Source organism: Hibiscus syriacus, unplaced genomic scaffold (genome assembly GCF_006381635.1).
Source record: "Hibiscus syriacus cultivar Baekdansim isolate YM2019G1 unplaced genomic scaffold, ASM638163v2 tig00110987_pilon, whole genome shotgun sequence".
Lineage (NCBI taxonomy): Eukaryota > Viridiplantae > Streptophyta > Magnoliopsida > Malvales > Malvaceae > Hibiscus > Hibiscus syriacus.
In genome coordinates, this window is record NW_024062941.1 from 646,111 (window position 1) to 718,199 (window position 72,089).

Below are 72,089 nucleotides of genomic sequence, written 5' to 3' on the forward strand. Positions count from 1 at the left end.
TGAACGAAAAATCACATAATGCAATGAGGGTACTGATACCCTAAGAAGGGTATCGATTCCCCCTAAAGGAAAAATGTGAATATTGGTTTATTAAGTTTGTTTAAGTTGCTAATATTGAATTACAAGGTGTAGGCATCTAATAATTGGCTTAAAATGTATATTTATGTATATTTTGAGCCGAAAGCAATTCCGGAACATTTGGCAAGTAAGATCGATCAAGGGAAAGATAAGAGATCGAATTGACTAGTGAGGCCAGGTGAGTGCATATTAGATATTATATGATGTTTAATGGAAATAAGACTTGTGACAAGTCTATTTCTGATAGTATTATGCATGAATTCATGAACCGGAGTATGTGTTTGTTATGAGTGTATGAGTAATGTGTTATTGTATGTGTGACATGTTGTATGAATATATGTTAGTGTGATAAGATATAAAAGCCGATATAAGTATAATATATATATATATATATATATATATTTACATAAATTATATGATGATATATGAAATTATATGAAATTATATGAGTATAAAAGATAAGTCATGTGATAAGATTTATGTAATTTATGGAAATGAAAATATATGAATATGAAGAGTTATAAGAGAACAAATATAAGTTATATGATAATGAAATATAAGACTATGAGAATATATAGTTATAAGATAAAATATGTAATAATAGGAGAATATAATAAAAGTGAATTCCTGAGAACAATAGGAACTAGGTAAACATGTGCAAGGTTTATATAAATAATAGAAAGTGAGTTAGACAAGTACATAGTGGTATGATCAATTATGATAATTAGTGTATTAGAGGTATATGATTTATGGAGAATTGAAGAAAATTAGATGAGATTGAATTATAGAATGAACTGGGAAAAATATATCACCTAGGAAATTTGAATATAAAGTGATGATAAGCACATATAATATAAGATAAATGTTTATAAATATGACATAGGTTAAGTAATATAAGTGTATACTAAAAAAATAGAGAATAAGATAGATGATACAATATAAACTATATTTTGAATTAGTGATGTAGGAATGTGATATAAATATGCACTAAAAGTTACGTGTTATATGATAAATATGAACATATGAGAATAAGATATAAGATAAGTGACTTTGTGATAAAAGCTATATGACCATGAATTATATAAACAAGAATAAGTTAAGTTCTATGTAACTATGAGTATTTGAATATGTATCTATGTGATGTGATATATGAGGTCATATGAAATATTACATGACTACGTGATTATATAAAAAAAGAATATATGTATATGTGAATTATATAGAAATGAACTACGTGACTGGATGTGATCTTATGAAAATTGATAATGAGCTATGTGAAAGAGATATGAGATTATGTGTATATGTGATATTAATATGTGAATGTATAATAATATGAATATTACTGCCCATGTTATGTGTCATGAGAGCTAGAGGTATAGTTGGCATGCCAAGAGTCGAGGGTCTACGCGGTCCTTCGGGACATATATGTATTCTTTGGAACATGTGTGAGGTCTTTTGAGACACATACTTGATCCTTGGCATATGTATATGATTCTTAAGGAATTTCTACGCGGTCCTTAGGATCATCTTATATGGCACTTTGGTGCATTTTTATGCGGCACTACGGTACAATTCTATATGGCACTTCGGTGTAATTACACGAGTTGTGGTGACAACATTAGTGCACAACCTCTATAGACTCTCATATATATAGTTCTCACATGTGTACATGGGCTAATAAAGAAGATGATATAAAAGAACCTTGTATGATATTATGTGTTTTGTTTGTAATATTTATGGTGTGAAATGATATATGTGATATGATGATATGTATATAGCTTGGTTAAGAAGAATAGGTACAAGAACATATGACTAAAAGATAAAGAATGAAAATAAGACTATTAAAGAGATAATGATAAATTTATTACATATGATTTATATGCTTTTTGTTATGAAATATGTTACTAGAATTTATATAATGATATGTGTGTTTCTTTGTGAAACAATATGTATGTGTATGATATACAAAATGTAACAAGTATAAAATATATTAAATAGGAGTAATAATAATAGGTAAAATGAAATGGTATGTATATATATGTGTTTATGTTTGGATGCATTCTATAGTTTATCATGATTACATGAAATGTGCATAATAGGAATTAGTTATGATATGTTATAGTCAGTGTATTTATGCCTCACTAAGTCATCGACTTAGCGTGTGAGTGTTTCACACGTAGGTTCCGAAAAAGCGAGGAGATATGCTAAGAGGAGTAAAACATGTCAGCATCTCCTTTACAAAGTTCAGATCAGAAAAGTAGTTGTAAATATATGTATATTGTTATATTAATGGTAGTTGGCATGTACTAAGAGAATGATATTGAATATGATCTGATAGGTTTTGTAATTCCAAACGTTTTTAGTTAATGAAGATCATTTACTTTCTCGAATTTTTGAATTTGAATTTTAACAAATTTGTAAAGAAAAAAATGTTTTTAAAAGTCAATGTGAGACCTCGGACTCAGATCTGGGTCAGATACAGGTTGGGGGTGTTACATTTAATGGTATCAGAGCTAAGGTTTAGTTGACTCTAGGCTTAAACTGAAGGTAAAAGAGTTTTAAAAATGTGTATATGCCAACATAGAGAGAAAATTTCTGATCTGATAGTGTAAGGAGTAAGTTGTCTTGCTAATAGAATTAGATTGTTAAGTTAAAATATAAGTATGATTATGATGATTTCGAAGTGGAGTGAGAGGCAATATTTCTGATTGTGATAGTAATTCACCTGCCCTGGCCAGGCAGGATAAAGAGCGGACATCTCAGGAAGTGCCTCATAAGATCAAAGGTTGATTTTAGAAAGTTGAAATCATATTAGAATCGTGATAGAAGGTTTTCACAGTTGTGAATCACAAAAGTGATGTGAAGTATTCTTGTTATTTCGTGGATAAGATATAATATGGTGAACAAGTGTCACTATAAGAAAGTTAAAAGATCTAATGATGTGGTTAGAATTTATAGAGAGTTCGAGAATAAATGCATCAGAGACAAGCATATAAGATATATAAAGCCAGAGTTTATGAGTTTGAAATAAAGGAATAGTGCTATGTATAAGTAAAAGTGTGGATATGATAAGAGTTTACATTTTAGATGGAAATAGTTGGCATTGGCTAACAAGATTATGTGATGAAAAGTGTACTAGAGTTGAAAGATTTTAAGATATTGACAGGTTAAGATAACCAAATATGAAGTGGATCTGGATACAGTTGTATATTTGGATCATAATAATGTGATATAGTGAAGGAATGGAAGATTTGTACATTTTAGTAAAGCTAAGGATTGATAAGAAGAGTTTAAGAATGGATACATCAGTGATCGGTTTATAAGACATGATGTATGGGAATAAAAGTGGATTTGGTAAGTTAAGTAAACTACTGTTGGGAAAATTCTGATTGGAAATGATGTATTTGATTGGTTGATCAGTGCTTGTGCTCTAAATTGAACAGTTGTTATTGACTAACTGTAAGAGTAAATGTGATAGAGTTATAAGATTGGAATAAAAGATAAAGTTGAGTTAATCAAGTATGATATAGATCCAGATGTGATTATATATATATATTGATCATATAGATATGATGTAAGCAAGGAGATGAGTATTTATATGTTTTAAAGGGAGTTTTGAGGAAGGAAAATACAAGTACAAGATATGGTAAAGAATGAGATTTTGTATAGGTGAAGTTGATTATCAGAGTTATGAAGATATGATAAAGATTGATAATCAGGGATAAGTATAAGCGATATGAAAAAAGTATGAGAGCCTAAAGAAAAGATGTGATCTATGTTATAAGGAGATTTTGATTTGAGAAGGAATTAAAGGATTAAGTTTGACAAAGGTTATATGGAAGTGTAGATGATAAGTTCAATATAGAAGTAAGAAAAGTGTGTAAGGTAATGTGAAAAGATTGTTTGATTCCGTAAAGTATATGTTTAATTACATTTGAAGAAGGTTTCAAGTTGTGTTATTGGTTAATTGAAGATGGAATAAAAAGTTTGGTATTGTTATAAGGTAATTAGATATTAAGGAGAAAATAAATTGATTTATGATATGGAGTGATGAGAATGGATGTTATTGTCTACATGATGAGTGACATTATATGGATTTTAGAAAGGTCAAAGGAAAATGCAAAATTTAAAGAGAGAAAAAACATGAATGGATTGAGGTTACTGGTTAATGTGTATATGATAAGTGACAGTAGATGAATGTATAAATGAAAAAGGTAGTTGAAGAACTAAAGGAAGTAAAGATTAAGTAAAGGAGGCAACATGAGAACATTAGAAGGTATGTTCTTATTGGTATGTGTAATGAAAATTCGAGGACGAATTTTCTTTAAAGCAATATAGATTTGTAATATCCCAAAATCGGGATTAGTTACTAAATTGAAAGATTCTAAAATTCAGTGACCAAATTAGAGAAATTGAAAAGTTCAAGGATTTGATTGAAATATTTTATGTGGTATGGATTAGAAAAGAAGGAGTTAAGAGGGCAAATGAGTCTTTTAACAAAGAAGATAATTAAAGATTTTGGTGGATATTTTATATACCCACGTGGGCATGTGTAGGAAACAAAAGTTTCCAGACTTCTCTTCTTTATTCTCTTCTTCTCCACCGTGAAGCTCTTAAGCAAATGTGGGTTGGTTTTCTTTTGGTTAATTCTTAAGAGTCAAGCATGGTTTTGATTAATGACGCTTTAAGAAAGACGATGGAAGAAAAAAGGGGCTTAGAAACTCAAAGAGTTTTGAGTTATGAATGATTTTAGATATAGAGTGTCTAAGTGAAAATTGGAATTAGAGAGTTTAAATGAATTTGGAGGTTGAATTTGACTTGTCATTTATGAGAATAAGAAGTTATAAGAGTTAGAATTAAATTTGGATAACATGGAAAATTTGGTATGATTCTTGGTTTTAGAATTTGAATGATATATGGTAGATAATAAGAATTTGGATAACATATATCTTTTCTTTTATCACCTTTCCCATGTACATGTAACCATTAATCTCATATCATGTAATATAAGTAATTGAGTATATTCACATAAATCATATAACATGTATCAAATCATATGTCAACATATATGACTTCTGCATGTTTAATAAAGACTATAATGTATTCTTGTTCATAATGACTATTCTATAATTATTAATCATAGGAATAGACTTATCACAAGTCATAATTCCTTTAAACTATATATAGCATTCACCTTAGCCTTGTTGCTTTAAATTGATCTTAATCCTTCGATTATTCCGGAACGAGATTACGTTTAGTAACTACATAATCATACATGGATCCATACCAGAATTCTAATTGATATCCTCTAATCTATCACTTCTTAGACCAAAAGAAAGACTACTTTCATCTTTTAATTAGGGTAGGTATCGGTACCCTCTACTAGGTATCGATACTCTAATTGTATTCTGTTAGTTTTTAATTCAAGAGGGTATCGGTACCCAACAGGGGTATCGGTACCCTCCATATATTCTGTTATTCTTTTTCGTTTAAAAGGGTATCGGTACCTGTTGAATGGGTATCGATACCCCTAGCCCAGAAATGTCATTTTGAGCACGAAAATCACTCTCTTTTCAGCTCAATTTCCAACATGTTCTAATTCCATTCTAACACTTCCTATTCCTTAATTCCACTAATGACAAGTCAAATTTAGTCTTGAAATCTAATTAATACCTTTTATCAAGATTTCACTTGGTATCGGTACCTGTTGAATGGGTATCGATACCCCTAGCCCAGAAATGTCATTTTGAGCACGAAAATCACTCTCTTTTCAGCTCAATTTCCAACATGTTCTAATTTCCATTCTAACACTTCCTATTCCTTAATTCCACTAATGACAAGTCAAATTTAGTCTTGAAATCTAATTAATACCTTTCTATCAAGATTTCACTTATTCACTTCCTTACTTTAATCCTTCCTAACTCCATCATCTTGTTGTTTAAGAACAAATTAAGCTTCCCTTAAGCTTAACTATTGTCTAATGGTCATAAATCAACCATAAATTCATCAAGAAATTCACTAACAAGAGATCTTACCTTTAGCTTGGGTCCCACGTATGAAGAAGATGAGAACTCTGAAAACTTGGTTTTGGTTTCCTTACTTCCACGTGGGTTAATATAATACTAACCCAAATAATTATCTTGCTATAAAAAACAATTTTGTGCTTCTAATCCTCATTCTTTATAAATTGATCCTACACAATATAGCTCAAATAAGTCATTGAACTTTTCAATTATTCTACTTTAATCACCAAATTCTAAAACTTTACAATTTAATCACTAATCCGGTATTGAGGATGTTACATAACATATATTAAATCATATGTAAACAAATATATATTGTATATGTTTAACAAAGACTATAATGTATGCATGTTCATAACTATTTCACTATAAAATTAATCTAGGAAATAGACTTATCGCAAGTCTTATTTCCATTAAATTATATTGATATTATGCACTCACCTTAGCCTTGCTTGCTTGATTCAATCCTAATTCTTCGATTGTTCTGGAACGGGATTATGTTCTATATCTACATAGCCATACATTGATACATATCAGTATTCCAATTGATATATTTTAATCTTTCATTTCTTTAACTAAAAGAAATGCTACATTCATCTCTTATTTATGGTAGGTATCGGTACACTCCATAGTGTATCGATATATTCATTAACATGTGTATCGATATACTACTTATGCATCGGTACACAAATTACATTCGAAGTTTTCATTTTAAGGGGGTATCGATACACTGCCTGTGTATCAATACACTATGAATATTTTCCTGAATTTTACCCTTGATGTATCGGTACCTATTGAATGTGTATCGATAAAATTTGCCCAGAAATCACATTTTAAGCACAAAAATTCACTCTTTTAAACTTCAACACTTATTGTTTCCTCCCCTTTCATGTTATTAACTCAAGTACACATACTTAAGCCAATTTCTACTCATTCAATACATCCATAACCTCAAAATTCCTTTCTCTATATGAAAATCAATAATCATACCATTTTTTCAATATGTTCTAAATTCAATTCTATCACTTCATGTCTCTTAATTAAGTTGATGAAAAGTCAAATTCCATCTCAAAGTTCCTTTATCAACTCTTTTTTAGAAATTCATTTAGAAACCTCTTATCTTTAATCTTTTATAACTTCTTCCTCTTTTGATTTTAAGACAACTTAAACTTTCCTTAAGCTTAAGTATCACCTAAAGGTCAAAACCCACTCTTAAAATCAAAAATTAATCAATTAACTAGAAAACTTACCTTTGCTCTGTCTCTCTCTCGTATGAAGGAAGAAAGAAGAAGTAGAGAACTCTGGAACTCCCTGATCCCTCTTCCCACGTGGTTTCCTTATCTTATAGAAGGAAATAAAAATCTTTCTTGTAAAATGACCATTTTTCCCTTTACTTCATTTAATAATTACTAACAATCCTTCATGAAATATTTTTAAATAAGTCCTTGAACTATTTAATTATTCTACTTTAATCACCAAATTCTGAAATTTTATAATTTAGTCAATAACACGGTATTGAGGATGTTACAAATCTCCCCTTAAGAAAAATCGTCCTCAAATTTTTATTGTGTAAAGAGATAGGGGTACCGATTTCTCATGTCCTCTTCACGCTCCCACGTTGCTTAACCTCATGAGCTAAGATTTGGACCGATTCTTCCTCATAAGTCAAATTAGTTTGAACCTTTATTTCCTCTGGAGTAACTATATGAGAGGGATTAGACCTATATCTCCGGAGCATGGAAACATGGAAGACATTTTGAATCTTCTTCATTTCCTGGTAGCAAAGCTAATTGGTATGCCACTGGTCCCACTCTTTTTATAATCTCACATGGTCCAATAATCGAGGATTCAACTTTCCCTTTCGTCCAAATCTCAAAACTTTCTTCCAAGGAGATACTTTTAAAAACACTTTATCTCCGACTTGAAACTCAATTTCTTTCCTTTTTAGGTATGCATATGATTTTTGTCTGTCTACTGCAGTTTTAAGATTATTTTGGATCACATGAACTTTTTCTTCCATTTCCTGAATCAATTCAGGACCAAGAACTTCTTGATCCTTAATCTCGTACTAGTTCAAAGGTGTACGACACTTCCTCCCATATAAAGCCTCATAGGGAGCCATTTTGATACTTGACTGATAATTCTTATTGTAAGCAAACTCGGCAAGTGGAAAATATTTTTTCCATGATCCTTTGAACTCTATGACACAAGCTCTTAACATATCCTCCAGAATTTGGATAGTTTGCTCAGACTGTCCGTCTGTCTGAGGATGAAATGTTGTACTGAAATTCAGTCGAGTGCCTAATGCTCCATGTAAAGATTTCCAAAATATTGAAGTAAAGCGAGGGTCTCGATCAGAAACTATAGAAACAAGTACACCATGAAATCATATAATCTCCCTCATATACAACTCGACATATTTATCCATGGAGAAATCAGTTCGCAGTGGGATGGAATGAGCTGACTTAGTCAATCTATCTACAATCACCCAGATTGAATCTATTTTGTTTAGAGTTAAAGGTAACCCCGTTACAAAATCCATTATTAATTATCCTATTTCCACTGAGGAATCGACAATGGTTGTAATAGTCCTAACGGAACTTGATGCTCAGCTTTGACTTGTTGACAAGTTAAACATTTGGATACAAATTTTGTAATGTTTCTCTTCATTCCAGGCCACCAATATCGACTCTTGAGGTCTATATGCATTTTATTCCTCCAGGATGCATTGTCAATGAATGAGCTTTCTTTAACAAATCATTCTTTAACTCATCATTATCCGGAATTACTAATCTCCCTTGATAATACAAGTCCCCATCAGACTTGATTTTATAATTTTTGAGTTCTTTATTCTCTAATTTTTGCAATTTCTTCAAACATGTTTCATCCTTTACTTGAACTTCCTTAAATCGATCCAGCTATGATGGCTTGAGAGTCATTTCTACATATATTGCACCATATCCATTTAGTGATAATATGACATCTAGAGCTAACAAGACTGTAAACGTCTTTCGAGTTAAAGTATCTGCCACTACATTTGCTTTTCCATGATAGAAATCGATTACTAGATCATAGTCTTTTATAAATGTTTTCTTTGCCTTAAATTTAACTCTTTTTGAGTCATCAGATACTTCAGGCTCTTATGATCTGTATACAAGTAACATCGTTCGCCATACAAGTAGTGACGCCAGATTTTAATAGCGAACACCACTACAGCCATCTCCAGATCATGCATAGGATAATTATTCTCGTTTGGTTTTAATTGCCTTGATGCATACGCCACCAATTTACCCTCTTGCATTAATACACATCCCAAACCATTATGGGACGCGTCACTGTACACCACATAGATTTTACCAGACTCTGGTTTAACTAATACTGGAGCTTCTGTCAAAATCTTTTTTAACATGGCAAAACGTTTTTGACATTCAAGAGTTCACATAAATGTCACCCCTTTTCCCATTAGTTTAGTCAATGGTAAAGTGATCATTGAAAAGTTCTTAACGAACCTTCGATAATAACCGGTAAGTCCCATAAAACTTCAAACTTCAGATATATTTTTGGGAACCTCCTATTCAAGAATAGCTTTTACTTTTTGAGGATCTACTCGAATTGCTTCTTCAGAAATCACATGTCCGAGAAATATTACTTCATTCAACCAGAACTCACATTTGGATAGCTTAACATATAATTTCTTATCTTGTAGAGTCTGCAAAACTATTCTCAAGTGTGCACTATGATCTTCATTTGTTTTTTAATACACCAATATGTCATCGATGAAAACCACTACGAATTGGTACAAATAAGGTTGCAATATTCTATTCATTAGATCTATAAAAGCATCTGATGCATTTGTTACTCCGAATGGCATTATGATGAATTCATAATGTCCATATCTCGTTCGAAAAGCTGGTTTCGAAATATCTTTCTCTTGAATCTTCAATTAATGATAACCAGAACGTAAATCAATCTTCGAAAACATTGAAACTCCTTTTAATTGATCGCACAAATAATCAATTCGGGGGAGGGGATACTTATTCTTGATGGTCACCTTATTGAGTTGCCTATAATCAATGTAGAGATGCATTGAACCATCATTGTTTTTGACAAACAACACTGGAGCTCCCCATGATAAGACACTTGGTCTAATAAACCCTTTGTCCAGTAATTCTTGTAATTGAATCTTTAATTATTGCAACTCTTTTGGAGTCATTCGATATGGTGCCATTACAATAGGTGATGTTCCCGACATTATTTCAATATGAATTCTACCTCTCTGTCTGGAGGTAAGCCTGGCAATTCTGCAGGAAATACATCGAGGAACTCTCTAACTATGGGAATTTCTTCAATATCCTTCCCTTTGGCTCTAACATCCAATACATTAGCAATGAACCCTTGACATCCCTGTACCAGTAACTTCTTTACCGACATCACTGATATCACATTTGCAAATGGATTCCATCATTAACTAAATACAATGACTTCTATACCTTCTGAACTTTTCAACGTTACTCTTTTCAGTCTACAATCAACATTAGCGTAATAACAATATAACCAATCCATTCCAGTATCACTTTGAAATCGTCAAAAGGTAATTTCATCAGATTAGTAGGGAATTCAATTCTCTGAATCCGTATGGGACACCCTCTACATACCATATTAACTCAAGCACTGTGACCTAACGGATTTGTTACTATTACATCATTACTAGTAGCTTCTAACTGAATATTCAATTCTCTTACTAACTTGCTACTAATATAAGAATAGGTAGAACCAGAATCGATCAATACCAAAACACTTTTGTCATACAATTGAAAGATACCTGCTATTATCTCTGGGTCATCTCGATCTTCATTGGTCTTAAGGTTGTACACTCGAGCTGTGGAGCGTATCTCCTGTTGAGCAGAGGACTCTAGCTGACTTCTTTATCTGCCTCTACCTTTTCCCCTCTAAGTCAGAGAAACATACCTCTCTAGCTGCGCAGACTCACCAGTTATCATGGGACAATCTCGAATAAAATGACCGGTATCTCCACATTTAAAATAGGCTCCCGAAATCATTCTGCCCTCGAGTGACTTCTTCCACAACGTGGACATTGTTTGACTTGGCTCTGGTTAGATTTCCCAGCTCCAGATCCCACTGACGGAGTTTGTTTGCCCCTCATCGGATTTGATCCTCTAGTAGAGGATGCTACTAACTCTAATCTAGCTTGGGGTCGAGAACCAACATCTCTACCCCTTTTGGATGGTGCATAACTTGATGACGCACCTGTTCTTTTCTATGTATGAGCTCTGGAATCTCCAAACCTCTCATTCTAAGCTATTTCCAAAGCTTTGGCACAGTTTACCACCTCTTGAAACGAGGATAAATTCAATACAATCAGCACTTCTTTTAATCTTGGACGCATACCTTCCACAAACCAGTCGCAAGCATCTTTCTATGTAGGAATAAGCTTGGCAACAAAGCGGCCCAACTTATTGAATTCACACTTGTACTCATACACTGTACGATACTATTGCTTCAAATTCATGAACTCTTGTTTCATCTGTCGGATGAACTAATCTCCTATGTACTTATGCTAGAAGTCCTCTAAAAACAAGGACCAAGTTACTTGATCACCATACATCCTTAATATAACGTTGGTTCACCAAATTCTCGCTTGCCCTCGGAGCAAGGAGACTACTCCATCCAACTTCTCAGCATCGGAACAATGAAGTCCCTCAAGCATGATTTTCACGTCATTGAGCCAAAGGTCCGCAGCAACAGGACCTTCTTCGGCTTCACCTATAAACTCTGGAGCTCCTAAACCCTTCAACTCCTTCTCAACATTCATTCTCAGAGTTGAAGTAGTTGGAGGTTGGAAACGTGTCAATATCACATCTAACGTCCTAAAGAACACATCTTGATCACTTACAAGCACACCAGAAGGTGTCTGTTCTTCACTCTACCTGGCCAGGGCAGGTGAATTACTGCTTTCAGCAGACCTATCATCTTCCGCTTCACTTCTAGAACTATCATGTCCGGGAATCTATTAAAACACATCCATATCATTCTATTAGCAAAACAACATACTTACTATTTTATTAAATCAGAAATTCTCACTATTTTGTTGGCATGTATACATTATAAGACACTCTAGATTCATGTTTATGCTGAGAATGGACTAAACTGTAGCTCTGATACCATTAAATGTAACACCCAACCCGTACCCGACTCAGATACGAATCCGAGTTGTCACATTGACTTTTCAAAGCACTTACATTTATAAAAACCATAGTAAATTTAAACTTTTATTAACACAAAAACTATATTTACATTATTAAGTTCAAAACATTACAGACTTGATCAGAGCATACGTACTATACGACTCTATTTACATGCCAACACATATTTTACATAAACAAACATAATGTGTAAGATGCTTCCGATCTGATCTTCAAGTTATGATATACTGCTCTGCTGCTCCTAAGACTATTCTTCTTGCTTTTCTGTACCTACGTGTAAATCACTTACACGCTAAGTCTAGACTTAGTGAGGCATAAACTTATAATAATATATTTCTTATGAATATGAGTATGCAACATAATATTCAGAATTCCATTTCATTTCATATAATTAAGTATAAACAATACTAATACTATAACATATAATGCAATACACACCTTTTATATTATTTATAGGCCCATGTATATACTGAGAACTTAAGGTATTCGAGTACATAGAGGTTGTGTACATCTACTGTCACTATAGCTCGTATAAGTCACACTGAGTGGCATATGAGATTTATCCCGAATGACCTATGAATATTTCCTGAAGGACCTATGAAACCCTCGACTCTTGGCATGCCAACTATACCTAGAGCTCTCATATTACATAACATGGGCATTAATATTATATTCCATATAAACATGTACTATTGTCATTTCCCTCATAATGACATATGTCTTTTCTTCTATCACATTTCACATGTGCATATAACAATTTGTCTCATATCATATAACATATATCAAATCATATCTAAACATATATATATATATTGTACATGTTTAACAAAGACTATAATGTATGCATGTTCATAACTATTAGACTATAAAATTAACCTAGGAAATAAACTTATCACAAGTCTTATTTCCATTAAATTATACTGATATTATGCACTCACATTAGCCTTGCTTGCTTGATTCAATCCTAATTCTTTGATTGTTCCGGAACGAGATTACGTCTATATCTGCGTAGCCATACATTGATACATATCAATATTCCAATTGATATATTCTAATCTTCTATTTCTTAAACTAAAAGAAATACTACTTTCATCACCTATTTAAGGTAGGTATCGGTACACTCCATAGTATATCGATACATTTGTTGCGTATTGTGAGTACTATAAAATTATATGCAAATAATGTGCAAGTATACACAATCGCTCAAGTAATAAAGTGCTAAGTGAGTATCGTCTCCACGGAGATTGGAAGGATATTGAGTAAAGTTTATGCACTATTCTAAAGAAATATAGCTAATGGTATTCATAAATGATTATGCCGAGGCAAATGAAATGTGTATGAAGGTGGATGTAGATGAATGGTCTGATGGTGTAGTGAATGGAAATGCAGTGGCAAGAACAGTTGCTTAGTGTTGAAAATGGTGTAATGTTGAGGCAATGAAAAATGGTAAATAAACAACAAATAAAATAAAAAGAATATAATCCTCACGTGACAAGCTTCCAATGGAATGAATGGTAGGGATTGATTTGAGGATGCTAAACTTATTTATCAGGCATATTTAAGTTTTCTGGACTTCACTTACTCAACAAGGCTTTCCGAAAGTGTTCTCAAATGAACCTAACAGAATAGGATGCCAAGGCATCTGCTCTCACTCAACGATGTTGAGCAGCCTACCCTATTGATAAATACACCCTTTTTAGTTGTTGAAATCCTATCCTAGTCTCTCCCAAGATCTAAGGGATTAGGTTATAATATTCCTAGGCCGATTCAAAGCCCCTTGAAAAGTACTATAACCCATTGCTTATGAGGATCTTGTCTTGTGTTTCTCTCGAATACTACAAGTATTTTTAGTTTAGGTTTCTCTCGAACACCTAACATTCATCTAAGAAATGGACACTCCTATGCCTCTTACAAGCTTAGATGGTGAAGCATTCATAAGCAAAGCAAATAAAGAGCCAAGATAAGCTTACATATACCATTAAAATAAAGTTTAAAAAACCATAAAACCAACCACCACCAAATAAGTTAGTTCATGGTGGGGTTCAAAATATCCATAGAAAAATCCATAAAATATTCGTTCCAACAACCCACAAATAAAATAAATAAAATAGCAGCAAAGGAAAGTGAGAAAAAGCCTTCGACGCGCGCCACCGGAGGTCTCCTCGACCACCACGAACCACCTTAGCTCACTAGCTCCTTTCGGCACCTAGCTCGCCACTCCTTGGAGCTTTACCAATGGAGGAAAACCCAAGGAAGAAGAAAGGGAATAAGGAAAATAAAAATGAGATTTTTCTGCTCTATGTGTCTCCTTTCTTCCACACACTCTCTCTCTTGTGAGGTGTAATATATAATAAAAATATCTAGGGGTAATGATGAGGTTGTTGGGTGCAAAATACCCTTCATACCCTAGAATCACACCTTGTGTGTGAACCTTATCCTCTAGGTGGCAGTGGTCCCATAGCAGGCTGTTACAACCATCATTTCACGTGCAGAGCTAGCTGTCCTCGTACAGCTGTATCTTTTTGTCGTTTTCTACGCCAGAAATGCCAAGGCATTTCAATCTGCTTCAACAACATGTGATGCCACATCATTACTTCCCAGTTCGCCTATTTTGCTTATTATTTCCTGCACATCACTAAAAACCATACATTTCTCTTCATATAGCACCTTAATAAAATAAAGTCACACAACCACAAAAAATGCAATTATATGCATCTACATACAAATAAAAATACCTATATTCACCCTTAAACAAACAATAACTTTAGTGAAAAAGGCCTTAAAATGGTCTTTTTACGGAGTTATCAACATTCCTTAACATGTGTATCGATACACTACCTATGTATTGATACACAAATTATATTCGAAGTTTTCATTTTAAGGGGGTGATCGATACACTATGAATATTTTCCTGAATTTTTTCCTTGATGTATCGGCACCTATTGAATTTGTATCGATACATTTTGCCCAAAAATCACATTTTAAGCACGAAAATTCACTCTTTTCAGCTTCAACACTTCATGTTTCTTCCCCTTTCATGTTATTAACTCAAGTACACATACTTAAACCAATTTCTACTCATTCAATACATCCATAACCTCAAAATTCCTTTCTCCATACTGAAATCAATAATCATACCAATTTTTCAATATGTTCTAAATTCAATTCTATCACTTCATGTTTCTTAATTTAAGTTAATGACAAGTCAAATTCCATCTCAAAGTTCTTTTATCAACTTTTTTTCAGAAATTCATTTAGAAACCTCTTATCTTTAATCTTTCATAACTTCTTCCTCTTTTGATTTTAAGACAACTTAAGCTTTCCTTAAGCTTAAGTATCACCTAAAGATCAAAACCCACTCTTAAAATCAATAATTAATCAATTAACTAGAAACCTTACCTTTGCTCTGTCTCTCTCTCTCGTATTAAGAAAGGAATGAGAAATAGAGAACTTTGGAACTCCATGTTCCCTCTTCCCACGTGGTTTCCTTATCTTATAGAAGGAAATAAAAATCTTTCTTGTTAAGTGACCATTTTTCCCTTTGCTTCATTTAATAATTACTAATAATCATTTATGAAATATTTCCAAATAAGTCCTTGAACTATTCAATTATTCTACTTTAATCACCAAATATTGAAATTTTACAATTTAGTCACTAACCCGGTATTGAGGATGTTACATATATATGTAATATATGGTTTTAAATTTTTTTTTGAAAAAATATATAATATATGATTTTTCAAAAATATTTTGAAAACTTATATAATATATAGTTTTAAAACATTTTGAAAATACATATATAATATATAGTTTTTAAAACATTTTGAAAACATATATATTATATAATTTTTTTAAAACATTTTGAAAACTTATATATATTATATAGTTTTTAAAACATTTTGAAAACATATATATAATATATAGTTTTGAAAACATTTTTGAAAACATATAGTATATAGTTTTTTGAAAATATTTTTAAATATATATAATATATAGTTTTAAAAATGTTTTTGAAAATTTGAAAACATTTTAGAATATATATGTAATATATACTTGTTTATTTATTTTTCGTTTATATTTTTTCTTTTGTTTTTTTTTTCTTTTCGAGTCCAATTCCAAGTCCAACAAGGGTCCAAGTCTAGCAAGGGTCCAAGTCCAATATGCCAAAACCGAGTAGCCCGAATACGCAGCGGGTAAACCGGGTAAGCAAGGGATCCGAGGCATATTAGGGTTTCATCTCCAAGTCACTTACACAACCAGATCTGGACCGTTGAATCTGACCCAATCCAACAATCGAGATCAAATTTAGGAAGGTTCCAGAAGATCAAAAGCCACCGACATCAGCGAGTGGGCATCACGCGCCGATAATATTACCGATCGGCCGAAGATTTCGACGATGTGTAACACAAAAATCGGAGCTACTCAGAATGATCCATCCGAGATAACCAGGAACAACCTCAAGGTAATCGGGAGCAACCCCAAAGCAATAAAAAACGGCCCCCATGGGGGCCTATAAATACCTTGCAAAGCCACGGTGAAGAAAAAACCAATGGAGGAAAAATAGTCGGAGAACCACAAGGATCGAACCCAACACAACACAAAAAATAGAACCATCAACAACCCGAGAACAATCGGAAAATGGGAACCAATCCACACAACAAGAACATCGAAAATACCAAACACAAAAACATAGAAAAACAACAACCAAAGCAACACAACCGCAAGGGAGCAACCAAACCGATGGTCATCGGAAAACGAAGGGTCATTGACGAAAAAAGTAAAAGCCAAAACTTTTACTTTAGATCTACGCCGTTTAGGGGATCTTTGTGGGATTTGGACTTCGGATCGGTGTTGGGGTGTTGAGGGGTATGTTTTGGGAGAGTTCGGCGACAGGAGCGACGGTCGGCTCGATGGGGAGGCCACCGGGCGGTGGCCGAGTTTCGGCCGGCTTAAGAGGGGAGAGTGTTTTTGAAAGATAGGGAAAGTTTTTTTTTGGTTTTAGGTGAAAAATGAATTTTTATTTGGTTTTAGGCTATTTATAGGGGAGGGACCTGTGTAATTAGCCAATAGTCAAATTCTTTTCGCCGTCCATGTAGTTTCGAAGTGTAATTTATTTTGGTCACCTGTTTCAATTTTGCCTCTGAATTTTCAATTTATTCAATTTAATCCCTGTTTATATTTTTATATTTATGCAATTAAGTCCCCCAACCTTTTATTTTCCCTTACAACACATTTTTAGTACCAATTTGATCCATCAATTTCAATTTATTTCAATTTTGTCCTTTAAATTTTTAGTTATTCATTTTTTCCATTTTCAATTTTAGCATTTTTCCCTTTTAATTTTAGTATGTTTTTATTTATTTATTTATTTGTTTTCTTTTTTTTACTTCTTATTATTTTTATTTTATTACTTTACTTAACATTTTTATATTTTTCCTTTTGATTTATTGTTTTATTTTTTCCCTTTGATTTATTTAATATTTCTTTTTTTCCTTGATTTATTTAATATCTATTTTTATTTATCTAATAGTTTTTCCTTTTTAGGGATACTTTTCAACTAGTAAAAGGTAAATAATTTGAATAGAATATTTTAAATTTCAATTTAAATTTCAAATTTTTGCAATTAAGACAACCGAAAATTAATTGGTACCGAAAGGGAAGTACAAGGGTGTTAATCCTTCCTTGACTGTAACCGACTCTCGAATCTGACACATTTCTAGTAAAGGGCAGATCAGGTAAGATGGTGTCCGATCAGCCTAAATATTTCTTTAAAATGATCAGTGGCGTCTCTAACGTTTTTATTCAAGTCGAAGCCCAATTCCGTGCCCACTCGAAACACGGCCGCGACAGAAGTAATTAGATTTTAATTTTTAGAATAAATGATAAAAAAATCTTTGTTTACTATTTTTTGAATAGTTATTCGATGATTTTTTTTGAATAGTTATTCGATAATTTTTTTTGAATAGAAATATCGTTGTTTACTAAAGATTAAACATAATGACTAAGGTTATATTAAGATAAGAACAAAATGTTAAAAGCTATCTAGTGATATTGATAAACATTATAGTTTATTAAAAAAAGGTATAATTTTTAATAATTTGATTTGATTTTTAAAAAATAATTTTTTTACTAAAGATTAAATATGGTGACTGAGGATATATTAGGATAAGAAAATTTGTAATAACTATTTAATGATATTGATTAAGATTATATTTATAAAACGTGTAATTTTAAATAGTTAAAATTTATATATATCTTTTCATTGTTTAATGTTATTAATTAATATTATATTTTATAGAAAAGTCTTACTACAATCTTTAACTTTATTAGGGCTAAAGAATAATGTAAACTTGCATGCTTTCAAAAAAAACTTTATTTAACTAGTTTTATTAAATTAGAATAAATCGTAATGAAATTAAGATATATTATTTTTCTTTCTTCGTATTATTCACATTGGAGAGAAATTTTAGAAAATGTTTCAACTTTAATGGCTTTAAGAGAATTCATAAATTTGTGTTTGAGAGGAAAGTTTTCAAGATTTTTTTGCATAATTTTTCTTTGGAAATAAAAAAATATAATGAATATTTTAACCTTTAATTTTGAGTAAATTACGTGTTTAGTACCTAAACTATCAGTTTTGGTTCATTTTAGTACCTAAACTTTCATCTTTTTCAAAATTATGCATAACATTTAGTTTTTGTTTCATTTTAGTACCTCGTTGTTAAAGACTTAACGCGTTTAGTACCTAAATTATCTGTTTTGGCCCGTTTTAATACATGATCTTTCATTTTTTTTTTCAAAACTTAAGTATGGTTTAGGTACTAAACGTATTTTGGTTACTAAACTTTCAACTTTTTCAATACTTAAGATTTGGTATTAAAAATGAAATAAAAACTAAACTTTAGGTATAATTTTGAAAAAAAATAAAAGTTTAGATACTAAAATTGATCAAAATGATAGTTTAAATACTAAATATGTAGTTTACCCTTTAATTTTTTATATTCAAATAAAAGCATACTATAAATCAACGAAGATCTTACTTCTATATAGACAAAATTATAAGAGTTTATTTAATAGTAAAAAAGCTGTAGGACTTTATTTAAATATATTAATAAAATTAAAAGAAAGAAAGAAAGATAAAGACAAATATAGGTAATTGAGGAAAGGTTAAATAATTTGACATTAATATTTAGGGTAAATTATGCATTTAGTTAATCAATTTTTACTTTTTTTATTACCTAACTTTCAAAATTTTTAATTTTATCACTCAAGTTTTAAAATTTATTAATGTGGAGTTTGTGTTTCGAACGAGAAAACAAGGGATCACTTGCTCCGCGTGTGCCCGCCAACCTGGGCAATTTGGAAGTGATTTATTCGACCTGTGAAGTTCTTCGAATTCCTTGCTATGAATATCAAGGAAAAAAATATTGGTGAACCCTGAGAAACCAAGTTACTTTGCAACAGTGGCGAATGAGTGGGATTTGTTGTTTGGATTGTTACTCTAGTCCCTCTGGAAGCATCGAAATTTGTGTGTTTTTACTTGAATAAGCTGGGGCAAGACTCCATTCTCTAGCAGGGTAAAAGACTACAGATGGAAGGTATTCAAGCCATGGAATCAACTGCTAAAGCAAATAGTTCTAGGCCCTCAAGTCTGCATAGAATAACCCATTGGGAGGCTCCATCGATTGCGTGGGTTAAGGTTAATACGAAAGGGGCAAGGGTCTCACGGGACGAATATGCGTCATGTGGGGGAGTGATTAGGGGCAGCGATGGTGAGTGGGTTATCGACTTTTTTTAAAACAGTGGGAATACGCTATGTGATCAAAGTAGAGCTTTAGGGGCATTCGAAGGATTGTCGCATGCTTGGAGTATAGGGACAAGACCGGTAACTATTGAGATCGACAACGTTGACGCTTTTAGGCTATTATCGTAGAGTACAAAAAGGGTGGAATCGCCTTTTATCCTTCAGCATACACGAGAGTTGGTGGATAGAAACTGGATAGTTTCATTCTCCCAGGTTCATCGAGAAGCAAATAAGTTAGTTGATACCTTGACAAAGATGGTTCAAAAATATGATTTTGCAGGAAAAATCCTCCCAACACCTTCATAGATTGTTCTTGTAATCCTCCAAGAGGATGGGTTAGGTTTTAGTGTTTGATTTTCTTAATTTAGCTTAAGCTCTTTGTTCACCATATATATATATATATAGAGAGAGAGAGAGATGGAGCACGAGTGAACTATCACTTGCGAAGGTTAGCGCTCAAAGAAGTCTTTTAATCATAGTGCGATGCCTATCTAAATCACAAAAGATGTCGTATCCACGTCCAATTCAAAGTGTCTTGCATTTACCGATGTAGTTGTTGACAACAACTTCTTATGAGCTTGAATGGCAACTACCCAGCTGAAGATTTTGTTAAACGATGATGAAAAAAGCATTTTCATGAGGGTAAAAGGAAAGCGTCATCCAGCCTTAAGATATCGAATCGACATTCTCGGTAGCTTTTTTAGTTGAGGTAAGGCCAACAAGTTCGTTTCTTGGCCTCTTAGTTTAAGCTCTTGGATGATCTAATATGGATAGACAGTCCAGCAGGTAAGCTAAAGCTTGACTATAATTTGATCTCCCAACAAGTAGTTCGATTAGAGTCAGTCAGATAGTGAGTTAGGGCGCTCTTATTCTTTCTTTGCTTGATTTCCATTCTTATCTCATCTATCTTGGATTTCGCCCCTTGAGAAAAGGGATTCTCAAAAAGGACTTGACCATACCTTGTAGAAGCGAAGATCGATATCCGTCCCAGTCTCATTCAGCCAGGACCATGGCCCTACTCCTTTCATGCCTTACCCAAAATACATCCACTCTGTAAGGGGATTCTAAGAGAACTCTTGTCTATGAGTAAAAAAGAGCTGGAACTTATATTCTATATATAAGCTATTTTGCGCTGAGCAAGTCTGCTTTCCCTCCTAACTAACTAGTAAGAAGTCAAACCATATTTATTAATAGAAAGAGTAGATATGTAATACTCTAATTTAGGGGCTAAATTTTTATTAATTTAAAGTATTAAATTAAAGTCGTAATAAGGGATAAGTTGAGGACCAAATTATAAATTTTTAAAAGTTACAGCTCAGTTTTGGAACCCATGAGAAGTTTGAAGACTAAACCCTGAATTAAACCATTTTTCATTAGTGAAAAATAAACCCATTTCTCGATCAAGCAAGCTAACCCCAAATTAATCCGTAATACCCTAACCCTAGTCATCATCTTTTCATCGTAATACGCTTCGATCTAGCTATCATTGTTGCGCTCTGTCACGACCATTCAAACCGACATCATCTGACGATCAGTCCCCAGCCGTTAATTACCTCAATCGATCATCGAGCGTCATAAATCGAATGAAGGAAACCCTGTAACCCCCTCAGACCAATGCGGGGAAATCCGATCCGATCCAGAAAGTCACATTAGGGCCACTGGAGCGACCCACCGTAAAAATCTCAGAAAATTTAAAACTTTTATTAAAACATGTAAACTCATAAAATGATTTTTCAGTACTCAGAAATAAAAATATTTCTAGACTCGTATATAAAACAAAATTCAATTACATGCCCCCTAATCACATGTACCATACTCTGCAAGCAACGCCGGAAGAACTCCCTTACGGATGTCCATAGCTGCATTGGTTCAATCCTCTTTAACCTGTAATGGTGAGTAATAGAGTGAGCTTCGGAAAACTCAGTAATACAAAACTACCAGATGATGCTCTAGGTCATGTAGATAAATGGAAAACCATATAATTCCCTTATTAAATCAGACGTATACTGGTTTTCGGAATAATCTGGAGTTCCACTGATAGTTCATCGAGTAGAAGCCATGAAGATCTCAGTTCATAGGAAGCATTCATAGTATCACATTTTCAAAAGATCGAATAGGATGTCTAGTGTGTTCCAATCAAAACCAGTGAAAAGATATAAATCTTTCAAAACCATAGCGGAACCCTCTAACCATATTCCATTATGTAGTTTCCCATAATTGTATCCATAAGGGACACAACAAAGGGAGCCAACCTAAGGGAGCATCTTAGGGCCTGAGAGCGTACCCGAGAAGGTCTTAGGGCCACGGGGCCTACCCAAGAAAGCTCTCAGGGCCACAGGGCCTACCCAATAATGATCTCAGGGCCACGGGGCCTACCCAAGAAAAATCTCAAGGCCGTAGGGCCTACCCAAGAATGATCTCGGGGCCGCAGAGTCACATTAGGTCCGTAAATTTTTACTAGCTTGATCAAAGTTGTACTTCCATATACCCATCTTATCCAAAATCGGTATCTCAAAGATACAATATGTACAGTAAGAAGAATTTCCATAAATCCATAATCATAGTAATCATATACCAGTGAAAACCAATAATCAGATAACAATCATAGTCCATAAGCCATCACTAGTAAGATGGTGCATTAATAAAACAATAAACCTTAGATTTCGGTGTACCACACTTCAAAAACAGATAAACCAATTAAGTAATACATAGGGAACACACTATAGGGTTCAAGTATTTTTCAGAGACACTTGGTAGTTATTTAGATGGATAACATGAAATTGATGTCTTTTGATCAGATCCCAGGAATGAGGTCCCATCGAAAGGAATCGATTACTAGTTGTTCTAATGAGACATTTAAATCGATACTTTAGAATCCCACTATGATTTAGGTGCATCCGGAAGGTGTTCAGGAACCTTTATACTGAATAAATTTTAAATTCAGATTTATGAAGAGTGAATCTATTACTCAACCAATCTGGGGTATCCAGAATCCTTTGCATCTGAGTTACTTGTGTGAATCAGACATGACTGGAGTGATTTGAGCTGATAAGGGAGAAACACAGATTCAAAACATTTACCCTTTATATTGATCGATTGGATTATCGAACAACTCCATAACTGATGCATGTTGACCGGTCAAATTCCTTGCCCTTCTAGGGTATTCACTCTTTAATATCAAAAATTTATTGTCCATAGATCCTCTTCAGAATCATCACTGAATAGATCTTAAGGGAATGAACATATATTCCAATGGTCGTTATTTCATTTTCACGTTTCAACGATATTAGGAAATGCCAACGTACTTGATTTGTAGTTCATAACCCATAGGAATGGTACACTAGGTAAACTCATCAGAGTTTCAGACTTATCTAAATCACTTACTTAATCCTCAGTCATTGAGGTTACTTAGTTCATTTAGCAGTCAAGTCTATTCCAGTTACTTCAGGTTTTCCAGAGTAATTAAGACGTTTCTAAATTTCGGATACATATTGGACTTCCATTCAGTTCAATTTGGTATTCGTGATTGATTTTTCTAACAAATATTCACTTATTAGTACCGAATGTGCTCTACAGTTGAGCTGAGCTGAGTACTCTCATAATTATCATCGATCGAAACTTGAGGAGACGAACAAACATTCAAGTGGTATCTATTCCATTCAGGTACTGACATAGCATTAGCGTTGGTTGACCGACTTAAGATGTGTTCCATAACTTTTTAAAGTCAATGCAACATTCATGTTTTTTTGGATTCCTTAATGAATCCAAGACATTTACTTATTCTTGGCCATAAGGGTACTTTGGTGCTCAATGTTGTTTCCTGTCATTTCATAGCTTGAGGATATCCAATCCTTTTTGGGCTTGATAAAATTCGTGGGTCATTTGCATTTCAGGGGTATTTTAATCATTTTAAAGATACATGATATTTCAATCCTTTTCTTTCGTTCGATCTTATTATTTAATTCAAACTTATCATATATTCCAGTCTTTTCAATAATTCTGACAAAAGAGCACCCTCGATAAATTATTCATCAGGTATTTAGTCATAACTCGGAGATTTACGGATTATCAATAATATTTTGTATAAACGCATGAACTTAATGAAAAAACTAGTAATTCATTGATTTAGGCATGACTTCTTGAGAACTTTTCTATCCATAGTCAATTCGGGGTACTTTTCTCTCTCAAGGGTAATTTCATAATTCCTTAACCATATAATTTCGGTATTAAAACTCTTAACAAAGATAATTATAATTTAGAGATTCTAGGGTTAATCATTTTTCCGGATAATCTCTAAATTTTAAATCATTCCTTATCAAACTTCTAATATCTTGTACATGCCATCTTGGGTTTAGAAATCGGCTACCCAAATTTTCTAAGCAAAACTAGCGTTTTCTATGCACATCAGTAGTTTCATCAGATCAATGTCTTTACCAAGCTCTTATCCAACTTCCACCATTAATTCTTGTCTTTTTACAACATAAGGGTATTTTCATAATTTTACCTAATCGAAGTATTCTCATAATTTATCACTTAAACTGTATTCGGTTCGAATCCATCCATAATCAAACAAACATAATAGACCAATCATATACATCCATGCATTCATCCATTATCAACATGTTCTATAAAGCATAAAGAGGTAATAATGTATTACCTCGATTTTCATGCCATACTGATCGACCATATAAATTCCATTCGAACGCCCTTGATCTTTAATTCAACTTCCAATAATTCCTCAAATACATAACAATATAAATTTCATAAAAAGCGAAGCTTAATTTCGAAAAACATATCAAATCGGGAGATAAATCAGTGAAAAATAGCTTACTGGGTTTGAATTTGGCAAAACAGACCTAAAAACAGACGATCAGTTAACGGACGATCAACGTCAGTCAAAGGTCCGATCAGCGGCGGTCAACAGTCAACGCGGTCAACTGTCAACAGGTCAGTCAACAGGTTAACGGGTTGGGTCGGGCAGTCCGGTCGGTTAGGACCGGGCCGAGTCAATTTGGGTCGGGTCAAACTGGTTGACTATTCAATGATGTCCCTACGCGCCGGACATTCCCCACGCGCATGGACGGCGCCTGGGGGCGCGTGCGGTGGCCTAGGAGCCCCTAAAAATTCTGAAAAAAATTCTAAAAATATTTTTCTGGCATTTTAAGACACTTACCAAGCTCGGTTCATAATTTTTAACGGTGGAGAGCTCGATTCCGAAACATAAAATTTTTTGACTTCCTCACCCCTCCACGCGCTGACAACGATGGAGATGCGACGGACACCTGTGGACTCGGAACGACACAAGGAACACGATGGTGCGGGAGGTGTCGAAAACAGGTGGTCGAATCGACCTGAATCGAGGAAAAACCAATAACGATGGAGTTAAAACCGATGATACTTCCGGTTGAGATTTACGGCGAATGACTCTGATTCACAATGAGAGGTTTGAGGGGTTTTGTTCATCGGTTGACAATGAACACGATGGTGGTTTTAGATCATCGAACGGTGGCCGGACGGTGGCTGAACGGTGAATAGATCGAAGTTCAAAGTAGTTGACCTGGGAGAGAAAAATGGGAAATTTTTTGAGAAAACATACGGGGAAGGGGAAAAGAGAGAGTTTATAATTAAACATATAAGAAAAATGGGTAAATTTAGGACTGGGTCACTGAATTTTCTACACTTCCTAAAATGGTCTACAAACTTTGAAATTTTACAATTTAATTCTCAATTTCTTCCAAAATGCCAATTAAATTCAATACTTTATAATTTCTAAAATTTTAGCCCCTAAATTGGGGTATGACAAACCCATTGCCTCACCGCCACTTTTCCCCCCAATTCTCATCGTTCTAGTCGCCGGTGAGCATCACGCTAGCCATCGTTGTGTTCCCTGGTCAGTTCTGATAAAAAATTGATCACCATTGATCCAATTTGTCCTGTCGTTAACCGTAAATCGATTTTTGAAAGTTTCATTAGAGAACTCTAAATCCCATATATGTTTTAATGATTTTAGACCGATGCCATCGTCAGTTGGCCACACTGCCACCATAATCTGGTTCCTTGCTTTATTCTAACCAAGACCCAACTGGTGTCATCCTCTTCTACCGTCGTTTTCTTATCATCATCGAGGGTAATACTCTATTGTCTTTTTTCCAATTATTATGTTATGTTTTGCATGTGATCTTAGATAATTTTAGGTTGTTGTTGGTGTTTGTTGCTTTTTGGTTAATCAGACATTGTCCATGACCTCCATCATCGCTATCACATATTTTCATGCGTCTTCGTACGCCTATTGGGTTCGTACCCTAGCTCTGGTTTCTTCTAAAACTAGTTCAAACGGTCTGGAACGGCTCGAAGTGGCCAATCCGATCTAAACTGAATCTGTTTGACTCGATCGAGTTAACTCATCTGAGTCAACTCATCCGAGTTAACCCGTTGACTTTGACCATTAACTTTTACCTATTTTAAAACACGATTTTTCAAAATTTTAGATTTACTGATGTTTTGATACAATGTTAAATGAACTATGGTTACATGATATGTGTTCTCTGATTAATTGTTTTCCCTAGAAAATATAAATGTTAATGATTTATAGATCATGGAATCTACTGTTTATTGTATAAAACGATTACTGTGGTATTATCTAGGTAGGCTGAAGTATGTAGGTTCAGCTCTGATCAAGCTGGTAATTCCTTACGGACTTAAGGCGACCCTTGCGTAGGCTCTGAGGCCCCGAGAAACTTTCTTGGGTAGGCTCTCAGGCCCTAAGGCACTCTCTTGGGTAAATCATGGGATTGCATATGGTGTATGGGTGAATGACATTTATGTGGTCTATTTCATTTCCTCTCTTACAAGATTTTACTGGATCACGATCCTGATATTACAATTTATTGTTAAATATGATTTCTACTAGATATTGTATGGGTAGGATTCTAGAGTATGGAGATTCAACTCTGATCAAGCTGGTAATTCCTTACGGACCTAAGGGGACCCTTGGGTAGGCCCATAGGCCCGAAGGTATTCCTTTAAGGTGGCTCCTTTACTATGTGCTTAGGGTAAGTCCTTATGGATGTAGTTCTGGGAAACTGCATAAAGGTGTTCGGTTTGAGGGTATTATTATGGTTTTAAAATATGTTTAAAACTACTAATGTTTTTAAAGGATCTATATACATTACTGAGTTTTGTTGGGACACACTAGACATCTTATTCTGATATCCTCAACTTGGTCCTCTGAATGTTTCATTTGAACTGAAATCTTCATGTCTTTTACTCGAAGAAATATCCTCAACTTGGTCCTCAGCTCATCCCGAAAACCTGTAGACGTCTGAATCAACAAGGAAATTTTATTGCATTATGTTTATCTGCATGTCTTTCAGTATCACTTGGTAGTTCTGTATTACTGAGCTTCCCAAATCTCACTCTTTTGCACTCCATTTCATGTTATAAGAATCGATCCAACGCAACTATCAACTTCAGTATTGGGAGTTTCATTCGGTTTTGCTTGCAGAGTATGGTACAAGTGTAAATAGGGGGCTTGTAGGCCACATTTGATTTTTATAATGAGTCTGACACTTGTATAATTTTAATTATGTTTGTAATATATGAATGATTTTATGAACTTGTATTTTAATTGTAAATTATTTTATGATTTTACGCACTTTTAACAAAATTTTTAATTTTCCCGAATTTTTACTGTAGGTCACTCCCTTGACCCTAATGTGGCACCTCGAATCAGATCAGGTCACCCGCATCGATCGATGGGTGTTACATTCAATGGTATCAGAGCTTAGATTGAGTCGAGTCTTGTAGGTAGATCAGCTGATCGACTGTCATAGGATGTCTGGTCTGTACATGCCCCTAAATTATCGTCGTACTCTCTGAGCTGGAACTCTGATGTTAAGAAATCATTTTGTAATAAGTATACCAAAGTATCTTATCTTCTATGGCTCAATGTGTGCAAAAATAGAATAATGTCAGCATTTGTCCCAATATTGGAAGTTACCACGTGATAAACGTGAGAGATTATTCGTTCGAGAATTTTGACCTGACTTCTAACGTGAATTTGAGTTTTGATTCTCCGTAAATGTTTTGTGATAATGAACTCGTAATCAAACTTTATAAGTAATGTTTAGATATTAAGAAATGCTACCCAAGTGGATTAAAGAGTATAATTGTGGTCCAAACTGTGATAAGGTGTTCTTCCCTTAAAGTTATGCGCTGATGTACTGAATTGAAGAAAATTTTAAATCATTCTTGTTTCAATTTTACGAGTTTGAAACCCAATAAGTGTCGAACCATGTACCTCAATGATTTGACATGTATGATATTAAAGTAAATGTTCAAATACTTGGTAAACGTGTAAATCTCGAGGTGATGATGTTCGTATAAAAGAAAATAGTTATGTCTGCTTGTTGCACTAAAAGTAAACAAGTGTTATTATGATTAAGGGTTGGTAATTAAGGTAAGTTTGGTTCTACGAGGAGAATTCTGTTCAAATTCTGGAATTTTCATAAGGAAAAACTTTGCCTAGAACTCTTATTCAATCGGTTAAGGTCTAATAGAGGAATCGTATTCCTGTAAAGGAGACCTGAGAGAATGAAGACTGTATGAAAGCTCAGTTTCTACATTTCTATGACTCGAGTAAATTTTGAGGACGAAGTTTCTTTTAATGAGAGGATAATTGTCACACCCCAATTTAGGGGCTAAATTTTTATTAATTTAAAGTATTAGATTAAAGTCATAACAAGGGAAAATTGAGTAATAAATTGTAAACTTTTAAAAGTTGCAGCTCGGTTTCGGAACTTATGGGAAGTTCAAGCGTCTTAAATCGAAGAGAGGAAACCCATTGCGTCACCATCGCTTTTCTCCCCGATTTCAATCGTTCTAGTCCTCGGTGAGCCCACACTAGCCAATATTTCTCTGTCAGTTTTGATCAAAACATGATCACCCTTTCTAAGATTTGGCCTATCGTTAATTGTAAATCGACGTTTCAAAGTTTCATCGAAGAACCTTAAATCCTGTATCTATTTCGGTGATTTTCGAATGATGTCATTTTCCGTTAGCCACACCACAACTGCAGTCAGGTTTCTTTATCTGTTCTGAACAAGACCCAACTGGTGTCGTCCTCTTCTACTGTTGTTTCCTTGTCTCCGTCGAGGGTAATGCTCTTTTGTTTTTTCCCGATTATTTTGTTATGTTTTACATTGTAATCTTAGCTGATTTTGGGTTGTTGTTGGTGTTTGTTGCTTTCCGGTGAATCGACTATTGCCCACGACCTCCATTGTAACCGCCACGCGCTGTCGTACGCGCGTGGGGTTTGTCCCCCAGCACTAGTTTCTTTTAGAACTGGTTCTGTCGGTCTAGACCAGCTCAAACCAACCAACTCAGTCTGAATTGGGTCTGTTTAACCCGACCAAGTCAACCTGAACTAAGTCAACTCACTCGAGTTAACTCGTCAGAGTTAACCTATTGACTTTGATCCATTGACTTTGACCGAAAAGTCAAAATTTTTGAAAAGTTATATTTTATGTTTTTCGATGTTCTGAGTCTGATTCTAAAGTCCGTTTTACTAAATTCGCCCTCGGAAAGCCTTTTTCAATGTTTTATCTTCGAAATCAAATTTGTTTTTTCAATTAAGTATATTTTCTTATGTAAATTCGTGTGTTATGTACCCGAGACATTATGGGCTGTGAAATTAAAGTTTGAGAGCGATCAAATGGAGTTTAAATGGTTGATAGATATGGCTCATAAATCGAGGTAATACTTTACTACCTCTTTGCAGGTTTTATGAAACATGTTGATAATGGATATATGCATTGATGTATATATCATGCATGTTTGGTTATGGATGAACTCGAACTGAATATGGTTTAACTGATAAATTGGTTAAGACTTGATCGAATTACATAAAGGAATTGAAAGACTGATAAGAAATAATTTCAAGTACAATGATTAGTCTGAAGAGCAAATAACATCATAATCACTAAATTTTATTTATCATCGCTTAAACCTTTAATACTAAAATTACCTGAGTTAAAATTAAGAAATTGTCTCTATGAGGTAAAAATGGTTCGGACTGACTTGATAGCGAAACTACCTTCAGAATTTGTAATTTAATTCGATAAATCATTGTTTCATTTGTTAAACTTTCAATCTGCTAAGATAGTCACTAATAATTGAATCCTAACATACGAGAAGGTACAACACCTATAATTGTTGATTTATCAGCAAACACCTAAAGACTAAATTATTGGAAGTACTATTCATGTTTTAATTATTCAGAAAAATTGAATTAAATGGAAAGACTGAACTAGAAGGAAATGAGTGGAATACCCTTGAATTGTAATTTGACCAAAATGCCTTTGTAGTGCTAAAAGACCAATATTACCCCTAAAAATAAAAAATAACGCTGAACGGATATATCTGACTAAATTACAGAAAAATGTAAACATGTTTGGATTGTTCAGAATTACCAAAATGTCATCAAGCTGCGAAATAACTAAAATAACCTTCAATGTTCAAATGACCAAAATACCCTGAACTCTAAAGGAACCAGAATACCTTGAAGTCTAAAATGATCGAATTAACCTCGATTGTTAAAGTGGCCCATTTTCTAACGACTTAAAATAAGTGGATATTATTGCAATTCATGAATAAATTAAACACCACTGAAATATTTGTTCATCATGTGAAGATCTGGTCGATGTTGATTTTAAAGGAGGTTCATTCAACTAGTGCAATCAGTATTGGGGAGGGAATACCTATTATTCTTCCTAAAATCTATTCAACGATGATTCTGAAGATGATCAGTTTGGCTAGTGATATTAGTATTAAAGTGTGAATATCTTTGAAGTATATCAATTTAACTGGTTGACAGGTATCACAGTGATAGGATCTGTTCAGTTCGAGTTGACTCGATATCCTGATAAATCTACATGAATCTTGATTACCATAAATAATCATTTCACCCTTATTAGAATAAATTATTAAGAATTCTCCAAGAACTAAATACCCAAATACTATATGATCTTGATAAATTACTTCTTGAATGAATGATGACTTTGTTAGCTATCAAACCCTTTTTTTATAGGGATCTTGATTCGGAAATCCTATTAAATTACAAAAGTTTCATGGTCCCCTACCTGATAAATACCAAGTATCTCTGAAGAATATCTCGATTCTCTAGTGTGTTCCTTATGTGACATGTAAATGTTTTACCTATTTTAAAACTTGATTTTCTAAAATTTCAGATTTATTGATGTTTTCATTCAATGTTAAATGGACTATGGTTATATGATATGTGTTCTCTGATTATCTGTTTTCATTAGAAAATATAAATGTTCATGATTTATGGATCATGGAATCTATTCTTTATTGTATGAAACGATTACTGATATATTATATTGGTAGGTTGAAGTATGTAAGTTCAGCTTTGATCAAGCTGGTAATTCCTTACGGACCTAAGGTGACCCTTGGGTAGGCTCTCTAGCCCCAAGGCACTCCCTTGGGTAAATCATGGGACTACATATGGTGTACGGGTGTAGGGCAGTTATGTGGTTTATTTTATTGTCATTCTTACGAGATTTTACTGGATCACGATCATGATATTACAGTTTCATGTTAAATATGATTTCTACTGGATACTATATGAGTAGGATTCTGGAGAATGGAGCTTTAGCTCTGATCAAGCTAGTAATTCCTTAGGGACCTAAGGAGACCCTTAGGTAGGTCCATAGGCCCCAAGGTATTCCCTTAGGGTGGCTCCTTTACTGTGTGCTTAGGGTAAGTCCTTATGGACGCAGTTATGGGGAAACTGCATAAAGGGGTTCGGTTGGAGGGTATTACTATGGTTTTAAAATATGCTTTAAACTACTAACATTTTTAAAGGATCTATATACATTACTGATTTTTTTTGAAACACACTAGACATCTTGTTATGATCTCTTGAACTTAATCCTCTAAATGTTTCCTCTGAATTGAAATCTTCATGTCTTTTACTCGAAGAAATATCAGTGGACCCTTAGCTTATCCCGAAAACCTGTAGACGTCTGAATCAACAAGGAAATTTTATTATTTTCTATTTATCTGCATGTCCTTCAGCAATACTTGGTAGTTTTGTATTATTGAGCTTCCCAAGTCTCACTCTTTTACTCTCCATTTCAGGTTATAAGAATCGATCCAGCACAACTACCAACTTCAGTATGGGGAGTTACATTCGGCTTTGCTTTCAGAGTAGGATACAAGTGTAATTAGGGGGCATGTATGTCACATTAGATTTTTATAATGAGTTTGATACTTGTATAATTTTAATTATGTTTGTAATAAATGAATGAGTTTTTGAACTTGTATTTTAATTATAAATTGTTTTACGATTTTACGCGTTTTTAACAAAATTTTAATTTTTCCTGAATTTTTACTGTGGGACGCTCTGGTGGCCTTAATGTGACACCTCGTATTGGATCAGGTCACCCGCATCAGTCAGTGGGTGTTACAAGATATGAGAAAGTCCATCATACTCAAAGTAGTCTCATGGAATTATGACACTAATGATCAAGCTAAAGAATCAACACAGACAGTTTCCAATCTGGTCGAGCTGCTCTCGCTGGGGAAGGCCGGTGAATAACTTCCCTCGATAGAAGATGTAGTAATTGTGGCTAGTCTAGCTGGGCTAGTTGTGCTATCAATTTCTCTCTTATCTGTCAGATGGGAAGGGAATTGGCCTTATGACTGACTGTAGTAATTGGAAAGAAAACGACTCTTTCTTTGGACTTTTCTTTTCTCGGGGACTGATGTAAAGGCTCTAAAAGGGCACCCAATGCGTATAAGAGAACTCCTAAACTTTTTCTTAAGAGAAGTCAAAAATGGCTTAAAGGTTTCTTGCTTGGCTGTAACAAAACTCCCAAAGAAACCCCTACTTTTGATTTAGTTTATTTATAGCGGCTTGAAAATTGCTTTCAAACTTCCTTGCTTACTAACTTCATTGCCCTAGAAGAATCCTATAAACTCCTTGCCTATAGTACTTTATGGTCTTGCTTAATAACTAGCCTGCACCCTATTATCTCCTATCGACTGCATTCGATTGATTGTATGGATCACCGAAAAAGGAGATTTCCACTTATAAAACGAGAACTCAAAACCCATAAAATAGTTGAAGAAATTCTTCAACTAGATAACACTAAAACAACTTACTATGTAATGAAGGAAACTGTAAATAGAATAAAATTCAGCATATACAACTGTATGAGAGAACTTATGACTAAAAAAAATGCATGACTCGTCCTATAGCTTGATTTTAGGCTAAGCCTTTGTCTAGAATCCTGGGAACCTTAGAACCTTGGGAGAGATTCCCTACCACCTTAGGAAATTAAACAATTATCCCTGCTTGAGAAAGTGTTTTAAACTCACTTGCTTAGAATACTCCTAGCCCTCACATTGGAACAAAAGTTGATGTACTGTAAAGTGGAAGAACGAAAACTCAAACCGCAAAGAAAAAGTCAGAGAAGGAAAAACAGAGACAATCACATGGAAGCAAACTAAAACTAGGCCTTTATCTGACTCGAAAATCGAAAGCATTAGGAATGGGAGAAAGTACCTCAAGGCCTTAACAACATTCCTTTACAACAATAAGGAATGGAAATAGAACTCTAACTGGCATTGGATCTAAAACCCCAAGGGAAGAAAAGTCTCTTTTAGCCTTATAACCTTCTTACGTGGACTACTATATAGCCTGATAGATTGGCCTTGCTGCATAGGATTCCCCCGCACCCCCCGTAAAATACCTGTTATCAATAATAACTTTAGGCATGAGAAAAAAAGGCTTCACACCGAGACACCCAAATCCTTCAACCATATAAGCTTGCTTGCTTTTTTCTTTACTTACGATTACAATGAGGAACATATAATTCATAAGTCAGAAGGGAAAAATTCACTTACACCTTATTATCCGATGCAAAAGCATAAGGTCACTCAAGCAAGAAAATAAAATTAGTCTTTGCTCCGGGAAATCAAATTCTTTGCTTCTTGAGCTAGTACAAGAACTAAAGGAAAAAGGAGTTCACATGATTAAGACGATATGGCTAAGCTGGAAATGAACCCATTCGCTCTCAGCTACTCCCTCTACTTGATAGAGAGAGAGAGTACTGATTAAATTGTCCTTATTTTATAATTATAAAAAGTATAATGATCTATCCACAATTAATCCTTTATTGTTATTTAGTTTAAATTTTAATAGGAATGTAATTAAACTATAATTTTTCATTAAAATTTCTAATTGTTTTAAAAAAATTTATTCGTTTAGGATTAGTACACTTAATTTATTTAAATTTGCAAAATCATCCCAATAGTTATTATCAAAATCAATCGTCGATGACCTTATTCATCGTCAGAAATTTGTGTTCTACAACATACAATATCTATAACAATCAAAAGATATTACATATTCGTTCATTAAACACTAAAAAAAACATTACCAGAATACTCATATCTTATGGAACTTATTATGTTTTTGAGTAGGGGTGTTCAAATTTTGATTTTAATCGATTTAATCAACTGAATTTAAGTTTTTTCAGTTAATCAGTCGGTTAATTTTAGGTTCAGTCAGTTAATGGTTAATTTTTTTAAAAACTTTGGTTATCGATTAATTTGGTTCGAAATTGGTTAGTAAACCAAATTAATAGAAATTGTTAAATACTAATATATTATTTATATATTAGCCTTAGAATTGTTTAAACTTGGATTTTAACTTATTTAATCGATCGAATTAACCGAAAATATTAAATATATAATATATGTTATTTATAAAATTCGGTTAGTCGACCGAATTAATCAAACTTTGTTTGGTCCGATTACAAAATTTTTGAAAAATATCCAGTCAGTTAATGTTTAAAGAAAATTTTTCAATTAAAAATTTAAGGTAGTTCGGTTTAATCAGTTATCCGAAATGATCGATTGAACATCCCTATTTTTAGTTGCATATGCAAGAAAACGTGAATGAGGCAATTCAAAAACTTAAAGCTAAAGGAATACAAGCTCGGGGGTCGTTTGCCATGTATCCAATGCGCAACAAATGAAGAATTTAATAAACAACACCCTTGAAGTTAATGAGTCTATGAAAATCTTCAATTCTAATGCCAATCGTTGGAAGAAAAAAAAATCGAAGCTAAATAATATTGTTTATGTTTTGATTTCAATAATATGGAAAAATATATATGTTTATATCAAATGCTTCTCTAAATCCGTTTAAAATACCTTTGCTGAAAACAAAAGAAACTCTCTATGCCTTAAGTTGAAGCTGTCACGATTATATGTCGAAGAACGCTTTGAACGCAATTTTCTGACAATGAATAGAGTCGTCGGCAGTTAATTTTGATTGTTGTTACTGGGATTATTTTATAAATTTAAAAAAAATTAAGTGTTCCAATTCTAAATAAATAAAAATTTTAAAATAATTATAACTTTTAATAAAAAATATAATTAAATCATATTCCTATTAAAATTTAAAATAAAGAATAATAAATGATTAATTACGGATATATCATTATATTTTTTTTCATATTTACTTAAAAAGAATAATTTAGTTAGTAGTATATTTTAGTGTGTCGTATTAGTAGTATGTTTCGGTGTGCGGCGTTCACATTAAGAATTTTCATATATATATATTATGATAAGACAAATGAAAAATACTTATTTAGACATATTAATTAAGATTATATTATATAAAAAGTTTAATTTTAAATAATTAGATTTTAAAACTTAAATAAAAATAAAATATCTTTGTTTTCTATTTAGTGATATAGGTACTATTGATTAAAACTATTTTTTGTAAGAAATTTATAATTAGTGTATTTTTTCGTTCTTAATAAAAGTAATGTATTAAATAAACGAATCTTGGATTGTCAATTTTAAAAAATAATTTGACATTAATATTTAGGGTGAATTATGCATTTAGTTAATCAATTTTAAAACTTTTGTTTTTTTTTCTTTGATTACGCAATGTTCAACATTTTTAATTTTATGATCCAACTTTTAAAATTTATTTTAATAACTTAAGACTTTTGTTGTTAAACAACAGCATCAGTGTATTGTCTTTTGGGCTGTTTTACTTATGAAATTAATATAATATGTTTTAGACTATCGTATATCATCATTTGCAACATAAATATAATCAAATTATTTCCCCCTTTTTATTTTTTTCTCTGAATTCGGTTTATCTTGAAATCAATTAAAACTCTTTCTATACATCAACCAAGATCTTCCTTCTACATAGACCAAATTATAAGAATTTATTTAATTGTAAAAAAGGTGTAGGACTTTGGCAAAATCAGGCAAATAATGCAGGCGTGATAATTAATTAACAAAATAAGGCACCTTTAAATTTATTTTAAAATAATTTTAAAATTTAGGTTTTTTGTTATAGTATGCATGAAACTTGTTATGTGTAGATAATGAGTTTCATAAAATATATTAAAAAATAAAACTCATCATATGAAATGAATTAAAATTATATGAAACTCGTCCTCTCCACGTGATAAGTTCCAAACTCGTTACCTTCATGTGATGTGTTTCACGTGCACAATAATAAATTATCTAAATCCCAAAATAATTCTAAACCACCTTTATTTTCCAAAAAAAAAATCCTGCTTGTTTTATTTATCTGATTTTGCCGTAGGATTTTATCTAAATAAATTAATAAAATTTAAAAATAAAAGAAAATTGATAATTGAGGAATGGTTAAATGATCCATTTCACATCTACCAATGAGAAGGTAGTAAGTTACGTAAGCCCACAATTACCACATGAGAACGTGGACGCACAATAACCTCTCAATTGAGAAATTGAAAAAAAATAAAAAAGAGTAAACAGTTTATTTGGTCATGCACCTATTATTTAGTTTCACTTTTGGTCACAAAACTATTAATTTTCAAAATTATACCTAACCTTACATTAGATACTGTTTTGAATTAAAACATAATATTAATTATGATTTTGAATTACGAACCAAGCGACTTCGGTGGTAAAGAAATTGTTGTTAGTCTTTGAGGTCTTGAGTTCGAGCACAATTAATGTCAGGGATATGAACGTTCAATGTCAAATTATTGAAAGTTATATTTAAACATATATTATATTATATTTACTCCAGATTAATTAAAAAAACTATGATTTTTAAAATAATAATAGTTAATGACCAAAACAGAAACTAAATAATTGTCAAAGATGTAGTTTACCCTAAAAAAAAGGCATCTTTGTAACACGATATATAATCTATCCATTTGTGATTTTTTCATCGACGTGGTCCAATAAAAAAACGACCTGCCACTTCAACCTCAATCCTATAACATTTCAGTCCCCATCCTCTGTAATAATCAAAACCAGTTCTATATAAATGAAGAAGACAAGTTGATTTGTCTGTTTTGGGCTTTCATGGTAAAAAAAAAAAAACAATTGAATTTGCTTTCCCTTACTGTCTCCTTTAATAATTTGACTCTCAAGGTTTTCAACTCAGTCCCCCACTTTCCATCAAGCACTAAACACAGTAATAAGTGACAACCAATTTCTTTATAAATCTTCTTCATTGGTTCCACCATCTCTCATTCTTGCACCTGCTTGGTGTATTTTTTTTCTGGGTTCTTCTCAATTTGATCTCTTAGCCAATTGTTTATAAAAAAACACTTCATTTCTCTTTGCAGATTGTTTGGTGTTTTAGCAATGGCTCTTTGTGCATGTTCATTTCCTGCCATTATCAGCTGTGCTGCTTCAGAACCGCAAAAGTCGACTCCTTTTGCTTCCCATTTGCTTTGTGGTTCGGATCTGGGTTTCCACCCATTGTTTAAACTCAATCAGGTTCACTTGAATAAAAAAAATTCTGGGTATTGTTTATCTTTTGTTAGATTCTAAAATTGCTCTTTGATTGTTTTGTTTTTCTTTTGATTTGAATACAATTAATACTTAAAAAATTGTTGTTTTTGTTTTGATTTGTTGAAGGTGAAGAAAAGGCCAGGTGGGGTTTATGCATCACTATCAGGAGGAGCTGAATATTACGCCCAAAGACCAGCAACGCCTCTCTTGGACACTATAAACTATCCAATTCATATGAAAAATCTCTCTGTCAAGGTATAAAAACATCCAAAAAAACATGTTTTTGCTCTTGCTTTTTGTCAATTATCATGAGAATTACATCTCTTATATATATATATATACACATGTGCATGAATATATATTGGAACTTTTCATGCAGGAACTGAAACAACTGGCTGATGAACTGCGGTCTGATGTGATTTTCAACGTTTCGAAAACTGGGGGTCACTTGGGGTCCAGTCTTGGCGTGGTTGAACTCACTGTGGCTCTTCATTATGTCTTCAATGCCCCCAGAGACAAGATATTATGGGATGTTGGTCATCAGGTTTGGTTCTTGCTTTGCTTGGTGTCTTGTAGTTATATATATATGTGTGTCTGTGTGGGCGCGCGCTTGTATGCGTGTGCACGTGTGTGTTCCGATGTGAATCGGTCCTTGTTTTGATATAATTCTTCTTTTGGTTTGCAGTCATACCCTCACAAAATCTTGACTGGGAGAAGAGATAAGATGCATACTATGAGGCAAACCAATGGACTGGCCGGATTCACGAAAAGATCGGAGAGTGAATATGATTGCTTTGGGACTGGTCACAGTTCAACCACAATCTCTGCTGGCTTGGGTATTAATCTAGTCCTCTTGCATTCATTTTGCTTATATAACTAAGGTTAAACGGTTTAAACAATATAACTATTATCGAGTCATCATCGGACCATTATTGAGTTCTTTGATGTTGCTTTTAGAAGTGGGTTAATATGAACTTTTAGATTTCGATATATGGTGAAATTCTATTTTTTGTTCTGTTATGCAAATCTAGCTGCACTTGGCCTTTTGAGGTTTTATTGTCTCGATGTTTCGGATGGACAGGAATGGCTGTGGGAAGGGATCTGAAAGGTGAAAGGAATCATGTAGTTGCTGTCATAGGCGATGGTGCTATGACCGCGGGACAAGCTTACGAAGCAATGAACAATGCCGGATACCTGGATTCTGATATGATTGTCATTCTTAATGACAATAAACAAGTTTCTCTGCCAACTGCCACTCTCGATGGACCTATACCACCTGTGGGAGCTTTGAGCAGTGCTCTCAGTAGGCTGCAATCGAACAGGCCTCTTAGAGAACTGAGAGAGGTTGCAAAGGTAAATAGAAAGGAACAGAACCGGAAGAACCAATATAATTTTGCCCGGAAACTAAAACCAACTCCAACTGAATGTTCTTTTATCGCAGGGAGTTACCAAGCAAATTGGTGGGCCCATGCACGAACTGGCCGCAAAAGTTGACGAGTATGCTCGTGGGATGATAAGTGGTTCCGGATCAACACTATTCGAAGAACTTGGACTGTATTATATTGGACCTGTTGATGGCCACAACATCGATGATTTAGTTTCTATTCTCAAAGAGGTTAAGACTACAAAAACGACGGGTCCAGTCTTGATCCATGTTGTCACCGAGAAAGGCCGAGGTTATCCATATGCAGAGAGAGCCGATGACAAGTACCATGGTAACATGCACAACAAGCCCTTTTTTAGAAGAGATGTCATTCTATATGATTTAATTCACTGATTATCGAACAAAAGAGAATAAATCATACCTGGGTTTCTTTTCTCAGGAGTGGTGAAGTTCGATCCGGCAACTGGAAAGCAATTCAAAGGCAGTTCTGTTACTCAGTCTTACACTACATATTTTGCTGAGGCTTTGATTGCAGAAGCCGAGGCAGACAAAAATATTGTTGCAATCCATGCTGCAATGGGAGGTGGAACCGGATTAAACCTCTTCCTCCGCCGTTTCCCACAAAGATGTTTTGATGTTGGGATTGCCGAACAACATGCTGTCACCTTTGCTGCAGGATTGGCCTGTGAAGGCTTGAAACCTTTCTGTGCAATCTACTCATCATTCATGCAAAGGGCTTATGACCAGGCAAGCTACCAAAGATGCCACTCGTTTTTACGGATTGTAAAAGATTAATATTCTTCGAATGTTAAGCATCGGCGTTTCGATTTCATAATGAAATTGTTGATTTGCTGCGACAGGTCGTACATGATGTTGACCTGCAGAAGCTGCCTGTAAGATTTGCAATGGATAGAGCTGGCCTCGTTGGTGCAGATGGTCCGACACATTGTGGGGCTTTCGATGTCACTTTCATGGCATGCCTCCCCAACATGGTGGTAATGGCTCCTTCCGATGAGGCTGAGCTTTTTCATATGGTTGCCACAGCTGCTGCCATAGACGACCGTCCTAGCTGTTTCCGTTACCCCAGAGGAAATGGAATTGGAGTTCAGTTGCCGACGGGGAACAAAGGGGTTCCTCTCGAGGTAACTTTCGACCTAATATCTACATATTCATATTCACAAGGAAACAAAGAAACATACTAACTATTCGAGTAATATCCTCACAGATTGGCAAAGGAAGGGTACCGATTGAAGGCGAAAGAGTGGCACTATTAGGCTATGGAACTGCAGTTCAAAGCTGCTTAGCAGCTGCTTCGTTGTTGGCATCCCACGGCTTAAAGCCGACTGTCGCCGACGCACGATTTTGCAAACCATTGGATCACTCCCTCATCCGGGGACTGGCAAAAGCACACGAAGTTCTGATCACAGTCGAAGAAGGATCGATCGGAGGCTTCGGTTCTCATGTGGCACAGTTCCTAGCTCTTGATGCTCTTCTTGATGGCAAAGTAAAGGTATGCAATCCAAATTCATGAATTCGAATGCTCATAATTGGAAGTTGATATAGCCATAGATTATCCTGTTTCTTTGCATAATTTTTTCCCCGAATTTGCAGTGGAGGCCACTGGTTCTTCCGGATCAATACATCGACCATGGCTCGCCAGCCGACCAGTTCGCTCAAGCCGGTCTTACACCATCACACATCGCTGCAACGGTGTTCAACGTGCTTGGACAAAAAAGAGAGGCTCTTCAGATTATGTCCGCAAGAAACTGAAGAATTATTTCGGCTTAAATTTCATTTTATGTACATTATTTTTCCTTTAGTTATATATACATATAAGCAATAATGATATAACTTTAGCATAAATAGATGGTATGTTATAACCAAACAACGTTACCAGTAAAATCAATTATCTTCGAAGCCTTTGCATATTTCTATAGTGCCTTTGCATATTTCTATAGTGCCTATTTCATTTATTTATTTATTTTGTTTAAAAGAGGAAGTTGCAAACTCAAGTTTTGAGTTCACTGCATCATATGTTCCCATTTTAATTTGGTCCTTAAACTTTTGAATATTTCAATTTCATCTCTATACTTTGACTCTATAAATTAGTTCTTAAACTTCTGAACATTTCAATTCCAACCCTAAACTATGACTCTCATTCTAAATTGGTCCTTAAACTTTTGAATCTTCCAATGTCATCCCCAAATTCATCCAAATATATAATCAATTTCAACCATAGTTCAAACTAAATTTTATTTTTTCAAACATATAATAATATAACTTGGCATAGCGATTTTATTAGCATGAATTTGATTAGTATATACGTATAATTTGGGACTAAATTAAAATGTTAAAAATTAGTATAAGATCGTAGTTTGGGATGAAACTGAAATTTTCAAAAGTTTGAGGATTAATTTAGAATGAAAGACATAGTTTAAGGATGAAATTAAAATGTTTAAAATTTTTAGAGACCAAATTAGAATGAAGATCATAATTTAAGGACGTAGGATGCAATTAACTCTAAGTTTTCACTCTTCTAGTTCTAGAGACAATTAAGGGGCGTAGGACGTAGGATGAAATTGAAATGTTTTCATGTCAATTTATATAATATTTTTGGGTTAAACATATAAATGGTCCCCTGATTATAGGATATTGTTTTGTTGACTCCTCGATGATTAAAAGTTACAAAATGACCATCGATTATATGATATTATTTTACTGAGTCCCTCGACCATATAAGTTATATAATGGTCACCCTGTCATAACGTCTCACTCAGGGATCCGTTAGACTCAAAAAAATTTAATTCAGGGAAGGCGATGAAATTCAATTTTGAAAATAATTTGATTTTAGAGTCACTACCAACCTTTAAGTTAGGTAGGTTGGAAACCTTAAACGACAAAAAATGATCTGCGTTTTACAAAAAATTCATTTTTAAGAGTTCTGGAGTCGATTGCGTGTGGAGAAGGGTGAGCAGCCCCACAACGCCCAAATTTTGGTACCTAAACGATTATATGTTGTTTAAATATTGGGAATTACAAACTCAAAAATAATATTTAAATTATGATCGTTCTATTTATTCAAATCTATTTAAAAAATGTTAATTTCTAAAAACAACCTAAAATAAGAAAGACAATGGGACAATGGGTCAAAAAGATCAAAGAGCCAAAAAGATATTTTTATAGAATAAAAAACATATTAATATTATTCTATAAGAGAAAATACATCATTTTGTACGAACAATCCTTGAAAATGCATTTCTTTTATAGTTAGGAGACATTTTCATAGATTCCCCTAAAAAATTGGTGTTTCTTTAATTTTATGGGTGATACAGTTTAAAAAGTATAATATTTTATTAAATTATACAGATAAAGAATGACCTTTTGTATGAACAATCCTCGAGAACACACTTCCTTTGTAGTTAGGAGACTTTCTCATAGATTCCCCTCACAAAAAGACATTATTTCATATTTTTCAAAAATAAACAAAACAAAATAAAATAAAAATGAAAAGAGGTGAAAAATAATCAAAATAAGTAAACGCAAAGCAAAGAAAATTATCGAATAAAAAACCTTTGTGCGAAAAATCCTCGAAAAGATACATTTCCTTGTAGTTGGGAGATATCTTCGTAGATTACCCTCACAATGAAATTTTCTCATTTTCATATATTAGAAAACAATGATATATAAAAAAACAAGGTGAAGTAATAATACCAATGTGCACATAAATAAGGGACCAAAATGACACTAACAAAAACTTGAAAGGCTAAACAACAATTACAAATAAACCAGAGCCAAGATTGCATAAATTAAATAATACAGGTGTTGGAAACTAAAATAACCCATAAATAATATTAAGGAATGGAATAAAACAAACCAGAAACATAAAGGGGCAAATAATAATTATAACTAAATGTATTTAAATTAAATAGTGACTAAAACAAAAGAATCATAAAATATAGGGACATATTCGAATATTAACAAACATTTCATAATAAATATACTAGTGACTTAAATATAAAAATTAAAAGAGTAGAGCTCAAAACAGAATAACATAATAGTTCAATTAATGGTCAGAAAGGAAATTACAAAATCAAAAGGACTGAGATAAGCATTTCCCCATGCTCGAAAATAAATCACCCCCTTATGAAACTACGTCGTTTTACGTTATATATATATATATTAGAAAACAAACCCCCAAACGACCATCCCTCATTTATGCCTGGTTATCTTCTAAGCCCGAGAAAAGAGAGAGAATATTATTCTCTCAACTCTCCTCCCTTTTTCCCTTTCCTCCGCCACGGGGAAAACCAGCAAAGCCACGACTGCCGTGAGGTGACTACGATGACCTTGAAATCAGAAACAAAAACGATCCTTGATCTTAACACCCTCCTCTCTTTCTGATAACCAACCCCTCCCTTACCCAAAACATGACTCAAACATCAAACCCATAAGCCTAAAACGAAAGGATTTTACCTTAGGGGTAAACTCTCTTTACTTCGGTGGGCCTCCGATTTGTTGAGGGGTAAGTTTTATGGTTCATCCCTTTTTCTTCTTGTGTTTTGTTTTGTTTTCAGGTTCTCTCTCTGTCTAAAAATTTTTCTTTTCTTTTTCTCTGAATCTCACCTCTTTCCATAGTTGTCGGTATCTTATCTCATTTTCCTGTGTGAGATGATTACCTCTAGGATAGGGGAACCATCATTTTTTTTACTGAGTTGCTACAAAATCCTGATTTTTCGGGATTTAAGAAAATTTAAAAATGGGTTTTGATTTTATGATTGATTTTTTTGATTTGGTGTTTGATTTGGGTAATGTGGATGACATCGGCGGTGATTTGGTGGCTGACTTCCATTGGTCGTGGTAGTTGGCTACCATTTAGGGTTAATAAACCCTAACCCTTAGGTGATTTGGACCGTTAGATGGGTCCAGATCCAAGGGCTGAGATTTGAGGCGACTGAGGTGAAAGATAAAAACCCTAGCCGGGTTTGGGTTAGCTGGGCCTGAGATGGGTCAGATCCTGGACCAGGTCAGCTATTTGTAATCGGGCCTGAGTCTGTTAGGTTATTTCTGGTGGGTTGTTGGGTCATTCGGGTTTGGGCTTGTATTGGGGTTCAGGTTGTGTAATTGGGTCGATTTCTTTGGGTTCTATTTGGGCATGTATAACCTGTAAAATGATAATAATAAAATTAGATAATAATAATACTAATAATAATATTAATAATAAATAATAATAATAATAAAAACTCGGGCAAAAATGGGTGTCAACAGTTGCCCCTCTTTGCCCATTCTTGTGTTAATAAGAATTGGGCAAAGACAACAAGTTTTTTTTCCCGGTTTTCTCTATGTCCTGGAAATTTAATATGTTTGTTGTAGATGATGATGTTCATTCTTGCTGAGGAAATTAGGTCAATATGGAAATAATTTGTTGTTGAGAACAACACTCCTCATATGTGATGAAGAGTTCTGGTCATTTTTAGGTAAATTTGGAGATAACATGGTTCGTACGTAATGGGGAAGTCTGGCTATCTAAGGGTGACACGACTCATACATGATGAGGAGATATGGTCGGTGGATGACACAGTTCTTACGTGATGAGGATGATAGGCCATATTTAGGGATAATGGTGATAACACATTTCTTACGCCTCGAGGACGGTTGGTTATCTAAGGTTGACAGGGCTCCTACGTGATGAGGAGATCTGGTCAGTGGATGACATGGTTCCTATATGATGAAGATGACTGACCATCTTTAGGGATAATGGTGATAACACAATTCCTATGTGATGAGGATGGTTGGTTATCTAAGGATGATGTGGTTTTTATGTGATAAGGAGATCTGGTCATAGTTGATGATGATTGATCCATTGCTTCAATAATGAGATAGGTCTTGAAGATCCTGTTCAAAAATGGTCATATGCCATGATTTCATGTTTGTAATATGCCCTACAGATGATCTAAATGTAAGTTAACATGCAAGTTTAAAGGGTTATGCACAGTTTGATCTTGGTATTTGGAACTTCTCATGCTCTTTCATCGGAATATGTGAGATTTATGCTTTTTCCAATGTCTAGGTTTTGATTGTGGTTACTCTCTTAACCTCTTGTTAAAAATTCCTCAACTTGGTTTCTCTGGTCTACCTCAAGAAAATTCATCTTGCCTTGTTGGTTATTTAGCCACTGGTTGACTTTCTTTTCGAGAAAATTTGATCAGAATGGGCTTTCCTCCATTTTTCTCCTCTTTCAATTGGGACTTGTTTGTTTGGGAAATATAGAGTTATGTTGAAACTAAATTATTCGATTTAAACCCTCCCTTTTCAATGATTTACTTGATGATTAAGGGAGCGTATCTTTGTACGTGCTCTCTGGTAAACACATGTTTTGAAATCCCCACACTCTGACACTTTTTAGAGTAAGGCATAATAATCGATATTGTTATTGATCATTAAATTGGTGAGTGTATGCAATGGACAATGAATCAAATTCGAAAATTTCATTGAAAAGAGGCAATGAGAAAGTACAATCTTTTGGGACAAGAAACAAGTAAACATTACAGGAATAACAAAGGATAAATACAGTGGATATCAAATGTTGAGTCCTTCTATTTCCTTACCCCAAATCTTTCCTGAAAGTTGACATGTGTCTCGAAGATTCAGATCGTACAAAAGATGTGTGAGTATCAGAATCTTTCTCTTAACTGTTAGGCTCTCGAGGGAATCTACCATTTCAAATTCTGAATATTCGAGCCGTCCATTAAAAATTTTCAAATCGAATCCTCGTTTGGTTTCAAGAAGCCCATTTTGGGTTTTTATCCTGAACCCTCATTTATTTATTTATTTTTCTTTATTTCTTTCTTATTTTTTCTCTTTTTTCTTGTTTTTCCTATTTTTTCCATTTTCTTCTTCTTCAAGTGTAATATCATTTGACTGAATCAGAATTCCTAGGATTAGGTAAATATTCTCCATCCATTTTAGTCAAAACCAAAGCTCCTCCTGAGAAGGCCTTTTTTTACAACATAGGGACCTTCCCAGTTTGGCATCCACTCCCTCGAAAGTCTTTTTGCACAGGGAGGATCTTTTTTAGCACTAAATCACCTTCATGAAATTCTTGAGTTTTGACCTTCTTATCATAAGCTCGTATCATCCTTTTTGGTACATCTGACCATGACATATAGCTCTCAGCCTTTTCTCCTCAATCAAATTAAACTGATCAAACCTACTTTGTACCCAATCAGACTCATCAAGTTTTAATTCCATCAATACTCTTAGAGAAGGGATTTCCACCTTAACAGGTAAAATTTCTTCCATCCCATATACCAAAGAGAATGGTGTTGCCCCAATAGATGTATGAACGAATGTGCGATAAACAAGCAACACAAATGGTAACTTCTCATGCCAATCTTTATATATTTCAGTTGCTTTTGTGATGATCTTCTTGATATTTTTATTTGCTGCCTCCACTGTCCTATTCCTTTTTTGGATGATAAGGAGCCGAGTTATGATGTTTGATCTTTGACTTCGTGCAAACTTCTTTCATTAAATCATTGTTCAGATTCAATGCATTATCTGTGATGATCCTTTCTGATGTTCCATATCTACAAATGATTTTTTTTAAGAATATGTAAACTGTTCCTTTTGTGACATTAGCGTATGAGGTAACTTCGACCCATTTGGTTAAGTAGTTGATGGCCACTAAGATAAAATGATGTCCATTTGAAGCCTTTGATGAAATTTCCCTAATGACATCGATGCCCCATATTAAAAATGGCCACGACGCGGTCATTACATTAGTAGTGAAGGAGGAACATTTATTTGGTTATCACGGATCTCGTATTTATGACATTTCTGAGCAAATATGATACAATCTCCTTCCATGATAGACCAATAGTATCCAAACCTCATGATTTGTCTAGCCATTGTGAATCCATTAGCATGTGTTCCACAAATCCCTTCATGGACTTCTTCAAGTATTTTCTTGGCCTCAATTATATCCGCACATCTCAAAAGAACCTGATCTTTTCCTTTTTTATACAAAATATCTCCATCGAGGAATGCCCCATTGCCAATCTTATCAAAGTTCATTTGTCATTTCAGCTGCTTCGGCGGGGTAAACTCTATATTTTATATACTGGAGAATATTGTAATACCATGGGAGACCATCCTCCTCTTCTTTCTCAATGTTACATCAATGAGCTGATATTTCTCTTATACTCATTCGAATATGAATCATTCGAGACTGATCATCGGCCTTAAACATGGCTGCCAACGTAGTGAAGGCATCCACCATTTGATTTTCTTCACGGGGAAGATAAGTGAAAGAAATTTATTCAAACTCCTTGATCAACTCCATTACTAGGTTATTGTATTCTATTAATTTGGAGTCTTGAGTCATCCATTCTCCGCAAAGTTGATAAATAACTAGAGCAGAATAGCCAAATACTTCCAAGCTTTTAATTTTGCGCTCAATTACAACTTGAATACCCAGAATACATGCTTCAAAGGCGAGCTTACTAGTAAAAGGATAATGATCTCCTTCAGGTAAAACTAGTACTACCCCAATTCCATGTCCCACAACATTCGAGGCACCATCAAAGTTCATTTTACAGGCTTAATCTTTCCGGGCATCTTCTTCCACGGCATATATACTCATTAAGTCCTCATTTTGGAAATCAAATTTTAATGGCTTATAGTCTTCTAATGCTCTGCTTTAAAGTAAGTCGGCAATAACACTTCCTTTCACTTCCTTTTGATTCGTATAAACTATAACAAATTCAGACAAAAGCATTTGCCATCTTGCCATCCTTCTGGTTAGACCTGATGATTCTATCAGGTATTTTAACAGATCCAACCTTGATATCAACCAAGTGGTGTGATATAGAAAATACTGTCCCAGCCTCTTATTAGTCCATACTAAAGCACATCACATCTTTCCGATCGAGGAATATCGAGTTTCACAGTCAGTGAATTTCTTACTAAGGTAGTAAATAGTTCATTCTCTTCTCCCAGCCTCGTCATGTTGTGCCAACACACATCCCATTGACTTATCAAAGACAGTCAAGTATAAGATCAATGGTTTGTTTGGGATTGGTGGCATTAGGACCAGAGCATTTGTCAAGTAACTCTTAATTTATCGAAACATTCTTGGCAACTACCATTCCACTCTCATGGGTTTTGATTTATCATTAATCAAAAAATTGGATCACATTTATCGGTTAACTGAGAGATGAATCTGGAAATATAATTTAACCTTCCCAGAAACCCTCGTACTTCTTTTTGTGTTCTAGGGTGGTAGTTCCAAGATTGATTTGACTTTATCAGGATCTATCTCTATCCCTTTTTCACTGACTACAAATCACAATAACTTTCTTGAAGTAGCTTTGAAAGTGCACTTGGCTGGTTAAGTTTGAGTTGGTATTTTCTCAATCTTAAAAACAACTTCCTTAAGACCTTCACTTGTTCTTCCTCAGTTTGTGATTTGCCAATCATATCATCCACGTATACTTCTATCTCTTTATGCATCATATCATGGAATAAAGTAACCATGGCTCTTTGATTTATTGCTCCATCATTCTTTAGTCCGAAGGGCATCACCTTGTAATAAAATGTGCCCCACATCTTTACATTCTTCGAAGCTTTTGTTGAATAGGCTTGCATTCTAGTTTTATTGGCAGTCTGTGCACCACAATGTCAGTATCCAATCCTGACATGTCTTGATAAGACCAAGCAAACACATCTTTACATTCTTGTAGAAGGATTATAAGATCCTCTCTTGTTTTTGGTGAAAGTGAAGTGTCGATTTTGACCTCCTTTCTATCTTCTTCTGTTCCCATATTTATTGTTTATATTTTCTCTTTATGGGGCAATATTTGCTTGTCTTCTTGCTCTATCATTCTAATGAGTTCAGGGTTTAACTCACATTTATCATCACCCTTATAACTCTCAAATTCTCCAAGACACATATCATTTTCAAAATCAATTTGTGGTTCAAAAATATGTCCTGGAGACATGCAAATGAAAAAAAGAGTATATTCGGCTGTGGACAAGAATTTTATTTGATATTTACTAAAAGAATAATTAGCAATGAACAATAAAGAATTAAAGAATTAAATGAGAGATTTGCTATGAAGAGAAAGCATCATTTCATTAAAGCAATGAAAAATAACAGTTTGCCTTTTACAAAAGCCCTATTATATTCGGGCCAAAAGGAGCTAGATTTATTATTATGCATTAATTTGAATAGTGCTTATAGAACACGGGGAGTTCTTCAACAGTGTAGTTGTTCAAAACGTAACCAGGAGGACACAGACGAATTGATAACAATGAGCATTCTCCAGCAAAATCATCTATGATGGTGTTGATGCTTAGACTTCCCACTAAATCTTCAATTATTTCCACTTCTTTACCATCCCATGACTACTTCAGTATATCAGTCACAAATCCTCCAGACACGAAAGATTTGGAAAGTGGTGGTATGACCATGGGCCCCCAAACAATGTCTTCAACTTGTGCTCTCGCTTTCTTTCTTTCCCTAAGCTTTTGGGCATCCCTGACTCTATCCTAATAGGTTGGACTATATCAGAGGCCAAAATAATTCCTTTTAGGAATTAGAGCCAATCCTTCAGTGATTCCTTGCAGCTTATTTTCCAAACCTTTCCCCACTTTCGCCCCTCTATCTAATATTTCCTTTAACTGTATTTTTGTATTTTTCAAAAGCTGAGGAGTGGAATTCTTCTTCCTTCAAGAATAAAAGTAGCATTAACAAATTCCAAAGGTTGTAATAAGGACTCTAGTGCATTCTCATCTACCCCTACATATGGTGCATCAATAGTGATATAAGCAATGATGTATTCTTCTGCCTTGATTGTCACTAGAGTCCCATCAACAATGAATCAAAGCTTTTGGTGAAGGGAAGAAAGAACTGCCCCAACCCTGTGAATACAGGGTCGCTCTAGCAAGCAACTGTAACTTGGATGGATATCCATGAAAGAAAAATTTACTTCGAATGTTGTAGGGCCAACTTTGAGAGGGATCATTATTTTCCCTATTATTTTGTGTTCTGTTCCATCAAATGCTCTCACAACATTATCGCAAACCCTCATTTGAGAGGTATCCACGGGGTGTTTATTTAGAGTGGCGAATGGAATAACATTCAAAGCTGATCCATTGTCAATTAACACCTCGGAGATGATGACTCATTTGCAATGGGTAGTAATGTGTAAGGTCTTACATCTACCTTTACCTTCCTTAGGTATCTCGTCATCATAGAAATAAATGAAATTGTCTGCATTAATGTGATTTACCATCCTGTCCACACGCTCTACTGGTATAACCTTTCCCAAAAAAGTTTCATTTAGAACTTTGATAAGTGTATTTCGATGTGCCTCAGAATGCAACAGAAGAGATAACATCAAAATCCGTGCTGGAGTTTTATGAAGCTGTTCTATAATATTATACTCGTTGTGCTTCAAAAACTTCAAAAATTCTTGAGCCTCCTTAATCTTGACATGTTCATTTACTTTTTCTTTAGGATCATCAATTATCATAACTTTTTCTTTTTTGGCTTTTCTAGGAGTATATCACCTTCCACTCCTTGTGAAAAACCCAACTTTATCGATATCATATTTTTTATTCTCATGAGTATTGATTTGGCACGTATAATCCTAGGGAACACTCTTATTACTTTTTTAGAAAAAGGCATCGGGGTCTTGATCACCACTCCGGATGTTGTACTTTCCTTGTTTGCTTCATAGTTTGGTTTGGATATGACCAGAACAAACTTATTAAATTTTTTTAACTCCTCTTGAGCTTTCTTCAGAAGCAAATATATATCATTCTTTCTCAATTGTCTCTTCTTCATAAAACTGCAACTCCTTCTTGTCCATCAATTCTTGGACCGTCAGCTTGAATTATTAACAATCCTGATGACTATTTTCGCAATGGTACTCACAAAAGTTCTCTGGATTTTCTATTGAAAATTTCTTTATAGGACTCAACAACCCTCTCTTCTTCATCTGTTCGTATACCCACTTCAATGTCATTCTTATTTCTTCAATCCTCATCTTGATTCTTCGATTATCTTCTATAACGTTAACTCCTTGGTTTTGGTAATTCGGAAGCGGGTTTGCAGCAACACAAGGTGCCTTCGAGTCATTTAATAACACAACTTTTCTCTTGATCAGATCCTCAACCACTCTTTTTAAAGTGGAAATTTCTCAATATTATGCCCTCGGAGATTTGCATGATATTCACATGTCTCATTTTCGTTGTACCATTTTGGATAAGGTAGTTTGATTGGATCTATAAATCTTGGTGACATTACGTGGGCTTGGACTAATCCAAGGAAAAGTTCACTATAGGTCATTGGTATGAGAGTGAACAACATTCTTTTGGTGTTATTCTCTCGCTTAGTTTCTCCTTGCGATGAATAATTTCCCGTATTTGTCTTGTTCACGGAGAAATTTACATTATTCATTATCCTTTTTTCTTTTTCACAAAGGGTTTTTTTGCAGGACTTTGGCTACCGAGTATCTGCCCCTTCTTTAATGCTCTCTCAATCATCTCATCGCACATCACGATATCAGAGAAGCTTTTAGTTGCAACTCCTAACATGTGGTCGATAAAGGGAGATTTCAGTGTATCTATGAACATTGTTATGAACTCTATCTCAACAAGTGGTGGATGCACTTGAGTGGCAATATCTCTCCAGTGCTGAGCGTATTGACTAAAGGTCTCGTTATACTTCATCTCCATGATTTGGAGAGTAACACGATCATGCATCATTTCGGTAACGAGCTGGTATTGTTCTTTAAATGTGTTTTCCAAATCCTTCCATGACCCTATCTTAGCTCGGGTTAATTGGTTATACCATCTGGCAGCTGAACCTGTCAAGCTAGCTTGAAAACAGTGAATTAATAGTCCATCATCCTTCACAAATCCTGTCATTCTTCAACAAAACATGTTCAAATGAGCAACAGAGAAAGTTTTTCCATCATACTTATCAAATTTTAGCATTGGGGGTAGGATTAGATCTGGCACTAGGCTCAATTCCTCTGCATCCATTCTATCTTGAGAGCCCTGTATCCCCATCTCTTTGAAAAAGCCCTTACACCAGTCCTTTAAATGTTCTAGTACCTCATTTTTAGATTTCTCCACTTCCTCGAGATCATATCAACGTACTCATGAGAGCTATTTTGCAGACTTGTTGTGGCCATCTGAACCCTTACTGCTAAAGATCATACAGGGTGCTCAACAAGCTTTTCAGGTGAGATAATTATTCTCGGGGTAAACTCATGCCCAGAAGCTTCAATCGGAGTGGTACTTGGTTCTTTAGCTATTTCAGTATGTAATCCAGACATTTTGGTCAAAGTATCCTTCACCATATTAGCCTGGCTTTGCAAGATTTGATCTATAATTGATTTTTGTAACTGTTCCATTTTCGCCTACCACTCTTGCTGTATTCTTTACAAATCCTCCTACATTTCCTTCTTTAATTTCTCAAGCTTGGCCTCTATAGTTTTACTTCGTGTTCGATGAGGTTCAAGGGTATCTTTCTTCAAAATAAATGTTCATAAATTAATATCCTCATTATTATGGTTGTTTTCTATGCACATGAGATCTTTTGAGAATGAAAATGCAAAAATGCAATGATGCAAAATGCATAATGCAAATGCAAAAGGTATTGATTTCCAAAAGTAACCATTCCTAGAAAAAGTTCCATTTTTCTAAAATAGGTTTCATCATTACAAGAGAGATTAATCTACAAATATTGTTTGGCTTTATTATTTAGTTCCATGATCTCATTCATGGTCCCAGCAAATTTCTCCCCATATTTAGAGGTTAAACTAATGCAAAGTAGAATGACCTCAGCCCTGTTAGCTAGCTCTTGTGTGTAGTGGGCCACCTCCCTCATTTTTGCTATTACTTCACCCATCATACGCTCATGTTCCTCAATCAACATCTGGTGATGTTTATATGTATCCTTCCATCCCTTATTGATATGAGTGATATCCGTTTCAAGGTTGGTGATGTGAACTCGACAGCGTTGAAGCTCACTCTCTAGTCCTCTAACTTGTTCTCGTAAAGATTTATTCTCCTCACGAGAAAACCTTAAGTTCATCAATCTGAGTGGTACTTGCACTTGAATTAAGCACTCCTCGAGATACATGACATGATCTTTGGGCTCACTATTCATAGCTCGAGACCGATTCAACTCTTCTTCAAAATTGGTATGCAGATCTTCCATTTCCTTGGCTAATTGTTCCACTTGCCTGTTCTTTGTTTAGGAGTTTTTGCATCCAAGACCCAATTTCAGCCTGCATTCTTTCGAGAAATCGGTTCCACCTCTGCCTCTCAATTCATACTTTATCTTTATTTTGCTCTCTTGCTTCCTATAATTCCTGAATCCTCTGATCTCGGGCCTCGAGTTCATCCAGCATATTATTCATTTCAGTTTCCAAACCATATATTTGATGTCTTTATGCTTCCAACTCCTTCAATCTAGCTTCCTTTTCAACTTTCCATTTCTCAGCTCTATAACTTCCAATTTTAAGTTGTTTATTCGTTTCTCTTTTCTCAGCTTTATATATATCCCACAACTTCTTCTCAGCTTCAATTCTTTTAAGTTGGCATTTTTTCTCAGCCTCCGGACTTTGAACATGTCACTTCTTTATTGCCAACTCTTTATCCCATTTTTGTGATGTCTTTCCAAATCCAAACACTTTCTTTACCTTTTGTAGGTTACTATAATCCTTTATCAGGTTTTCCAGCTAACGATCAAATTTCTCTTTATTTTTTCACAACAACTCACATTGTTTGGCATGGAAACCCATATCGAGATCTAACATGAAATTCTCTTATATGGCCTTTTCTATTGCCCTGTCCCATTTCTTATTTTCAGCTTCAAACTCAGCAGTGAGAATCTCTACTTGTGAGGGTACCACCTTGATATGCTCTTCCCAAGGGATAACTTTTCTTTGATATGGCAAAGGGACATTTTCGTTCCTCCTTGTAAATCACCAAACCTCATAGTCTGGTGTGTACATAACATCCCTGGCCACAACTCTTGTTCGAAAAGTTCTTTTCCATACAATAAATAAATCACATGTTCTCTTTTTTGTAATGGTCTCTATGGTATGGGATTACAGATTAACTCAAGCCGCTTGTAACTGGGACAAATTGGCGAGCTCTATATTGTCTGAGAACCATTAACGGGGCATAGCTGACTCCTACCCATAATCCCAGCAACGGGACATGATCAATATTTCCACATCTGAATAAAATACTGGTATATCCTAGCCAAGGAACACACCAAGCGATGTCTCGGTCCTGTAGATTACTTAAAGCTGATATTCATCTTTTCCTTGACAACCTCTCTGGCCACTCTTTGCTAAGTAATTCTTTCAACGGAAAGTACATAGTGGAGAAGCGGTGATAAGACACTTTATCTTCTTTCCTGAAGTGACTTGGAATCCATACAGTGAGTAGTTGGGCACATCCTATGAATCGACCCCTTTCCAATCTATGATAATTGTTTAAGGATCGAAAAGTTTCTGCCAAGATTGCTGGTGCCAGATTTATACCCCTCTCCAATATGTCAAAGAAATCTTCAACATTGGCCTCCACGTGGAACAAGGTCTTTAGGAATATCACTAGACCATATATAACAAGAGAAAATGTGTCTAATCTCTTATATTCATGCCACGAAAAACATTATATTTCCCCTTTTTGTTAGATGTTCTCTACTATCCAATTTTTGCCTCTACCAATAATCTTTACAAGTTTACTTTTGAAGGATTGGACTTTCGGAGGTCTGGAATAAATTATATCCACCTGGAGGCTCTCAAAGTTTAATATAGTTGTATACTCTTCTATTTTTGGCATCAAGTATTTTCTATTGAAAGTGAAGCAGTTGTACGCAGTATTCCAGAATCGGACTAGAGCTTTAAGCAATGGTTCATCTATTTTTACGTAGAGGAGATAGGTTATGTCACCATATTTCTTGTGGAACTTGTCTTTAGTAGCTACTCTCCAATTCTACCAAATCTCTATCAGCTCTTGTAGATCATTCTGCTTGAAATTGACATTGACATCTATGGACATCTGTGATACATAATCTCCAGGCAAACTGTCTCCTTTTACTTTTGTGTTTCTTCAGACCAAGCTTGGACCAACGGATTGAGTTCTTCCATGTTATGAAAACTATTTTCCATCTTAATGATCGTTATTCTACTATGATGATTACTTGGTTAATCAACACCTTTCTTTTATTTATGATGATCATGCAATGCCAAACAATAAACAATCAAACATAGAAAATGTGTCAGTATAAAAGAATCCAAATATCAAGAAAATATTATTGAAATATAATTGGGATGTCCTCCCACATGCTTTTCTACCCTTATTAGGTTAAATCCTACCCAAAACATGCTTTATACTTTGTTCAAAAGTAAAATATAATCACATGCTTTTCTTATAACACCCTAACCCGTATCTAACCCGGATACGAATACGAGGTGTCACATTGACTTTTTAAAATATTTACTCTTAAAAAATTTTATTGATAATTTTAACAATATATCATATCAAAACAATGGAGAAATTTATACTCAAATTAAACATAAAACTTAATAATTTATATTAACAAAATCAAGTATGTTTACAAAATTCGATAAGAGCATTTACGATTCAAACTTTCATTTACATGCCAACAAAATAACATATACAAAAGAACATACAGTTTAAATCAATTCTGATATGATCTTCTGTAGAGATATGTTGTCTTGATTCGTACTAATCTTGATCTTTTGACTTCTTTGAACCTACGTGTGAAAATCACTCACACGCTAAGTCATTGACTTAGTAAGGCATATAAAATATATGATAAAACATCTCATCACTTTATCATACTCTAAGCATTTTCTATAATCATATTAAGAACAATAAAACACATCATGTAACAAAAGCATAAGTACACACATATATATATCCTCATCATCATCATCATCATGAATATCCTTATTAACATCATTATCATAATCACTGTACAAAATCATTAAACCGTTTAAAAAATATAATCTTGTACTTAACATTTGTAAGACATCATATAATACATTTCACACAATAAAACATATGACATCACATAGTGTTTATTCATGTTATTTCTTTTAATAGCCCATGGTACACTTATGAGAACTTAATGTATGTGAGAGCATTAAGGTTGTGCACAAATGCTGTCACCAAAACTCATATAAATTGCACTGATGTGTCACATAGAATGTCCCGAAGGACCACACAGATGTCCCGAAGGACCGCGTAGAAATGTACCGAAGGACCACAAAGTATTATCCCAAAGGACCACGTAGAACCCTCAACTCTTGGCATACCAATTATACCCTTAGCTCTCATATCACATACTTATGGGCTTTACTGTTTACACATTTCACAATTTTCAATTATTCACATAGTTCAATATCACATATATTATATCATATGTTCAAATAGTCACATAGACCTTATCACATAGATTATATCACATTTTCATATATTCACGTAGATCAGTATCACATAATTTATATCATATTTTCATATATTCACGTAGATCAATATCACATAGATCATCACATAGTCATGTACTCACATAGCTCACAGTCACATAGCTTATATCATTTCTCCTATATCCATATAGATCATGCAACACATAGAATAACATGTAAAACATAGCTCATGTATAACAGTGCATGTAACATATAAACATATACTTATAGATCATGTACCCATAGAACCCATGACCATGATATACTTGTATTCATGAAATCATGCCTTTAAACATTGGAAATAGACTCCTCGCAAGTCTTCTTTCCATATGATCATAATTCATACTATTATGCACTCACTTTAGCCTAACTTAGTCAAAGATAAGCACTTAGCACCTTATATCGATCTTACAACTTTGAATCATCTGGATCTTGATTTTGATCAACATCTACATAAATATACAGTTTAAATAAATATCGAAATTCATAATACTATAAATCAATCACCAATAACTTGAGCTAAACAAAGCACTTAAGTCACTATTTCACTTTGAATAGTATCGGTATCCAAGGTACAAACCGATACTTCTACACTATAGTATCGATACTATACTTTAGTATCGATACCCAATTTCGATTTTGGAATTTCATCTCTCAAAATGGTACCGATACTTGTTCACTGGTATCGATACCAAGGATACTACTAATTCGATATCGATACTGATTAAAGGATTTCATACAATTTACCTTATGGTATCGATACTCTTCTTCCAGTATTGATACCCAAACCCAAATATCACATCTTTTTACTCTGAAGTATCGGTACTGGATGAACAGTACTGATACGCTTGCCTAGAACTTATTTATTTTAACCCAAAATTTGCCAAAACTTACATAACTTCCATTCTTTAAACTCATTTCAAATCATTAAACTCAAATATACTTATTAAAACTAAATTATATCTCTTAAATATTCCTTAACATCCAAAATCCCACTTCAATACTTGAATCTAAAAATCACACCATATTTTCAAACATGTTCTTAATCCTTTCTAATACTTCTAACTTTTTAATTAGACCCTTGACAAGTCAAATATAATCTTTAAATCCAATTTCTAAACATTTCGCATCCATTCACTCAACAAACCTCTTTACAAATTCCCCTATAACTTATCAATCTTTTAGTTTTACACAACATTAAGTTTTCCTTAAGCATATGTATCACCCAGAGACCAAAACCCAAACTTAAGATTCAAGAAATAATCAACTTATAAAGAACTCAGCATTGGAATGGAAATTCACGGCTAAAGGGAGAAGAAGAAATACACCACTTTCCAGATACTTATTTCTTTCCCACTTATTTGCATAAATATATTGAAAAATGAATTTTAAATTCATTTCTTGCCTAAAAACCAATTTGCCCTTACATCATTCAATTTTTTCTAAACAATCTTTCATAAGATATTCCTAAGAAATCCTTAAACTTTTAAAAGTTTTCAAAATTGACCACAATGTTTCAAAAACTTACATTTTAGTCACTAACCCTATTTTAGGGATGTTACAAATCTCCCCCTTAAGAAAATTCATTCTCGAATTTTCACTGTACAAAGAGATGGAGACCTTATCTACTCAAATCACCCTCACGTTTTTATGTTACTTCCTCAGCTAATTTTTTTGTAGTTGCCTTTAATAAACTTGTCGTCAATCTAAAAAAAATCAATCAATTACCTGTCTTATTACTCCTTCGATTGTATACCTACTATTGATCTTTAAAACTTCGTATAATATCATTCACCATGTACATAATAGGGTTCTATCATTACGATAACCCCAATAATCACTAACTCAAGATCATAAGTCAATTGCTTTATTTCATTATTCCCTAATTGCTTTGCAACATAAGAAAAACCTTTACTATTGTACAATCCGTATCTCCTTGACTACATCTACATGGCCAATATACACACCCATAAAAAAATCCACGCCATACTTGATTAGTTTAGCCTAACATTTTTCTTCTAATCTTTTAACTCTATTACACTTACCTTCACATAACCTTGATAGTAAATACTACTTTCATAGAATCGGGTTCTATATTATTTCTTATTAATTAACCATTATTAGCTCCTTATATGTTTTTCAGAACAAGTTTCTCATAACTCAATCGAATTCGACACAACTTATTCACCCGAGAACCATGCCCTAATGGTTTAATCACTATCACATCGTTACTTGTTGCTTCTAACAAGAATTTTCAATTCTCTCACTAATTTGCTAATAATGTACAAATATATTAATCTCGGATCTATCAAAACCAAAATTACTTTACCATATAATTAAAAAATACATGAATTGATATCTGGATCATCGTGATCATTGTTTGTCCTTATATTGTAAACCCGGGTAGTTGAATACATCTCATGTTGAGTGGATGACTCAAACTGATTTCTTCCTCAACCTCTGCCTCTACCTCTCTAAGATATCGTAGCAGATCACTCGATTTGTGCAACCTCATCAGTCATGAATGGACAATCTTGAATAAAATGTCTGATGTCACCATATCTAAAGCAGGCTCCGGCGACCACTCAACATACTCTTGTATGATTCTTTCCACAATATGAACATTACCTTGATTGACTTAAATTTGATCTTCTAACAGATGATGCAGCTGATTCACACAAGTATGAGGTTGAAAATCAGAATCGCTACTTCTCTTTGGTGGTGCTGAACTTGATGAAGCACCAACTCTCTTAATCATATGAAATTTTTGTTCTCCATACCTCCCATTCTAAATTATCACTAAAGCTTTAGCACGATTAACCACTTCTTGAAAAGAGGACAAATTCAAAGCTAAAAACAACTTTTTTAATCTAGGGCACAAACCCTCCACAAACCAATCACATATATCCTTATCAGTCGGAATTAACTCAGTAACAAATCTACTTAGCTTATTAAACTCACATTCATACTCATACACAATGTAGTTCCCTTGCTTCAAGTTCAAGAATTCTTGCTTCATTTGCCTAATAAAATGATCACCAATATACTTATTCTTGAATTCTTCTAAAAATAATGACCACGTCACTTGATCACTTGACATTCTTATGGTGACATTTGTCCACCATACCCTAGCTTGTATGCGAAGCAACAAAACTACTCCATCTAAATTTTCCACTTCAGAATAGTGGAGACCATCTAAAATTATCTTTACATCATTTAACCAAAGGTCGGCAGCAATCAGACCTTCATCAGCTTCACCCTTGAACTCGGGTGCTCCTCATTTTCAAAGTTGACCAACATAATCTGTTTTGTGCAGAATTTGCTACCTCATTTTTCTGACCTTTCCTCGGTTAAAGATTCATATCACTTTGTATATATCTTGAAATTGATCCCCGTTTATTTTAAACAAAACTAGATTGATATACGAACATAATATATAAAAATAACCTCTAAATCATTTTATATAATTTCTAGTGAATTTTCAAACTCACTGTCAGATTCAAAAATCTAAAATGTTTTCCTTAATTTGCATCCACAGGTTCTTCATCAATTCTTACAACCAATTATTTAAAATCACTAAACTCTTCATAAACCCAAATCATAAAATCTCATCACATATTTATCTTCACCATGAAATTTTGGTACCAAATGATAGAGAATTTTACGTAGAATAATTTTCTATTTTACGACATAACTCGAAATCCAAAGAAAATTGCTCAAAAATGGAAACAAAAATTCTTACCTTTGAGATAGCTCACGGAAGGTACTTTCTTCATAATTTAATGAATTAAAAATTCATTAAATGTTAAATTACCAATTTACCCTTAAAATTAAAATATATTTACTAATTTACCCTTAATGAACTTGATATTTACATTAATACCAAGCCACATAAACCTTATCATCTTCCATAGTCAAAGATGAACCAACTTGACTTTGACTTACGAAATTTCCCATGCAATTTTCAAAAATTGCATTTTAGTCACTAAATTCCACTGTTTCAGTCAAATCTAAAAAATTGCACATTTTAGCCAAATTTCTCTGATCTAAAATATTAAAATAATATTTTCTACCATTTTATAACATCCTTCAAATTTTTGTAAAATTCCTATTTGATCCGAATATTCTATTTCAATATCGAACATTACTACTTTATAGCTTTTAACACAATTCCCATACCAAAATCTGTTTTCCCACTAAAATCTATGTTTTCATCCAAACTTTTCATTTACAGGCTATTATATATAACTTTTAAAAATTACAATTTCTATCCCTAAACTTTTCAAAGTTTATACTTTATCCAATAAACTTTCAAAACTTAAACTTTAGTCACTAGACAAAATTTGGGATATTACAATTCCTCCCCCTTAAAGAAAATTTGTCCTCAAATTTTCTCTATGTATCTACATACCTGTATTAAATAGATGAGGAAATATTTTCTTCATGTCTTCTTCTCGCTCCCAAGTTGCTTCTTCAACTTTATGGTTCAGTCAAAGAACTTTTACCAATGGAATCATCTTATTTCTTAGTTCTTTGACTTCATGTGCTAAAATCTTTACTGGCTCCTCTTTGTATGATAAACTTGGTTGAATCTCAATTTCCTCTGGTGTAATTACATGTGAAGGATCTGATCCATACCTTCGAAGCATCGATACATGAAATAAATTATGAACTTTGTCCTTTTTTGGAGGTAATGCTAACTGATACGCCAATGGTCCAACTCTCTTTAAAATCTCATAGGGTCCAATGAATCTTGGACTTAATTTTCCTTTGCGCGTAAATCGCAATATCTTTTTCCAAGGTGATACTTTAAGAAAAACTTTATCACCTTCCTAGAATTCAATCTCTTTCCGCTTCAAATCTGTTTAAGACTTCTGACGATCAACTGCTATTTTGATATTATCTTGAATTATCCTTACTTTATCTTCAACCTCATTCAATAAATCAGGGCCAATTAGATCGCGATCTTTTAACTCGAACCAATTTAATGGTGTATGACATTTTCTTCTGTATAAAGCTTCGTACGGAGCCATCTTGATGCTAGATTGATAGCTGTTATTGTAAGCAAATTCTGCTACATGCAAATACTTTTCCCAAGATCCCTCGAATTCAACCACGCATGCCCTCAACATATCCTCCAATATCTGGATAGTCCGCTCAGACTGACCATCCGTCTGTGGATGAAAGGCTGCACTAAAACTCAATCGAGTACCCAAAGCACTATGCAAAGAATTCCAAAATCTAGATGTAAACCTTGGATCCCTGTCAGATATGATTGACACTGGCACACCATGCAGTCGAACTATCTCTTTTATATATAACTCTGTGTACTTATCAAATGAATAGTCCATTCGCACCGGAATGAAGTGTGTTGACTTAGTTAATCGGTCAACTATCATCCAAATGGAATCCTTTTTAATGGTGTCAAAGGTAGCCCTGCAATAAAATCCATAGTGACTCGTTCCCACTTCTATTATGGGATTGAAATCGGTTGCAAAAGCCCCGAAGGCACTTGATGCTCAGCTTTTACTTGTTGACATGCCAGACATGTAGCAACAAACTCAGTAATGGCTCTTTTCATATCCGGCCACCAATATCGACTCTTTAAATCTTGATACATCTTATTTTTGCCTGGGTGTATATCGGCTGACTATAACGTGCCTCAGAAAGAATATCCTTCTTCAATTCATCATCATGAAGAATACATATTCATCCTCGATAATAAAAACATCGATCGTCTTTAACTTCAAATTCTTTAGTCTCACTTTTTTCCAATTGTGTCATATTTTCCAAACATCTCCTGTCTTTCTTCTGTAACTCTTTTTTCCGATCTATAAGCATTGGCTTTACCCTTAATTCAGCTAGTAGTGCACCATTTTCCTTTAAAGATAAGCGAACGTCTAAAGTTCACAAAGTTACAAAAGTCTTTCGGTTAAGTGCATCAGCTACAACATTAGCCTTCCCAGGATGGTAGTTAATAACCACATCATATTCCTTTAAAAGTTCTATCCATCTTCTCTGTCTCAAGTTTAGCTCTTTTTGAGACAATAGATACTTTAGACTTTTATGATCTGTGTATATGTAGCACCGCTCACCATACAAATAATGACTCCAAATCTTTAGAGCAAATACCACTGCTTCCAACTCAAGATCATGTGTGGGATAATTTCTCTTGTGAGTCTTTAATTATCTGGAAGCATAAGCTACAACCTTACCTTCTTGCATAAGCACACAACCCAAACCATTATGAGATGCATCATTATACACCACATACTATTTACCTGACTCAGGTTGTACCAGTACCGATGCTTTCGTTAAAATATTCTTTAGAGTTTTAAAACTTTCTTGGCACTTTTTGGTCCAAATAAATGGAACATCTTTTCTTAAAAGCTTAGTCAATGGAGAAGGAATCATCAAAAAGTTCTTCACAAACCTTTGATAATAACCAGCAAGTCCCAAGAAACTTCAAACCTCTGTAATATTCTTTAGAGATTTCCACTCCACAATAGCTTGAACTTTCTTAGGATCAACCCTTATGCCTTCTACAGAAACCACATGACTAAGAAAAATAGCTTTAGACAGCCAAAATTCACACTTTGACAGCTTGGCATATAACTTTTTCTCTTTAAGGATCTCAAGCACAGTACGAAGGTGAACATCATGCTCTATCATTGTTTTCGAGTACACTAGAATGTCATCAATAAATACCCCCCACAAACTGATCCAAATAAGGCTGAAATACTCGGTTCATCAAATCTATAAATGCTGCTAGAGCATTAGTCAACCCAAACTGCATCACCACGAACTCGTAGTGCCCATACCGTATCCTAAAAGTTGTCTTTGGAATATCTTCCTCTTTAATCTTCAATTATTGATATCCCGATCGAAGATCAATCTTGGAGAAAATGGCTGCTCCCTTAAGTTGATCAAATAAATCATCAATCCTTGGAAGAGGATACTTGTTCTTTATAGTCACCTTGTTTAATTGTCGATAATCTATGCATAATCGCATGGATCCATCTTTCTTTTTCACAAACAACACCGAAACACCCCAAGGTGAAACACTTGGTATAATGAATCCTCGATCTAGCAGTTCTTGTAATTGAGCTTTTAATTCCCTTAATTCTGTCGGGGTTATTCGATAAGCAGCCATCGAAATAGGAGTTGTACCTGGAAATATGTCAATACCAAACTCCACCTCTATATCTGGAGGTAATCCAGTTAACTCTTATAGAAATTCCTCTGTATACTCTCAAACTGTTGGAATATTTTCCAACTTAACTTAGACAGCTCTAATATCCACCACATTTGCTAAAATTAATTGACATCCTTGTGACAACAATTTCTTAGTAGTAAAGGCTGGAATCACATTGGATAAGGGATTCACCCTTTCTCCAACAAATATTATCTTTGAACCCTTTGCATCCTTTATGAACAATCTCTTCAAATGACAATCTACCCAACCATAATATGAAGATAACCAATCCATGCCTAAGATTATTCCAAATTCCTCGAAAGGTAATTCCAAGAGATTTGTAGGAAATTCCACTCCTTGTATCTATATCGGACAATCCTTACATATCCGACTAATCCTCACACTATGGCCCAACGGATTAACTGCCACCATATCACTAGATATAGGTTATAAATAAATTCTCTTCACTCTAACAAGGTTTGCACTAATATAAGAAAAAGTAGAACCATGATCAATCAACACAACAACAGGTTCATCAAAAAGGTAAATGGTATCTGCTATAATCTTAGGAGCATTTCGATCATCATTAGTCTTGATATGATAAATTCGGGCAGTAGTTCTACTTTCGCGATTAGATGCAACCTCAGACGTTCCTTTTTACTTCCACCTCGCTGCGGTGCTACTACGGACTGGTCTGGATAAAGTTCTGGAAATTTATTTCTAAAATGTCCAACTTGCTTGCAATGGTAGCATTTTCCTTCCATGAGCCGACACTGACCAAAATGATTCTTTTCACAATACTCACATTCTGGTTTCTAAGGAGATCCCGAACCTTTAGTATCTGCTGAAACTGTCTGTGTCTGTCTGGACTTTCCTTTAGAAAATCCCTTTTTATGGGAAGATGCTGATGAGACATAACTTTTCTGCTGCTGGCCCTTCCTACATTTGGAAAATGGTGTAGAGTAGGAACTTCTAAACCTTTTACTTGCCTGTGCCTTTTTCGCCTCTAAATCTTCAAGGCCAACTTTTTCATAGCTTTAGCCTTGTTTACGGCTTCTTGAAAAGCAATAAAATGATGAGAAATCAGGATCCTTTTATACTGAGGATCCAACCCAGAAATAAATCTGTCAATTCTAATTTTCACAGTCGGGAGGAATTCTGATGCAAATCGACTCGGCCGGTGGAACTTACATTCATATTCATAGACTATCCTGCCAACTTGCTTTAGATTCAGGAAATGTTGCATCATTTTATTGACAAACACATCTCCAATGTATTTCTCCTTGATTTCATATAGAAATATGTCCCACGTGATATGGTCAGGGGAAACTCGTGCAGCAATAATATTCCACCACACACTAGCTTGTTCCATCAACAGAGACACAACTCCTTCTAAATTTCCCCAATCATCACAATGAATCATGTTAAGCATGTTCTTAACGTCATTTAACCAATAATCAGCAGTCATCGGATCAGCATCTGCATCGCCTCGAAACTCAGGTGCTTTCATCTTTCTCAATTCTTTAGGAACCGATACCGGTGCCTGATGATTAATAATGTTGTCCAAAGCTTGTATACAACCATCAATATAATTTTGACATCTTAGTAGCATGTATACATTATTAACTATATTTAAACTCATTTTCTTCCCAGAAACAACTAAAGCTATAGCTCTGCTGCCAATAAATGTAACACCTACGACCATTATACTTATACCAATACAGGTTATAGATGTCACATGATTTACTTACAACATTTCCTAATTCAAAAGTGGCTTAAAATTTACTTTTTCCCTTCCAATTATAATAGAAAATATAAAATAATAAATCACTTAATTTTTATATAATATTTAAACATCAAATCGGTCCATTTATAAAAGTAATACAAAATAATATCATCCATGATGAAATAAAGTAAAATAGTTTAGTTTAGTCATTACATCAATTTCCAAAATAGGTAATAAAGCAACTAGAACATTTATAAGTACATGCCACTAAATAAGTCAGAATTACATCAAAGAATGTCTTATTGATATTGTATTATAATTCTTGATGCTTGATGTTGCTCAGTACTCCTTACTTCTACTCCCGACGTTTTCTACGCGTGAAAATCATCACACGCTAAGTATATACTTAGTGAGGTAATTTAAAAATAATAAAAAATCATTTCATGCATAAAATTTAAATGTCATTATCCTATACCATAAGATTTTCTTACATGCCAAAATCAACGTGACATGTTATAAATATAATCATTTAATCAATAACTATATCCCAATTTATTTATCTATGAGGAACCCGATATAGGAGTCAAAGATTGTGTAATAATGCTAAGGTCGAGCCATGCTCACCTAATAAATTACACCGTAGTGCTAAGGTCGGGTCTTGCCTACTGTCCGCTGTTTGTGAGTACTAATTATGGATGCAGAATTATGTGCAAGTATACACAATCGAACAAGTAATACAGTGATGAGTGAGTATCGTTCTCCACAGGGATTGAGGAAAATCAAATAAGTTTGTCACGACACTTTACTTTGTCACCTAAGTAAAGTTAGTGTTGGTATTTGCAAATTAAAATGTTGTGGCAAAATGAATGGATGTTGTGGAAATTGTCTGATGGTAATATGGTAGCAAATGGATATGATATGGCATATTAAATTATGCCGAGTGCAAACAAATGAAAATGTAAAGGCAAAATAAACTCTAAATAATAGATTTGCTTACTAAGGGTGCCCTATACTATCTCTAGTTAAGGGACTCGATAAATTGAAGATGCCTTGGCAAAACCAATTGGCGTTAGCTACTGCATGGATCCTATTGGTCCAGATAATAGGATATGTCTCGGTAATACCTTTTTGCGGCAGCATTAACATCTAACATATCGATCGTGCACTACTCCTTTTAGTCGAATGAAATCCTAGCCTTATCTCTAAGGTGGATTAGGCCTAGTTACTATCTAGAACCCATTGCTTATGTGGTTCCTCCCTAATTTCTCTCGAATACTAAGGATGTGCTATTTAGATATTCTTTCGAACACTAAGTAATCTCCTAAGGAACGACCACTCTCGTAGCTCTTACAACCTTAAGGCATTAAGCTTCATAAACAAAACAGAATATAACATAGAAAAATAACCATTCGTTAAAGCAAAACTTAATTATCCAAAATAAACTCCCACCAAATAAAATTAGTTTATGGTGGGGTTGTAAATAAGCAAGCACAAAGAAAGTTAATCCGTTCCTTACAACCCAAATAATAAATAACGAAAGCAAAGAGCAAAGGAAAGAAGAAAAATCCTTCAACGTGCAATGTCGGAGCTTCCCTCGGCCACCACGAACTGTCCCAACGATCTAGGTCCTCTCCCTCTAGCTTGTCAGCGGAGCAATGCCACGGAAAAAATGATTGACAGAAAAAAAAAGATCTTTTTCTCCGAATTTTTAGGCTCTTGGAGATTGTCTTAAATTCTCCAAAGTCTCCTTTAAAAAAGTCAGGTTTCATCTCCTATTCATAGGGGAGAATAAACCTAGGGTTTTTTGTTAAAATTACACTAGCACCTTAAAGTTCATTTCTTTTATGTGAGAGACGGTGCAAAGATGGTAACTGGCCCCTCCATTATGGCTGATTGCAGAAAGCACTTTTTATGCCATGATAGCTGGCTCTTACTAAAAATATATTCTTTGACTTTTTCTGCCCAGAAATGCCGTCCGAGATGTCGCGGTAATCGTATTTTGCTCAGTAGTCTCATCATGTCATGGAAATTCCCTTTTGCTTATCTTTGCTCCCAAATCCTGCACATCATTAAACAAAACACCTTCCCCATAACGCAACACTGATTACAAAATAAAATGCTGCGGCAAACAAAATTTCACCACATGCAACTATATGCTCCTAAATGCATCTATATGATCCTATATGAGTTCTTCGACAATCAATAAATAAAGTGAAAAGGTCCCAAATATGACATTTTTACGGAGTTTTCACATCCCCAAACTTAAGTAATTGCTTATCCTCAAGCAATGGATAGTATTAAGCAAAATAAAAATACCCTGGCAAGTTCAGAAGCATAATAGTTATATGGGATAGAATTTCAGCCTTCAGAACATTTGGCTTCAACATGCTAGACTGATTTGAGAATTCAATTATTGTCCCCTAGGGCAAGATTCTTTGTGTGGGTGTGTGCGTGTTTGTATATAGTCCATGCTGAACAAACCTAAAAATTTTCTACGCAAGCTTTCTTGTTTTGCCACGACATTTACAAGTTTACTCCCACATTGTTTTCTTTTCCTTTTTTCCTCTTTTTTAACAGTGCTACAAGGGGAGTCAGCCCATCACACCTACCATCCCACACTCTAGGTGAAAGGGAGCATACCTTCTACCCCCGAGCTAGTCAGGTAGAGTCATCCCATGACTACTTTCATTCACTCATATACCATAGCTACCATTTATTTATTTGTAGTTTCCAGGAAATTCCATGGCATAGTGGAGTGTCCTTTTACAGATATGTTGAAGCATTTATTCACAACTTTTTTTTACAAAGTGGGGTTTTCATCGTTTATGCCAAGACATGCAGGAATTCTCTTATAAAAAATTTCTAAGTTCCTTAAGCATGAAAAACATACAATCGTGTATTCAAGGGTTTCAAAGAAGCAAGTCCTAGAGTTGGTTCTATCATCCTCAACAGTCATTTACATTCAATCCTAGCCATCAAGAATTCATCATCATCGGGCATCCTTAATTTATTCCAAAAAACCAATTCAACCACTTACTAATGTCATGGCATATTCATTCTACTAATACTATCATGCAATGATTTAAGAACCCTACCTCCCCCAAACTTGAGAGAAAAATTATCCTCAATGCTAAATAAAAACTAAGGAAAATCTACACTACATGCTATGAAATGCAATGCAATGCAAGGTACCTTGACTTCATGCTTGTGGTGGTGCGGCTGTCGTGCGACGTGTGTGCTTTTGAAATTGTGTGGGGCTAGAGTGTTCAGAATCTGATGCTGGTACTATTGAAATTTGGATGGACCCTAACCTTGCAAAGAAAAATAAAATAGTAAAATAAAAGGAAATTGAATAAAAAAAAGTAACAAAATAAACATTTATTTATGCACGTAAATCCAAAAAGTAACGACATCTTTAAGATGCTTGGCCAGTCTCGATATCGTGCAAGAGAAGTGCAGACTTGTCACGCATGGGTGGAACAAAAGTTGGTGGGGATAGCTTCTCGATCACCTTGATATTGGCCTTGTCTACCTCAATGCCCTTTACAAAACTTTTATGGCCAAGAACAATGCCCTCGGTCACCATGAAGTGGCATTTTTCCCAGTTCAGCATGAGATCACCCTCCTCGCATCGCTTTAGTACCTTTGCCAAATTGCCTAGGCATTTTTGAAAATCGTCTCCAGAAACAGAAAAATCATCCATAAAAATTTCCAGAAAGTCCTCAACCATGTCTAAAAATATGGCTTGCATGCAATGCTAAAAAGATGCCGAGGCATTACAGAGTCCAAAAAGCATTCTTCGAAAAGCATACGTGTCATAGGGACACTTGAATGTTGTATTCTCTTGGTCCTTCAGTGCGATGGAAATATTATTATACCCTAAGTATCCGTCCAAGAAACAATAAAATGCCTTGCCAACAAGTCAATCTAGCATTTGATCGATGACCCAACAACTATCAGAAATAGGGTATATCACTCCAGCGTCAAGCCATTAGAGAATCTCCTTCATCACAACTTGCTTCATGATTGGGTTTAGTCTGCGCTGCGGCTCTATGGATTTGCTGTGGCATTCTTCTAGCAGGATTTTGTGTATGCAGATTGTTGGACTTATTCCCTTGAGATTTGCCATCGTCCATCCTAACGCTTTCTTATGTTGTGACAAAACACTTAACAAACTAGATTCTTGGTTAGGAGTAAGGGCAGAGGAAATAATCACAGGCAAAGTTTCGTTACTACCCAAATAAGCATATTTAAGATGATGTGGCAAATTCTTAAGCTCTAGGGTAGGTGCATGCTATAATGAGGGCTTGGGAGGAACAAACTCTTCAAAATTCAAAGGTTCAAAATGCGTACCTGGGCTATCTTTAAGGAAACTTGCCTGATGTTCCTTGGATGAAAAATCATTAGGCTCTCCGACCTCTAAGTCTTCTAATAACCCCTTATCAGGTCCCAGCTGAATGAAATTGTCCTGGAAAAATTGATCTACTTATTTTGTAATTATTGTATCAACTTCAAAAATGCTTTGGCATTCTTCAGAATCATCCATATACTTGAGAGATCGGAAGACATTCACAGTGACATGTTGATCGACCACTCTCATGGTCAGCTCGCCCTTCTCGCAGTCTATGAGAATATGACTAGTTGCTAGAAAGGGTCTCCCAAAGATGATGGGTGTTGTGGCATTGACCTCACAGTCCAGAATCAGAAAATCAACAGGAAAAATGAACTTGTCAACCCGCATGATGACATCTTCAATTCGCACTTCAGGACGCACATGTGAACGATCGGCTAATTGCAAGATGACGAATATGGGTCTCACATTTCCTATCCCAAGCTTTACGAAAATTCACTTAGGCATCAAGTTCATACTTGAGCCAAGGTCGCATAGTGCCTTCCCAAAAAAATTGTCTCCTATCGAACATGGGATTATAAAACTGCTCGGATCATGTCTCTTCTATGGTAGCTTGCTTAAGGATGAGCAAAATTCTTTTGCCGTGGCAATTGTCTCGTACTGCTCCACTTTTCTCTTCTTGGTAACAATTTCATTGAGAAACTTAGCATATGTAGGGATTTATTCCATAGCCTCCAGAAAAGGAACATTGATTTGAAGTTGACTCAGAATGTCAACAAACTTCTTGAATTGAATATCCTCGTTATGATTCTTTAGTCTTTACGGAAAACGGGGCGTGGGCCTAGTTTCCTGTACTGACGGGGTGCGAACAGAAGTTGCCTTGGTATTTTTATTTGCCCCCACAGTTTCTTTACTTGACAAACCCTCAGCCTTATCCTCTTCCTCTGGTGCTTCTTCCGGCACTTCTTGATCAGCTTGCAAAGTTATAGGGGGTGAATCATCCTTCGGTCTTCCCCCAAACTTATCTTCGACATTAATTTATGTACCACTTCGGAGAGTTAGCACACTGCATTGTTCTTTTCCATGAGGTTTTATGACTTCAGTGTCACTCGGCAGATGTCCTGGTCTGTGTTCTTGTAATGCCACAACAATCTGACCAACCTGACTCTCCCATGCCCTCAGTGATGAACTGTGGCTCTGAAGCAGGGCTCCTTGGTTTTTGATGGAGGTCGCATGGTCTTGCAACATGGTCTTCGTTGTTTCTATGAACTCTTGCATTGTGTCCTCCAAAGAACTGGTGTTAGATGAAGATGGTCCTTCCTTGTTGGAATTATGCCATGGCATATTCGATTGATAACCCTGGGAGTCATTGAAATTCTGCTGCCAAGTTGGTTGATGAGCATTGCTGGTTCCTTGATTTCCCCTCGAAAAGTTTGGATGTTGACGCCATCCAGGATTATATGTGTTAGAATAGGTGTTGTTGTTGCCTCGATTGAAGTTGCCTACAAAGTTGATAGATTCCTAATTGGTTGGGCAGTCACTCTCATTGTGATTATCGTGGCATAATAAACATGTTGAATGGGTTGCCTTCACTTCTCTCACCTCGCTTGGTCTTTGTAAATTCTTCAACATGTTGGTGATAGCAGTAAGTTGGGCGGACACTTTATCCTTAGAGTCTAGCTCGAAAGCTCCATGTGATTTGCGCCCAAGTCCAAGTTGAGTAGATGGAAATTGGTAATCATTGGTAGCAATCCTATACAGTATATCAAATGCCTCTGCTGGTGATTTGTCAAGTAACATTCCATTTACTGAGGCATCTAGCATCAAATTGTTTTGCACAAATCCTGAAAACCATGATTCAAACATTTACGAAGCAATCCCTTATATCGATCCCATCATTCATACATAGACTCGTCATCAGCTTGACGAAAT

At 34.5% G+C, this 72,089-nt stretch overlaps 1 protein-coding gene across 1 annotated transcript; it reads left to right on the forward strand.

Moving 5' to 3' along the window:
- The first annotated feature begins 37,829 nt into the window (after positions 1–37,829).
- LOC120148853 (probable 1-deoxy-D-xylulose-5-phosphate synthase, chloroplastic) lies at positions 37,830–41,187 on the forward strand. The gene is made up of 10 exons (XM_039161864.1): positions 37,830–37,964; positions 38,106–38,234; positions 38,359–38,523; positions 38,665–38,815; positions 39,061–39,332; positions 39,421–39,694; positions 39,803–40,110; positions 40,224–40,505; positions 40,589–40,873; positions 40,975–41,187. The coding sequence occupies exons 1-10, from the start codon at positions 37,830–37,832 to the stop codon at positions 41,131–41,133; spliced, it is 2,160 nt and encodes a 719-aa protein (XP_039017795.1). The 3' UTR covers positions 41,134–41,187.
- Positions 41,188–72,089: the final 30,902 nt, after the last annotated feature.

What these genes read in the sequence shown, in the direction of transcription:
- LOC120148853 (XM_039161864.1), top strand. Translation starts at nt 37,830, where the DNA reads ATGGCTCTTTGTGCATGTTCATTTCCTGCCATTATCAGCTGTGCTGCT. An exon ending in TGAAAAATCTCTCTGTCAAG is followed by an intron (nt 38,235 to 38,358) that starts GTATAAAAACAT and finishes CTTTTCATGCAG; the next exon opens with GAACTGAAACAACTGGCTGA. An exon ending in TATGGGATGTTGGTCATCAG is followed by an intron (nt 38,524 to 38,664) that starts GTTTGGTTCTTG and finishes TTTGGTTTGCAG; the next exon opens with TCATACCCTCACAAAATCTT.